Below are 72,089 nucleotides of genomic sequence, written 5' to 3'. Positions count from 1 at the left end.
GCTCCTGTTTTTCAAAAGCAAACCATTATTTTAGAAGAGTATATTTCCATTGCAAAGCAGAGAATGATTGTATGTTCTTTAATATGCAGTGAAAACTACAAAGGCTACACTCTGCAAGCTTTTGTGTAAATGTGTGTGTGTTAAATATAAATAAACTGATGTATGCATTTTCAGTCAATGTACATAATTTTACATCTTAAAAATTGTAAGCATGGAGATGTCAAATAAGATGTTTTCGTAAATAGAACTCTCAGAAGATTATATAGCATTATGAAAAGCTAAGGTGGGTTTTTTGTTTGCTTCAGCTAAAGGACAGTTGTGGAGGGTAAGAAACGTGGAGAACTGGGCTTTTGCTAATACCTCCTCATTACAGCAATCAGCCTTGTCACTTTGCATTGGTTTTACTCTAAAGCTTGCCAAAGAGATCACCTGTCCTACAAAACAGCCAGACTTGACCAGAAAAATGAATAACCGGGGATAGTAATAGTTGCTCAATGGTGCTCATGCTAGAGCCTATCCTGTACAGGAAGCCAGGAAGCATATTTGGGAGCAGAAACCAGGTCTTCTCTGGGCTGGTCCCACTCACTTTCCTCTGGCCTGCTCTGTGTATTTGTTGTTAATACAAGAACCAAAATCAACTGAAAGCAGATAACCTTGTGTTATAGGATCCTGATTGTTTTTAAACACTGATAAGAGCACTTTGTAATATTAGTTTTGATTTGTAGCTGTTTACATTTGGAAGAGACTGAGAGATGCTAATGTTCCTTCTGGCATTTGTAGATATTTTGTTTTCTAAGATTTGTGGATTTTACATAGCATAATATCAAGCAATAACAGAGCTGTGACAGGCAGGGTTGCTGTTGAGGTACAGCATGAGCCTTTAGGCTCCAAGCAAGTTGCTTACTTTGCAAGTCAGTGTCTGTTCTCTCCAGTGACTCCTTTTGCATAAAGGGTCATCACTTTAGATGGAAGAGTCTGTAAAAAAGACACAGCAGGGTTGCATCTGTGAGTGGATGAAAGAAGACTTTGAGCTGGGATTTCTTTTCTGCTCAGGTAAGGCTTCTTCCTGCACCATAGATGTCCTCACAAGACAAGCAAACATAGTCTCTGTTACTGAGCCAAAAGGAGCAGATAAATCTGACAAATTTTGCTCTTCTACTATTTTTCTCTTCTTGGTTTATGAAAGGTCACAGTGTGAACCACTTCAGTGCCTTCCACTGTTTTCTTTTACATTTTACAGTGCATGCATGATCTCAGTGAGGGAGCACATTTATTGTGCATGCCATTCAGTTTAGATTCAACTGCAGCACATGATTACAGTGACTTAGAGGAAAAAAACTGGAAAATAATTCCCCAATGTAAAACTGGTAACTGAGCCAAAACAGTAGTGCCAGTTATTTCAATGCCTCACATAGTGATTTACGAATTCACTGCAAACACATTTAATGATTTATTGGGACAACTGTGCATATTAACCAGCTCTGTCAAAACCTTGCATGCGAACTTCTTTTGATGATAATTTTTCCTTTAATATTTTACAGAGAGGCATTAGAAGGTGACAGTAGTGAAAGCTTACATTTGCATCATACTTTTTGGTGCCACCCATGAGTTTATCCCGTCAGTCTCCACTGTATTATTTTATTTGGGAAAATATATGCAATGTCTCATGCAAGAATGAATACCTACAGGACTGATCTGAACCCTATAAATATTTAGTAGGCTGATTCATAACCCTTTTTTTTCACACACACGTATTGAGCATGCATGCACCTACTGCCTACGTGGATCTCTTAGGCTGCTGAGGACCATGAGAAGTAGTTTGTAGCTGGCATCACTGATTGTCTTTCAGCCTTTGCCTACTCTTTCCTAATTTGCATAGATTAAATTCATAGGATTTACAAAACAGGCCATGGCTGAATGGAGGAGGATGGAGGGTTGCAAGTAAGGAAAAAGAAATTTATAGGAAATGTCTATTAACCTCTTCACTTTATGGCAGCTCACACACAGGTAAGTTCATTTTATTTCAGGCAGGCATTCACTTAGAGTAGTTTCTATCACAAGGCTCTTCTCCAAAAAATGTACTTTCAAACAGTGCCTGCCCTGATGGTAAATACAGAAGCCCTGTCAACCTTTCAAACTGTGTATGAGGCACCTAATACCTTTCCACAGGAGAACATTACAGCTGTTGCCTTCCTACTGAACCTGCAACAAGGAATGACTAAATGTCACCTGCAGAAAGTTTTAAAGGTAAATTGAATTAATGAAAGCTGCAGGTTATTTATTTATGTTTTGTTTAGAGCCTGAGAGAGGCAATAGGTTAGATTTTTTTTTTTTTTTGATCCAATGAAGGCCCATCCCACGACTTATCTATGTGCTGGCAAGGTGAAGCAGAACAAAGTGCCAGCACAAAGCAGACAGTGAGAGCTGTCTAAGGGCTCTAGAAGGAAGTTGGAAGTAAAGACTTGTTTCTCAGACAGTGAAAAAGCTTGGTCTTTTTCTCCCTCCTGGTTGGTTATCTGCAAATAAACCAGATACCATTATAAACATTTTGAGAGATATTCTTCTGTTTTTGTAAGTGTTCAGTGTGGTTTGATTGGTAACAACTCTAGAAAAGTTCCCTTTATTCGCACTACTGATTGTGTCTAGGGCTCAAGTATCTCAGTCCTGTTGCATATCTATTTTTAAAAGCCATATTTTTTATAGCTTACATACAGAGTCTCCAATGCACATTTATGTGCTACAATGAGGTCATTTTTCTGGATAATTGGGAAAGTCAAGTAATTGCTAGCAAAAGTAAACATTTCTTTCCACGTCCATGAAGCAAGTCTTAGAGCTGTTAGATACCTTCACTTTTGAAATTAAACAGTGCTTTACATCAATGTGAAATCCATCTTGAGCTATACTATGACATCATCTGGCAATTCCAGGGCACGTGTAGGCCACTTCAATGCCCTTCATTCATGATGGGGATCCTCATTGTGATTTCACTTTTCCACCTACTCTCTGCAGTTTTTGCTACCTTATGTCATTCGCTTAACTCTTCGAGTCAAGCTCCACCAAGACTTGTCTTTTGTTATCTCACAGTCTGGTGACCCAAACTCTGACTGAAATGTCAGTTAATTATTGTAGCTGTGATTATTCCCAGTAATTAGTGGTATGTATTCCAGTCACTGAGAAAGGAATGAATTTAGGTAGCATACAGCCAAATGCCTTTTTGATGAGGGAAGGATAAAGTTTATGATCCAAAAAAAGGATCAGATTTCAAATTTTGTTGCAATGAAGGTGGGTGCACTACATAGGAGAAAGGGAAGCAATATGGTTGTAGAGGCTGAGAAGTTACATACAAGGGACCCCTCAGTTACAGCATGAAAGCTGAGAACAAATAAATATGGGAGGATTTGACAGAGTGGAAGAATAAGAAATACAGGATGACTTACTGCAAAGGCCAGTGAAGAAGAACCGTGGCACCTGGGCTTGAGTTCATTCTTGACAACAGGGAGCAAAAATCAAAAGAAACAGAAAACAAGTTCTGGAAGTAGATCCTCAGCAGTAGGCACTGATAAACTCTGCCCTCTGATATGTGCTTTGATGCCCTGGAATGTTTCAGAAGATGCTTAATATGTGCATTGCCTCTTTAATCTCTTTCTCTAGTTCTGAGTATTTCTTAGGTTAATATTCAGTGGATTTTGCTTCATCCTGGATGTGATAGACAGTTGTTGATTTGTGTGCTTGATGCAGCTTCAATTACTTTCTCCAAAGAAAGAAAATTCTGGAAATCTCACAGAATTTTCAGTCTCTGTGGGTCTCTCTACTGGTAATAGAAATCAGTCACCTTCATTTTGTATTTCTGAAATATCAGCAATACCTTCTCTGAACTAAATAAGCTTGTGTTGCCCTGGGAACCAGCTGGTTGCACACATTGCTTTCTGACTCCTTTGAAATCCACATGTTCCCTCAAAATCATTAATTAGATTTGCCACTTTACCTTACCATAATTCTGTAACTACTTGGTACAATGCAGAAAAAACTTTCTAGCACATTGCTTCTGCATATTTTTGAAACAGAATTACACAAGTGGTACAAATGAAGGATAAGTTGAGCAAAAAATATTTTGAATAAGAATTAGAAAACATCACTATAAACACATCACATTTTTTTGGATTGTTGAAAAGCAGAGATTATAAATGCCTCGATTTTCCATATAATTTCCCTTTCCCCCATGCACCCATCTGTACTGAATATTCTGTGTGCTCTCTCTAGCTGCATAATTTGCTTACTGCTGGAATCTCACTTTTTTAATTACTTTGGGTCAGCATAAAGCAATTGTTTGTTCTCTTTGTCATTGGTTTTACAAATATAAGCCAGAGTCATGGTTTAAGCATAGGATTTCTCCAGCAAATAAAGAAATTAGAATGAAATCTAATTAATTGCAATAGCCATGTTACCAAACAGATGCACATAAGTGAATTCTTTTCCCAGCATTAAGCACGAGTGGGGTAACTCTAAGACTTGGGTGTTTTCTTTCATCTCTGCAAGTGCTCAAGGCCAGGTTGGTGGTTTTAAGCAACCTGGTCTAGTGGAAGGCAATCCCTGCCCATGGCAAGAGAGTTGGAACTAGATGATGTTTAAGGTCCCTTCAATACCAAACCACTCTATGATTAATTTCTTGACCAAAACCAATTTTCCTCTATTGATTACTGTGGACCAGTATTTTAAAACAAAAACACACTCATCCACTTACAACAACCCTTCAAAACATGAAGGTTTGTGGAACTGGATCTTTCCTGGTTAGGTTAAAGTAGTCACACTTCCTTCTATCATTAGTCTCTGGTGCAATATAGACATTTACAAGAAAGTATTGGCAACCACAGAAGCATCACCACAGACTATATAACAGTGATGGTCCTCAGGCTGAATTTGCATCTCATTGCTTTCCCCTCATTCCAGGAGTGATCAGGACCTGCGTTTTAAAAATGGTGAGGGAGAACATAACTTTAATTTGTCATGTGTCCTTTTACCTCATTTCACCAAATGGCAAACTTAGACATGAGCTTAGCCATGTTTGATTTTGACTTTCATTTCTCTTCCATTTTTAAACTGTGATAGCCTGCTTTGTATTAGAGTTTATGATTGAAAGTTCGTGTTTTGTGTTTCCCTCGAGGACCACAAAGGAATATTTAGCAGGTATTTCAATACCTTAGTTGAAGATGTAAAGTTTTGAAACTTATAAAAAGTTTTCTGTGTTGAAATGCCTCTCTCCAGGAAAATAATGGAGGTGTAAACAGAGTAGAACTCTATGGCTCCTGGGGCTTTTTTGCAGTAAATTCAGAAAGAGGGGGACAAAAGCAAGATGCTTTAAAAATCACAATTTATGAAGAAATGTAATTCTGTCTATTTTTAAGCCTCATCTGAGATGAAGATTAATAAAGATGAAGATAAACTAAACCAAATAAGGATGATTTAAACCTCTTTTTCTTAGTCACAAGTACAACTACAGTCTTGCCAGTGAGTATTTTTGATTTCTACATGGGTAAAATTGTGTTCATTTTCCATTTGTTCATTGACACCTAATCAAACCTGACTTATCTACTGACCAAGCAGTTTTCATAAAACCTGTGTTCATGAACACCAGAGAGCCAAATAGAAAACTTGTGGGGGGAAGGGGGGGGGGGGGTGTTTGGGTTTTTTTTTTGTTGTTGTTTTCTTGTTACAGGTTAGGGGTGTTTTTTATCATACATCTATTAGAAGAGTGTTAAAGGATTACAGGACTTGAGGGTCCATATTTAACTGAGGAACATTATGCAATTCTTTTTCCAAAAGAAATAAAAGAACAAATTTCTTTTTCCAAAAGAAATAAAAGAACAGAAAGAAAAAAAATGCCTACTGCATTCTTTATTAGGTAGAACCCCATAGAACCCATATGGGGTTCTACCTAATTTCAGACCCCTCCAAATATTTTTACATCCCCAGAATGAGCTAAAAATTCAAATCTTTCTAGCTCTCTCATCATAGAATTGGCTCTCTCAATTACAGGCTTTGAAGAAAAGCCATATCCTGACTCAGCAAGCAGTTCACTGATCAGAACATGAGTGGTTTTCCCATGTTCTCTGGGTAATCCCCAGCTGTGCAGGCTGCCTGCAGAAGCAGCTGCCTGGGGGCTTTGTAACCACATTTGCAAACTTCTCCAGCTGCAGAGGTCTTCAAAGGGCAGCAAAGTCAGTCCTAGAGTCAGGTAGTGTATTCCACGACCTTGAAGCTGGGTTGCATTTTCCTGCCCTCCTGATAGGTGAGCAGCTGTATTTTTTACACACTATTTAGACACCACGAAGGACAGGAATGATTTAGCAAACATCCAAGTACTTCACAATGAGAAATTTTCAAATGCAAACAAATGCAAGATTTCCTTTGAGAAATGCCCATTTCTGTCACTTTTTTGAAATACTGTGTATTTTTACATTCCATTTTACATTGCTAGCTACATTTCATGACTAACTCGTCAGGTTAGGTTCAATTAAAATTTTATCTCAGCTTTTAGAGGAAAATAATGTCTTAAAAACTTAGCTAAAGAATGAAGCAACATGCATTGCTTCTTATGTGGAGAAAAGGTTTTCAGTGGAACTTGGATTATTTTTATGAATGTTATTTTTTATTTAATATCTTTCTTGATTGTTTTAATATTTTCTTGGAATATATTTGCCTTTTAACTAATATTTTGTCCCTAATTTCACCTGCTAACCTAAGAGGAGAGCTGGTGCAGAAGGGAATTTTGAGTATTGGTGTGCAACTACATTCAGATGAGTCCCTGAACTTGTTCCAAACAATGCTGCTGTTGGAGCATTGCAGAATCAGGAAGCAAAACTTTCCTTCCAGCTCCTGGCCCCTAGCTAAATGACAGATAAGACTGAAAAAAAGGCATTAAATTGCCTATAATGGGAGTAGTTATTTAGTTAAATACAGGTCTGGTTAGGACTATGTCCCTTTCCTATGCAAAGTATTTTCAAGAAAGTAGGGATTCACAATTCTAAAATTTCTTAGATTGTCAGGAGCTGGATGCTATTGATACTCTTGTTGATAAACTTTTTCTGGGAAGCTTTCAACCTTATTTGCTTCACAGCATTTCAAAAATAGGAGAAGCACCACCACCACCATGAAGATTTCTGGTGAGTTGACATCAATATTACACTCCAGAGCTCTGGAAGGATTAATTCTATTTCAGCTTGTGTGTTGTGGGAGGGGAGGGTAAACCCTGGTTTATCCAGCACAGAAAAATGAGAATGATGACTGATCTGGGTGAGCCAGTCATGGGGATTAAGGGGAAAGGAAAGAATTACTTAGAGGATATTCTTAGCCCATGAACAAATGAGCTTGAACAATTCATGAATAAATGAAGCTTTTGGAAGAAGCTTAAATACAGGGTCTGGAACAGTCTTTTGGTCAGGAGAAATGGGTGAAACACTGACCTACTTTCAGTGGGAACATGGTTAGTTATGAAAGGAGCTCATATAATGTACTTATTGAGTGGCTCAAGAGCCCAGAAGGTACCTCCCCAGTCTGTGGTCTGTATTAAAGAGAGCAGAATAACAACAGCAATGTCATAACAGGGGTGGTGATGCCTACTGCATTCTTCAATGTTCTCATTGCTTATCATATGTATCTTTATCTTTTATTAAATAAAGAAACCCAAATTAATAAAATCACTGCACTTCATTATTTTACAGTCAAAACTTTTGAATAAGGATACGATGAACAAAACTATTTGTTAAAAGAAGGAAGAAAAAAGATAGGAGAGCTGTCTTTCTTTTCCCTCAAGTTTTTCTTCTCCTTCTGCATATTTGTTAACTTGCCAAGAGCCTGTGTTGTTGGCCAAGTGCTCTCACTTTTTAGTAAGGTGAAATTAAAAAAAAAAAAAAGAGTCAAAGATATTTGCATGACCTATGTTTTTTTGCAGAGTGTGAAATGAAAACTTTCTACACTATGATTACTAGAATTGTATTTGCATTGTGAATGATGATCGTTTCCATCTAGTATGGCAGATGCGTTCTGTCTGATGATCCTAATCCTCTTTCTCATTGCCTAAATAGCAGGATCACAAACTCAGTTATCTGCAAAATGCTAATTTTTACCCTTCAAAGCAGTTTTAGCCAAAACCAAGCATGATTTGGGCATAGGCAAGGATTAATAGGCAGAGAGTTTTGTCTGTAGCAGTAAGGTCATTCAGGGGAGATCAGAAGTACAGTAGATTAGCATCCCCATTGTGTGCCTGCCTCTTTGCTGGGAAAACCTCTGGTCAGGGCAATAAAGCTGCTTTAGTCCCATGGCTGTTCTGCTGAAGCCTGTGTCAGGGCACATATATCAGCTTTCCAAAGCAGCAACTACACATTAGCTCATTAGTAGCTTCACACAAAACAGGTCTGCAGCCTCTCAGTCAATAGGACATAGCTGCCTTTGTGCAGGCAGGATTTTCACAAAGCACTGCACAGTGTTGCTTAAGCTCCAAGGAGGAGTGAGACAGTGACAAAGAAGAGACAATAAAACATGTCATAGATCCAGTTAGATTAGTGCCATAAACCTTTTTCTCTGATTAAATATTTCTAAAATATCCATAAGGTCTCAAGACAGGCACCCATACGTTTAATTTAACGATTTAAAGAAAAAAAATTTGAAAAACCACATCTCACTTCTCTGATTCCCTTAGGTCCTAAAGACTGAAATCACATAAGATTTATGTGAGGCTGAGGTTTTTAAATGTCACTGTCTTTTTTTTTTTTTTTTTCATAAAAACAGAGTTTTTGTCCAGTCAATATAAAATAAAGATGAAAATATTTTTCAGCCCAAAATTTCACTCTGCTGTTCACAGAAGCTAGGAAATTTTGGTGGAGGAAGAGAACAGCATATTTTGTATGCTGTTTTGTATCTTACAAAATATTTTGTATCTTACAAAATATTTTGAGATAATTTATGTGGAGAGCCAGTTGATCCAGATTTTATGGATTAAATTTTATGTTCAATCACTAAGAGACAGAGATAGTGAAAACTAACTGATGAAATTTTCTGTCAGAGAAATGATCCTATATGGTTAGACACTTTTGAAAAACCTGCTCCAACATGCCTGCATCCTTAAAAATTATTAAAAATATTAAAATTTAATTCTAATATGTTCTTCTAATATGTTCAAAATCTATTTCCCACAGACACTATATATTTCCATGAAAATGTAGCATTGATTTTCTGTAGGATCAGAAAATTGCCACCTTCCACACAGAACATGTTTTGTTTCAATGGGAGTATATTTGCTGCAAGCATATATATATAATGCCTCAAAGAAATGTTGGAGCTGTTACAAAGACTGATAAAAAAAGCATCACTTTCATGCAAATCTGACAGCCTTGGCAGGAGTTTAACTCTATAATGCTTGAGGTAAAAGAAAAATCCATTTAGGTGACACCAATTCTAAAATACCCACCTCATGGAGTACTCTTGAGAACTCTCAAAACTAAAGGCTGAAACTGTTTGGGTAATGCAGAGCTATGAATTTTCTTACAATGTAAAAAGTTTAAAAAACAGCATTCATTTTCTTTGATTTGTTCTGTCTTCTCACCAGCACCTTTCAAGGACAGTGAGTGGAAGGAGTAGTTTACTGGAGACAGGTACAATATTGACAAACAATGGATTAATGCAAAACAAAAAACTGCATTCTTCCTACAGAAACTGAAATTTCATATTCTTTCTAGAGATGTTACAGAAAAACAGAGTGACATTTGAGGATTTTCAGCCCCTAATTAATGTGAATGAATTCCTAACCTCATGGGACTGGTTTAACCATTAGAATTTATTGTAAAGGCTCTGAACATAATTTTTTATTTATTTATTGCATGCCATGGGGTATTTTGAAAGTAAGTGGTGAGTGCTATGGAAAACAATGTGAAGTGACCACAGCCAGTCATCCAAACCCCAGAAGCTTTGCCCATTGACTTCTGTCCCTGTTGCCAGTTCCTGTGAGCAGGAATGTCCCACTTTAGTCATTTCCTGAGCGTTTGTCTGGTCTGCAAGGCAGGCTGAGTGTCTCGGTTTAGCCACTCACTGCAGACCTTTCCATTCCTTTAAAGATGATACCTGAACTGTTTTTCACAAGATTTTCTCAGTTTGAACACTTCATAGATTGTGAGAGGTGTCTATACTATTAAAACTTTAATGTGAATCATGAAGTACTAATGATAAAACATGATCAACACCTTCTACCTCACATGTGGTAGCTTTCATCTGACCTTTACTCAAAATTGTTTTGCCTCATTTTTTATACCATCATTAATCTGCTGAGTTTCAAAGCATTTGCATGAGGTAGATGATAATATTGATAATTTGCAGACAAGGAAAATAAGGTACAGATGCATCTCCTCCTGGGAAATACCAGTAACTCAGCTACCAGAGCTGCTGTTATCAAGGGAGGTTTTACAAAATTTCCTGAGAAAATAAAAATACTAAGGGAGGACTTGTCTGTGAGTCACAGGAGGAATCAGGTTTTTAAACCAGGAGCTTTGTTACAGCTCCACGTACTAACCTTAGGCAGAGCTACCACCACAATTTAATTGCTCAAATCAAATTATGATTCTTTTCCAAAATAAATATCATATGGCTTTTTTTCAAGTGCTGCAGTAATCATTTTACTTCTTCCTACACAGAAATGTTAAAAATGTACAAAATCTTTTCTTATCTGAAGCAAAATTTCATTCAAGAAACCATGTTTACTATTCAATTTTTTCCTTTTCTTTTGTAACCCACATATTGACCTTCCAATGGTACAATAGCTAAGCTGAAGCTTTGAAATATAGTTACAGTGAGTTGGGCAATAACAAACTCTTTGGTTCTGCTGTTTTTGTTTGGGTTATATTTGTATGCTTTTAATAGCACATTACAAATTCTGTCTTTCAGAAAATAACTATTGAATTTTAAGTACATTTTTATATTTATGTAGAAAATTTAAATTTTTTCAGGTATTGTAGGTCTCAGAACTAGTGATGAGTAATTCTCAAAGGGTTTTTTTTAATATGTGAATGTACAAGTTTTTTTAATCTTAAAAAATATTCTCATTTTTAATCTCTTATCCCTAACCTGAAGTAGTCACTACGTCACCCCTTTAAATTTCCTTTTAAGTCAGGTGCCCTTAAGCAAGGAAGGGGTTTTTTAAGACTATATATATATAATTGAGCTAAAAAGAGACTGGGTTTTTTTTTGTAGTTTCCCTTGCCTAAAATACCTTTAAATTAATTTTACATGATGTAATGACATTTTTGGTCATGAACCTAGATAGAAACAACATGTGAAAAAAAACTTGAGGTTGCAGAAATTGTTAAAACAGGATCTGATCTGCCTCCCCCTGTGTATCACCAGTTTTCAGAATGGAACTAGAACATAACCACCTTATTATCATTGTCATCCATAATTTCCTAGAGGTGTCTCACGTGTTTTTACAGAAGGTGTTGCCAGTTGATTCAGAGTGATGTTGGACAGTATGAGACAATGTACCCATGACTCTTATATTAAGATGTAATTACAAAGGAAAAGTCTGATTAATCTTCTGGTGCAGACAGGAACAGTTCAGGAACAGGCAGAAATGAGGAGTGAAAATAACAGACTAGTGGGAACTTACAAAGTACAGAAGAAAAACCCCAAAACCGAACTGCAGTGACTTCTCTTCATCCTACCAGCCCTCTTTCAAAAAAATCTGAATATAAGAGAAAATGGTCCTCTCTTCCTCTCCCATTCTCCATCAAGAAAATGTTACCATTTTCAGGAAAGTACAAATTAATCCCTAAAAGCCTGAGCACAGAAGTTGGAATATGTGCTGGGAGCTGTAATTTGTTCATCACAGCCAGTTCCCTTCCATAAATCAGGATCTGCAACTGGATTATATCACCCATAAAGCCATTTGCCAGAGGTTCCAGGGTGAACCTCTCTCCCCTCATCCTGAGTGGTGACCTTGCCAAGAGCACTCTGGTAGTAAATAAACACAGAACATGGGTTGTTCAGCTGACTGTCCAGCTCTCTGCTGAAAGGCAGGTACAAATGTCAAGGCTGGACACTGTAGAGAGGGAGGCCAGCACAAGAAGACAGAGGTAAGAGTTCAGTGTATTTTCACAGTAATCAGGGAAGAGAATGAAGAAAGAAAAGATTTAGATTGCGAAAAATCCCACTTTTTGTCTTCTCTGGAAACAGAGAAACACAATTAAAATGGGGTTTTGGGTGTTCACCATGATGTTTCCTGTACTGCTTGTTAGACTTACCGGGCTTCTTAAATCCTGTATATGATCATCCAAAGATTGTGGCAGTAACAATCTGTTTCAAACATGTCCTAAAACTGCATTTTTATTTGCCTGTCTGAGAAGCTGCTTTCCTCTGCCTGTTCTTACTGGGGCGCAGACCAGACTTGCACAGCAGCATGAGAAATGAGAGCTTGGGTTGAAGCCCAGGTCTCAAGCCCAAAGTTGGTCTATACAAAGAGCCTACAAAGATCACTCATGGCTGGCCTCTTCATTTAACCCCACAGAACAGCAACTGATACAAAACCCAACCAGTTATCATATACTGGGAAATTGAAAATGTGTCTCCTCAGTGCTGCCATGACAGGTTTTCATTCCTGCGATCCGAATGATTCAAAGACTGATTGCCGTCCAAAGTGAGGCTCTAAAAAAGCAGCTAATCATGACCGGCAGTAATGTGCAGAACCTTTGTGACAAAGGAAGCCCTGAAGAATAAAAAGTCTAGGACAAGGTGGCAAGTCATCCAGGACAGTGCAGACTGCTATGACACCAGTGACACATCTCCCTGTCCCAGCAGCACTGCGAAGACAAGCCGTTCTCCTCCCAGCAGTTCAGTGTACCTCAACCAGGGAGCCACAAGCCAGGGAAGCCATCCTCTGCAGGAAGAGTGTCTGTCTGATCTCAGCAGGTCCCCTGTCATCTCTCTGAGGTGATGATTCTCTCTGAACTCTAATACTGGGGGGGAGGCAAGTAAACAATTCTTCACAAAATAGGTCAGGCTGGAAGGGGCCACAGTGGGTCACTGGTCCAACCTCCCTGCTCAAACAGGGTCATCCCAGAGCACATTGCACAGGATTTTGTTCTGACAGTTCCTGAATATCTCCAGTGAGGACTCGCCTATTAAATTAAATGTTTATGCATTCATGATTTACTTCTTCTCTGTAGCTGTATTATTTTGTTAAAATAATCTTCATCATGGCAATTATTCTTGTAAAGACAGTAAGTGGTTATTGTTATAAAGTCTTAGATAGTGATGGTAGGTGTAGTTAGAGAGCTGGGAATGAAAAGATCACCATGTGAGAAAGTATTTTTTAAAGATAGTTAGGGGTTTTTTGATTTGATTAGCAGGAGTTAAATAATTTGTTTATTTGACAGCATATTTTAAAAGACCTTTGAGAGCAGATCACTGAATGAGTTGGATGGAGGCCACCTCTTGTCTCTGAGGCATATGGATGGATGGGAGGAAATGCATTTAAGACAAGTTTCCTGTGCCTCCATTCAGGAGGGAGGAAGGAGGCCCCCAGTGGACCCAGCTTTCAACCCCCGAAGCATACTTTTGCCTAAGCAGGACAATGCTGAGCATGAATCAGGAGGGTAGTTTGAGATTTAAGTCTCTGAAACAAATGTATGAATAACTTTTCTTATTCATTGACCTCTTCTTTTTCCCTTGTTTCAAATTCAATTTTTTGTGTTTGTTTATTAAAAGGAGGTGATATTTGAAATTAAATGTTTATCAAATAATAAAGCATTTTCATTCAAAAAATGCAGGAAAGAAGTACATCAACTTCAGAAAAAAAATCAGCAAGACAAATTTCATAAAGCTAAGACAAATTGGTGGAGCACGATCATATTGAACCTCTGCTTTTATTTCTGAAAGGAGCACTCCCATAATCGGCATCCAACACTAGGGAAAAATTAAAGACTGCTTATTTCCCAATAGCAGCAAAGTGCCCTAATTTTTAAATGCCTAAAAATACAGGTATAAAACCTTTCACTCAGTTAATTGTGTGTTGACTCCTTCTCATCTTCTGTCCCTTCAGAGAAGGGACCACAACTCCACCACAATCACTCTCTATGTGCTTGTCTAGAGGTGAATCCTGGTTCCTGCCTAACCTCACTTACCAAGGATGGGTTTGCTTGGTCATTGCAGATGAGTCCATCCATTTTCTGTATTTGAGAATACACTCCACTGGGAATATCTGACCTCATCCAACTGTTTATTCTCCTTCTTTATAAACCAAATACTTCATTCTGTTGGTGGGGGTTTCTCCTGCTGCTTCTTGCTGCATATAATTGTCAACTATCTCCCATAAAATTAGAGGCAACCCATATCTTACCAGTCACTGACCTGGAATTCCAAAAGGCACATAACCCTTTGAATGAAAGCCAGGTCACTGGAAAACTGCCTGTTTTTTTCATGTCTGGGATTTCCTTTGCCACAGAAATCACTCAGTCTGGCAAGGAGTCCATCCAGGAAGTCCTCACATGGTACTATTCAACCTGATACTCCTCACATGTGTGGCCTTCACAAGCAGGTGCCTTTTCTTGCTTTATTAAGAGCAACCAATTTGGAATTTTCATTAATTGGTTCTATGCTGCCTACCTGGGACTGTATTTTATTTAATACAGCTTATTTAATAGTTTATTTATTGGAAAAGGATTCCAAGTGTCTACAAATGCAGTCTACACAGTCATCTGCTAGCCAATAGGTGCTGCTAAACTCTTAAGTTAGAAGAAATTAAACTGCCTGGCACTCATTGGGATTTGTCTCATTCACTAAGTCATGGTCCTTCTTTGCATTGTTCTTAACTAGTTTTGCATCCACCCCCCTGTTCTCCACTCCTCCAAGTAGCTGCAACTGCAAACCTGTGAGAGATCTGTTTACATATTTCTTTTAAATGCTCCTCTTCAAAGTGTATCACAGAGTCAGTGCATTGTTGCAGTGTCTTTTGGAAATGCACACTGATGACCTGAGAAACCAAAACAACCCTCAAAAGAGTCGAGGAGAATTCACAGGAATTCCTTCATGCAAAGCTGGGCACCCTAAAAGAAAAATGCTTTCGAGTTCAAGCCATTGTTTATTTTGGAGCATGTTTCTCTCTCTGTTTTCAATGGTGACCTAGGAATGAGCTCACCATTGGAAGCAAATCTGTCTTCTGTTTCCACTCCTAAAGGATTACCTACTCTCTGAACCTCATGGGGTTATTGATGCCTTACACCAAAATTATGATTTGGAATTCTGTGAAAAAAATTAATACACACAAATTCACATGTGTGTGACACTGATAGATTTAAAGAAAAAAACCCTGTTGAAATATTACAATAAAAAAAGATTACATTTGTAATAAAGAGATGGCTTCCTATATGTGCAAATATTCTTCTTTGAGATTGAGCAGGAAAATACCTGACCTAGCATGACTGTGCAGGAGAACAGCAAAACCCTGTTGTTTTGTAATGTGCATATGGGCTGTGTAGCACTTGGCAGCATCTCAGACCGAGACCCAGCTAACAAACAGCCTCATGCTGCCTTTGTGTGGGGTTGTTTGAAATGCTTTTCTGCAAGCAGATCCTGCAAGCTGGTGCTTCTGTCAGCTGATCTGTGCTTCAGCTGCAAGGCTGCTGACAAGACAAGCGCAAGCTGCTCTGCCCACCACTCTGTGCTGCTCTGCAGGAGATGATGAACATCAAGCACCAGAAGAATGCACTAATGCCACTTTTGACAGCTGGGGACAGTTTGGGACATTGAAGGCAGCGGTGTCTGCCAGCAGGGCCAGGATTTGGAAAAGGCACATGACAGACACCTAAGGTGTCATTGCCAAAGATGCCCTCATTTTGATTTCATCCCAACACCTGTTCTTCTGATCTTGTGAGTGCACACTCCTTTGAATCTCATCAACCTAGGGTCAGACAGGTCCAGGATCCGCTCTCCAAATGCATCAGGAGGTTTGCATTTCAGCCTCTGCAGTGCCAGTGGCGTAGGGAGGAGTTCAAGAGCTGGTGACTGACAACTGTCCCATCAGCCTGCAAAGTTGGAATCTTTTTTTAAGCCAAAAATAGATTGTTTTAATTTTCTTCTAGCAGCAGTTTACCTATCAAACTGAGTGTTGCCAGAAAGGCAGATACAGTAGTGACAGACATGGTATGACACCACAAGCAGAACAAAAAAAAAAAAAAAAAAAACAGAAAGAATAGGCTCTAGCATCTCTACTTGGTGAAATGTCTTAGAATCTGCTTTGAAGTCCCTTGTTCCCTTGTTCTGAAATTCCTGGGGAATTACCTGACAGCTGATTTCTTAAGCTTGCTTTGGTGTCTTCTCATACACACCTCTCCTTCTCCCTTTCCTGCCCATTTGTCTGTCCTTCACACATTTTAGAGGGAAGGATTATAAAAAAGCCACCCTAAACCCCAAATCTACAGATGCAGGAGAGACATCTCTTAAGTCATTCCTTCTCTTTTTTCACTGATGTATTCTCTCAAGAGTGATAATCATCTTTTTTGAAATGCAGGTCTAAGACGGAAGGAATTTTTATCTGGAAGAGTAATATAAATTAGGTTTGACTGCCAGTTTCCACTGATTATTACTTTCCAGGCGGAATTCCTACAAATTCTTGAGGCATGACCTCTGATGAAAAAATAAACCCCTTTAAAACTTGTTTGAGAAATTCCAGATAACTTTCACAAGAGATTTAATTTTAGAGCATTAACACAGTCTTGGTTGGAAAGATAAAACTACAATGCAGTTATTTGGTAGAAGTCATTACTGAACAGTGAAGTCATTTGAGCTTATTTTACTGTGCTTATCTTTTTGCTCTCTTTTTTCCCCTCTCAAACTAATTTTATTATGCATTACTCAGTGCACTCTGGATTCACCCTCATAAAAGGATAAAGTATCTCAGCAGATATCCAGGCTCAGGCAGTCAGTTTGAGAGTAAACTCACAAGCCTTAGTTATCTACACCAAAGAGCCAGTGCACAGGGTATCATCTATGTATTGTCAGTTAGTGTTCATTTGCTTGTAAATCTTGGTTTTGTGAGGCTTAAGCAAAGGTAAAAGCTGCCACAGATAGAAAAGAGCTGTTTGAAATACCACTGCCAAACAGTAATGGCAAAAGCATCTTTGAATCAGATTTCACCTCTCCTAAGCAAATAAATTAAAGAAAATTTTCACTGTCTAATAGAGAAATCCACTCTTCTGCACCTCTGTGTGATCTGCAGATTCATGAAAAGGTGAAAAACACATTTTAGAAGGTATTGTCTTATGCTGCAATCATTTTCATACCCATTTTGAAGTTCTAGGGCTAGGGCCCCTAGTTCTTTATTTGCAAAGGGTGTAGACACTGCAGTGAGGTGCCCTGACTTTTGGAACTTAGATGACCTTTAAGGTCCCTTCCAGCCCAAACTGTTCTCTGGTTCTGTGACTCTGGAGTCAAGCATGCTTCTGCTCAAAGAGCTGTTCCAGTGTCTGTGGTCCTGCAAAAGCACCTGCTCTGTTGGAACTCAAAGCGAGCCTTGGAGTGCTGGAGCTGTGGCACTGCCCAACCCAGGGCTCCCAGCGCCAGCTGCTGCCAGGGCAGCACTCCTCCCTCAGGGCTAAGTGGAGAGAGCTGCCCTGCTGTGAAGGCAACACCATCCAAACAGGTCAGGGCTTCAAAGGAAATAATTCCTCTGTCCTCACTTGTGACTTCAACCCTGCCAACTGCATTACAGCTGGCTGGGACCTTCCATAGCAGGGCAGAAGGATCAGGCACTGCTTTCCACTCACCCTGAGCAGGAATGAGCAGCTAGCTCCAGTCCCAGGGACAAGTCCAGCTGTGCACTCACCTGTACCTGAGGCAATGCCTTTTTTTTTTATTTTTCTACTCAGCTTGTGTCTCCTGAAGTGCTTCTCTTCCCACACAAGCACTGAGAGCTGGTGCTCCCCAAGGCCTGCAGATAGATCACTGTGGCTGCCTGCACACAGGCACCTGCCCAGTGTCAATGTGCTGCTCTGTCTCATGTCTCTGTGGGAGTAGGCACTGCCTGAGGAGAGGGAGCTTCATAGGTCCCTAGAAGCTTCTTTTATGTGTGAGAACCAACTTACAATAAAGCCTAACCTTTCCTTCCTGACAGCTGCTTACAACACTCAGAAACTCACTGCCTGCATGAAAAAAGCATGATCATTTTTTGGCTAGGAAAATAAAAAGTTTTTTGGGCAACTAGTTTTCATCTGGAAAAACTCCCTATTTTCCTGCAGAAACATCAAATTTAGTTCCCCTTCATCTCCTGAGTTTTGTTGTTTTCCTGTCCCTTCTTTTCCTTTAGCTCACACTGGTTCATCTCACTGACAAAACAGAAGAACAGAGCAGCGGAGGAAGGCAGCCCAGAATCTAACAGCCAAAAAAATTTGGCTGTTAGATTTCTCTATTTTTATGCAAATGTTTTTAGTCATCAATCTTACAGCTTTACTTTTCTGCTTCTGTCTATGCCAGGTCAGAAGCATTTTGCACCTTGATCCTCTCCTCTTGTTTGGTGCTTTCCTGTCAGGAAATGTTGCATTATTTCTTTTCAAAACCCCATCCATATAAAGCTTCTTTCTTCTTTTCAGCACATCCCCAGCAGCAGGAATTCAGATAGTTGAACTGGTAGCAAGGTGATTCTGGCTGAACAAGAGGGAAGTGGATTTACACTCAGTGATTACATGGAGCAGTATTTGCATCCAGCAACATTTTGACATGCACAAAGGAGGGTGTCAGGTGGTTATATTCATACACTTTTTTCCCATTTAGGGAGGGCCCAACCTTAGCCAAATCAGCTGTTTTCTCTGCAACTTAGCTTTATGGACCAGGTTATTTACCATGTGTAGAGTGCAAGTGCATGATTGATAGTGTCCTTAAACAGGACTCATGCATCTACCTGAAATAAATGCACTTAAAGAGCATAAATTTCAGGAGGGGAAAGCCAAAACTTTCTCAGCTGCTTCATGAGTATCTTCATATAGCACCCGTTGGAATAGGTCCATACCTTTCTTGACCAAGTTTGTTAACCAGAGCTGGACTAGAGCTCATTCCTCTGAGAAATGTAGGCTTTTGTTTTCAATAAAACATATGGGCCAAATTAGTATGTAAATAAATGAATGACTTTCAAGAATCCCAGATAACACTTGCTGAGCAATGGGTCAGGCCAGATTTAATCTAAAAATCTTTCTGCTGCGTGTAAATGGTTATGTCATAGCATTTGTCTTTAATTACTAAACTGTTTCCAAAGGCTTGACTCATGACATGTTCCTTGGTTAACCACAAAAACTTGTACTACAAGATTTGCCATATAGATCCTTTTTTTTTTTTTTCCTACAGCATTGTTAAGCCCTGGCTCCTGAAAAAGGAATGTAACAATCTCCCAGAGATAGACACTTGATCTTTACAGTAGTGAGAGCTCTTTTTTTAAAATTAATTTTCCATATAAAGGAAACAAGGCACTTTTGACTCATAAGGAATACTACAACATCTTTAATATTGACAGAAAAAAACCCCAGAGAAATGAAAGCCTTTAAGATACAATTATTTATATATCCCTGTATAAATCCAAATAGGAAGGATCACTGTTATAAACTTATGTATGAAGATTTCTGCAACAAATGGTACCATTTTCTAAATGCCATGATGACCAATCTTTGGCAACAGCAGATATTTTGAGAAATGCTGTGTCTCCTTGTTCCTAGTTGTATAAAATTTCTTGTACCATTTCTTGGTATCCATGAGCTGTTTCCTATGTATGATCTAAGGATGAGGTCATGAGAATGAAGTGTACCAGCCATTCTGTGAATTGAACGCCTAATCTGGGAACCTAAAGAGTGTTTGATAAAGGAAGAGAAGTGGGATTTTTGGTTTTGTTATAATGAAAGTGTTGATCTAATCGCCCAGATCTAAGAAGGATATTTTAAGACTGAGCTGGTGGCTTTATACTTCCCAGAAAAAGTCAGAGGAGAAAGGTATAAGCAGAACCAGTTAAAACAGGTAAAATGCAAATTCAAAATATCTTTTACCTTCATCTCTAAGTTGAGTCTGAAATAGGGGAAAAGTGTGTACCAAGTATTGCAAGTTGGTGCCATTTAGAGCAGAGGAGAAACGGGCTTCTTCCATCTTTAAAATGGAAATACAGCAGTTTGGAACCTGTTAGGAAAAAGCACATTCTGCCAGTACATTGATATAAGGCTACAAGTTGCCAGCACGGGAGCTATTCAACTCCTTCACTTTGGATTTTGGAAAAGATATTGGTAAAAGTCCAGCACCTGCTCAGCACCCTCAAGACCATCTCCATCTCTTCAGCTCCTTTGACTACTGGCCTTGCCCTGCTCCCTCATGGGCAGCAATTCCCACACAATACACATAACTCATGGAAACCAACTCTCTTGCCCGAACACGCAAGAGGAGACTTGCAATGAAATTCTTCAGTTCAAACCATTGAGCAGAAATATTGAGAGAAATACAGATTGAACTGAACTGAGCACCAAAACAAGTTGAGGGAGGTGATTTTCCCACTCTGCTCTGCACTGGTGCAGCCTCACCTTGAGTATGTGTGCAGTTTTGGGCACCACCACATAAGAAAGATATTAAACCATTACAGAACATCCAAAGGTAATTCTGTTCACTACTTAATCCTCCTATTTCCAGAGCACCTTTGGCTTCTTTTCCCCACCCCATGGAACGATTCACCATCTATAGCTACTAGACCTTGCTGGGTGATATTCTTGCCTGGCCAGACATTTCTGATTAAACTGGTTTTCTTTCTTTAATTGCCTATCCCACCTCTTCTACTCCCAGTCAGTCATACCTATCTGTAACTGTCTCCTCAGTGTATCAGGCAATTCTCTTCTGCTTGCAGGCTTATGGTGTTTCTCTAATGTGTGTCTCAATACCAGCTTCTTACCAAAGCTTTGCATTTCGAGATGTCACTTTTGGTTTTTTTCTTTGATTCTTATGTTCCCACCACCTTCTCCTACATTTTGCATTTTTTAACTGTTATTAATGAGGGTGGATTTGCTCACCACAATGGTAGCTCATATTCTGCTTGAATTTCTGTCATGGGTTTTCTTTTCAACCAGCTTCTAATGATCCTAAAATGTAAATGGGAAGTTTAGCTTTTGAAAGATAAAGGCACAGCCTTTTGATATTGTACTTTGTGTCGTAAAACATGGTTTGTGTAGAATATAAGGTAGTAATGTTAAGATCTTTGAGATGAGGGTCAAATGTGAGTTATAAGGTCCTGGGACCAGACTTGAAATTTTTGTGAAATGTCTGTAAATCATTCTAAGCATACAGGCCAACAAAAAAGCCCTACAAGAGCAGAGGATTCATATAATGCTTTCCTGACTCTCTGTCCCCTAACTGCCTTCCCACCTGGCAGACCCTGGCAAGGGAAGCACTGCCCTGTTTGAAAGTATGTGTTTCTAGTTGGATTTTAAAAGATTAAGGAAACTTACTATTAGGAACATGTCTTACACTGTGAGAACTTTTTTTGCCTTTCTAGAAGCTCAAAAGGGCTCACACCCTCCAGTTAGAAAACAGTTCCCTCTTGAAGGTTAAAGCTTTCCCTGAGAGCATTCTCTAACTTCAGTTGAAATGTCTTTCTTTGCAACTGCATGCTTTAATTATCTCTTTAACAAAAGCAAAGCAGAATAATTAATAGCTTCCATAGAAGGGGAGATTAACTGATTTGTTTGTTTGTTTAAAACTGTTGCTGAAGCATATGAGTGATCTTTCCCTACCTTGAACAGACTAAATAATAGAAAGTCCAGTGAGGATAGTTTAAATATTTCACTCATGTAAATGCTCTCTAAAATTTGTATTTCATCAACTGTTTTAGTGAAACTGCCAAGCACTCAACTTTATTTTTGTAATACTTTCTGGAGTCTTGCACCAATGTAACCTATAGAGGAAGGATGACACTTCATAAACAATATTTATGTATTCATTATGAAAAAGCAGTTTCTATCTCTGGGTAGTACTGCAACTAAGTCATGCAATACTAGGAAAGAGATGCTGTCTGCACTGAAGCTGTCTCTCCAGAAAAGGAGGGTACCTTGGGCTGCCCTTCTCCAGCAACAGAATGCTGCTGTACTTCAGAATTTGAGCAGCAAGTTGTAAGAAAGTTTGGCTGGTATCAAATCTTGCCTTGGTTTTGAAAGGTGAAATGCTTTGACTAAGTTGTGCTTTCTTATTCTTCATTCATTCTTAGGTGGTTGCAGAGGAGAAGGGGAATATTTTGACCCTAATCTGAGATATAAATTAAATATATTTAGGTTGCTGACCATCTACTGTAACTTATGAACTGATTTTTTTTATCCATTGTGCATGTGAGCTGAGCAAACCTGGCTTGGGTTCAAGTGAAATTTGGCATGGGTCAGTGGCCTACTGTCCTCTAGGATTTTCACAAGAATGTGATTCCGCATTTTATGTGGCTATGTACTGGTGATTGGAATGTTTAAATAAATAACAAATTGAGTCACTTAGCCCTGAATCAACAAATGCAGTGTCCCAAAAGGGATTCCCCACAATTTATAGCCACATCTTACTGAAGATTCATATTCAACTGATTTAAAGATGTTCAAAGTTGAAGAGTGGTAGCATGGCAGGAAAAGTCCTCTCCCAGCAATTAATGGAGCAGGATGTATCACTCCCATTGCCTGAAACCTTTAGAGGGACTTTAACCCAGGGCAGCTCTACCTAGATGGGGAGACATATATGTGCTGGTAGCAAGAAACTGAAATTGTGGCTGTGGTTTTCAGAAATTCCCTTGCCTCTCTCTTGCTTTTGTCTAGTAAGAGGATGCACTTTTAATTTAAAAAAAACAAAACAAAACAAAAACAAAATTCAAAAAAAGAGCAAAATATTTCTCCTCTGTGTAGCACATTGGTTAATTAGTAATGGGTTAGTCACAGATTTAAAAAAAGTGTTACAAAACATTTGGTCTGTTTAAAAAAAACCCCAAACAAACAAAAAAACAAACAGCGGGGTGGTGGAACCCAGAAAGTTTAGGGGAGAAACATGTATCACAATTCTGCTAAAAAGTAACAATTTAAAATATTGCTCAATCTTTGTTCTTCATATCATAACTGATCCATTTGTACATCTTGAACAAGGATTCATAGGTTTCTTCCTCTACTCACCTACTTTTTTTAAAAAAGGACAAGCTCTTTCTGGCTGAGGTATATGAACCTTATCCCACTGGACTTTGGAAAGGTCATCTGCTTTTCTTTGAGTCTTAAAAAAAAAAAAAAGTCTAAAAGGTACTTTCCTTTCTGTGATTTAAGTTCATGAGCATTTATCATTATGTTGAGTCAGTTTGTCTTTGAGAAGAAGTGTTCCAGAAAAAAAACAAGGATGACTTATGGATTAGGACACAATGAACTTTTCCCGCTGCCAGAGTTAGCCACAAGGCAGTTCAAATGCCATCCCCTCCATGGTGACTCTGCCCAGCTGTCAGTCAGTATGTGGCTATAATTGGAATCCACCAGAAAAATACATTTTCTGGAAAAAATGAGAATTTTAATAGGAACAAACAAATTCAAATATTTAAATTCAGTGGACTGGAGCTGAAACGCTCCAGTTTCTATCCTTAGTTTGAACCTCAGGTCACATGAAACACTGTCACTTCTAATGAAAAAACAAGATGGAAACAGGGTGTTGAGTTATGGTCTCTCTCATGAAAACTGAGAATTTACAGTGCAAAACAAACATGTCTACTGATTTGAAACAAAAGTTGGTTAAAGCTTCCTCAGATGTAACCTAGCTGGATTTTTAAGGTGACAGTAGCTGCTTTATGGCTGGAAGGACAATTGAAAGGCTTTGGCCTACAATATTGTAACCTAAAGCAGTAATTGCAGTGCAGCATCTGCTGAGCAGCCAAGGTAAACCTGCCTGAACTACCATGTGAGAGAAAGGAGAAGATTCACATTTTGGTCACTTACAACCTTTTTGCTCCTATTGTAAACTTTTCACAGCTCCCAGGAAAATGTATGCTGTGTTTGTGACAAATCTTACCCTCACCATGATACTACCTCTGTGCTTGAGAAACACCTATTCCATGGTTGGAATTCCTTACCATTGTCACTGATCTTTCCCTTTCTTTTTTAAAACCCTTCTACTCCTTCTTGTTTTTTATGCTCTCATACAACTTTATATGCTGCCCTTTAATTTTTCTTTCTTATACTTGTGAAGCAATCCCCTGCAGTTTAAACTGAACTTGTTACCCCTTTCTGGTTGAAAGGATTTATTAAGAATTACTCTAGATTATGTCAACCAACTTTAACAAAAATGGCTTTTGATTTCATATCAGTTCAGATGCTGACTAGTGCTTATGGTTTTCTAGCTTTTATTGGATGTGACATAAATATCCACACTGTGATCCTTGCCAGCATTTGTTTTCCCTTTTGTACAGAATGAAGAATACGATAATTTTGCCAGTAGATTTTGCGATCAGCAAAGTATTTGCACAGCCCAGTTTATTTTTCTAAACAAAAAAGGTGGGGCTTGAATGATTCAGGGAATGCATTCCACCTTCCTAGCTCTCCTGCAGGCCCAAACACAGTGAGCTGAATGGTATCAGTCTTTCCTGGAGGGCCCATTGCAGAGGAGGGAAGGTTGCAAATGTACACAGCAAGCTTTTCCTTGAAAATTTATTTCAACACAGTTCTTGGGGGTTCTCACTAGTGCTCAATAAAAAATTACCAGGCCTATGAGTCCCCTCCTAGTACACAGTCATGAAATATGTCCATTGGCAGAGACAACACTTTCTTTTCCCACAGAAAAGGGGGGAAAAGATTTTTTTATTGCACTGCTGGGGCACACTTTGCTCTCCAGGGAAGCGCTCTGGAGCAAAGGGGGTGTGATGCAACGTTAATAAATGACCACCACGTTAATAAATGACAAGCAGCAAATGCTACAGTGGAGTGAAATATCACAATTAGGCCAGAGTGCAAGTGAAGGGTCATGCTGTGCCTCTGGGGCCTGCCAGAGCTGGATAAGCAGCTGCGGTGGCTGAGCAGGGACAGTGTGAGCTTTGCATCTTTAGCACAAGCCTAGCCATCACAAAGGTGGGCAGCTGCTGAGATAGCACCACCCCTGGGGCTCACTGTACCTTCTTTAAAGACCCACTCCTGTTGCTGGTAGGTGTGAGGAGCCATGAAGGTGGGATGCTCATCACCTCTGACCTTCCCTTGCACCGTGTGGGCTGCGTGGATGCCTGGTCCTGACCTAGCAGTTCTCTGGTTTGTGTTCTCAGGACTTTGAGTGGGCCAAGGCAGCAGTTGGAGGGAAAGGAAACTGTGCCTTTCTGTCTCTTTTCTCTCTAGAAAAGCCCTTGTATGAAAACCAGGTCATCCTCCTTGCTGTCTGTCTTTCTGTCTGTCTGTCTGCATTTGGCTTTGAGGTCACCTGTGGCCTATAGGGTAGCCAAAAATAGAAACTCCCCCAGGAATACAAGGAAAAGGCTTCAGGTGCACCAACGAAAACATCATGAAGCTGGCCAGGTTTGGGGCAAATTACTCACCTTCCTGAGGAGGAACAAAATATTGAAATATAAATTGGTCACTAGCCCTAAAATGGCCCAGTTTTGCTGCTCTTTTTCTAGGACATGTGGCAAAACCACAGCCTTGGCTCTACTGATCTTACATAGAGTGAAGGCCAAAGGCAGCTTTTTATTGTGAGGACACTTGTTCAGGCTTTTGCAGTAAAAAATTTTGCAAACCAGTGCAGTGAGAAGATGGAGATCTGTCATGCAAAGCAGTTATCACAGCCATCCTCACCTGATTGTTAAATAGCTGCAGTTTTTAACAGTTGCATTTGAAAACATTTATTCCTAATAATTGCAGTAAGCAACCTGATGCACTTCTTGCCAGAGTCCTGCATCTGGAACTGAAAAGATTTTCTGTCTCAGCTTTTGAACCCAAGATCACAGCACATGGTAACCCAGCAGAACTACAGTGACTCATCACCACACTGTGGAGGCTGAAAGCGACCTTTTTCCACCCATCGATGAAAACAGAAGGAATCTATCTGGACCAAGTCACACACTTTTTCCTTTCATTTATAGAAAACAGAAACTGTGTTTTTTTTTTCTCTGAAGATCATAACTGTTTTTCATGATTAAGCTCTGTGAAACAGAGATAATCATGATCCTGCCTTGTATGTCTCTTTAGAATTTAGCATTATGATTCCCTAATTCTAGCACAATACAACTGGTGATCAGATATGAAGAACTGTCATCCTGATACACAGTCAAAAAAATGCAGTGTAAAAAAACCCTTGCTTCTCTTAACCTCAACCTCTGGAATCTGGGGAAAAATGCTTTTTTCCAGATGATCTTTAAAAGGTCCTTTTCTCCACCTGTGTAAAAAATGCAGTACTGTGGTATACTATTCATTGTATACAATTGACTTTTTTTATACCCTCTTAAGCTTTTTTTTTGGACTGGGTTATTGTTGTAGGCCAAGTCTCAGGTCTCTTCAGCTCACCTTCTGATCCTGCTTCTTTGGAGATGCAGCCCATCCTGCAGCTAGCGCAACCAGGCACCCACCCTGAGGAGCCAAAGTTCACCAGAGTCTCTGGCACCACTTCCCTGTTTCTAGAAGAATCATTGCAACCCCTGTTTGTGTTCAACCTCTTCATCTGTCATCTCACAAACTTGAGCCACACGTGGAACAAGATGGGCCACTGTCAGCTGCTGCAGAGGCAAGCATGGAGAGTAATAGTTACACATGTTTTCCTTCAGGTTTCTCAACAAATTTCAGTGGCACTTGAAAGGGTATCCATTTGTGTGAGTCAAGGGACAGCAGGATGGGACTAGACACAGCCCACAGGCAGCTCGGGCACAGCTGTGTCACAGAGGGTCACTCCTGAGCACAGCAACCACTGAAGTCACATGCTGAGAGTTTTGTTTATAAAGTGAATTCCATAGGTACAAGTCATCATCAGAAGAAAAAGCCCCATGGACAATATTATATAATCCAGACAAATATACTAATAGGGGATTTTCCAATGGAAGAAAACTTACATCATGCCTGAGGAAGTAAAAATAAACCTGGCACTTGTATTGTTCTAAACACAAGAAAAGCCTTGATGAACTACTAGATACATTTCTTTGGCTAATTATTAGTCATACTGAGCATTGTGGTGTTGGTTTTAAACTTATTCCATAACTGCATCCTAACCTCAATATTAATGTACCCTAGACTTTCAAAATCTGTTTCTTTCTAAGGCTCACTGTTTCCAGAGAACGGTACACTTTCCTAATTATTGCTGATGTTTTAGCCATTATTGAACCTCTTGTGACCTTATTCAGTGAAGAAAATAGCACTGGGATTTGAAAATGAACAACTTACTTGTGAAGTAAAATAAATCAAAAAGTAAGGTTTTTATAGCAGCCTCCCTGAATGCCAGATAAATTTAAAAAGATTTCTTATCATTGGAAAAACAATTACTTTCAGTGTATTTTACATGTGAAGATCACAATTGAAAGAAGATGTGTTTTGTTGTCAATAGCCTGTTCTATTTAAACAGTGCACTGAGAGGAAAAGTCATGCACCATGTTTATGGCAGATTAAAAATAAAAAAAGAGGAAATGTGTAAAAGGATATGAAGTGTGGCTGAAAAGATGTACCATGGCCTTAAGAACAAAGCAAATACATAAGATGCAAAACTAGGTCTGTTATCTGTAAACAAAGCCTTTCTTTTGGAGAAAAAAATAGGTTTGTATTACCATTTTGTGTTACATTTGATAAAAATGAAATATTCAAGCAGACCAGGGGATTCCAGTGATTCATAGCATGTCACTTTTTATCCATGAGATGCGTGATGAGGTGTTCATGACTTTCCATTGCTGAACAGTAGAATTACCCAGGGAGGAAAGTGTGTTTGGTTTTGGCAAAGCCTCACTGGCTACTTTTTTGCAGAACCTTACAATTAGGTTCATCTGAGCAGACTCAAGTTAGTGGCAGAGAGGTGTTATTTGGATGAAAATCAAAGTCTTCTTGACTTATGCACCACAGAGAGCCAAAACCAAGTTGGGTTCACTTTGGGTGCCAGTTACAGCTTGTATGTGCTGATCTTACACCCAAGATAAGTCACAACAGCTTTAGACCAACTGTCTATGAGTCCCAGAGGGTGAGATAAGAATGAGGGAAGTGCAGATGTTCCTTCTCCATACATCTTTTGCTGGGGGTGGACAGTGGATCATATAGAAGTTGGCAGGTCTTCATTGCAGCTGTCTAAGTTTGGCCATTCCCCTTCCCTCCACCCCCACCTCCTTCTCTTTCCAAGTAGCAAATGGAGCATCTCAAGGAAACAGCTGACCTGCAAACTCCACATCAGGTACACAGGCTTTCTACTGGGTCTGCTCATTCCTCTGCCTCCTTCATCTTTGCCAAATGAAATAATTCCTGTCACATCTGAATTCCTCTTCCAGTGCTGAGTCTTGGCATTGCTAGCCTCTTAAACACTCCTTTCAGCTGTGAGAGAATCAACCCAGCTTCTGAAATTCTCAGACTTGCTCTAGGTTTCTCTTAAAAAGGGTCTGCTCTTGCAACTGCTATTTCCAGGCAAGAAGAGGTAGCAAAGCCTATTCCTTGAGTTCACCCTAGGTCCTGGGCTAGCTCAGAAATGGAAGTAGGGAATTCAGTCCCATTGTGCTCGTATATTACCAGCTGGCAGCAAGAACTGAATGCAGCTGTAGGGCTCCTCACAAACATTCCATCTCAGCAGCCCTGACCAGAAACCTGGAGAAGCCACCTCAGCTGTCAGGCTTCCTCAGAGGAAGACAGCATCCACAGGCTGAGCATGAGCCAACTACACAGCTTTAAGGAGACTGGGCTTCTGTGGAAGGAGATGGATGTAGAGGCAACTGCCAGAAAATCATTGATGCCCCTCAACAGTTTCCTGGGCACATTTGTGTTGGTGCTCCTTTCTCAGCTGCACTTTGCAAGTAACTTCACTTCCAGGTGACCTCGTCCACTGGAAGTAAAAAGCTGGAGGTCTCTGTACAACTCACTTAGATTAGGCTGCTGGATAGAGAGACCTCATCCCAGCTGGACTTCCTCTCAGTGTGAATTCTGGGCATAATTTTTCTTTCCTTTCCTAGCAAAGGTGGTTCTGTTGGTACAGGTCGAGGCAGTGTGCATGCTCTGATGTAAAGGGAGGACAGTGTGGGCTGTAGTACCTGTCAGTTGACATTAAGCATGAGACAAGAAGTTTTCCATCTTCTTTAAACCTAGCCTGTACTCATTAGGCTACCTCTCCTCTTAGAAAAAAAGACATTAACATGGAAGGTTTTCAAATATCAAATGGAAACACTGACATGGTAAACACTATGCCACTCACCACAGTTTTTTCCAGAGCAGAACTGGCTCTTAATATCCCCATGCTTTGGCAGATTTTCAAAGCAAGCAGAAGAGAGAGTTAAGGGCCTTCCCTAGGACTCCTCAGACACCAAGTTGTGGACAGGTCCATTCCAAGCTGAAGGGGATCCCACCATGGGTCATAATGCAAAAGTCAAATTTAAAAAGCAGCCACTTAGTAGGAAGGGACTCAATGGGGACATTTGGTCTTGGAAGAGTGAACTGCAAAATTTAAAAAATAACCTTGGACTTTGGTGCTTAGAACTGACAACTAGTGTATAATATCCTACCAGCAGAATATGAAAGGAAAAATTCTTCTTTGGATGGAATGTGTGGGAAGTTTATGCCTCTGATTTTGCCTCTGAATCTTGAATATTCATTCCCCCTGACCTTTCTACATCATGCATGTTCCACAATCTGGAATCCGCTTCCACATCAATCTAACTTTAAACAAAAAATAATTTGATAATTTTTTAAAGTAAAGCTATTAACTTACAGTTTGGATTTTCTTCATAAAAGAAGAATTCACTAGTTATTTTTTTCAGGCTGACCTTTGGCTCTGGGCAGTGATGCAAATAACCTTCCTGCCAACTCACTGATGTAAAAGGGGAAAAAGTGTGGAGGATGAAGGGGATGGAGTGTAATACTACCGTCCTAGGAATTGGATCCAGCTGGCCTCCACGAATACAGTCAGCCATGGGAGTAGAGTGGAATAAAAAAAAAAAAAACAACAAATTAAACATAAATACCTAATTTCAGAAGGTGTTGTGCACCTACAGCTTTTCTGCATTTGAGCAGAGTATTCTGCATATGTGGAAGTCAGTCCCAGGAGGGGAATTGTTCTGTGTCAATAATATTACAGGACAACTATTCCTGATTCACTGGATCATCCCCTCAAATTTTTCATGTAATTCTAAAATTCTTTTAGGTCAGACTATAAGAGTTGATTCCTCGAACCTTTCTTTCTTAAGCATGTCTTCCCTATCACCCATGTCAGAGGAAATTAAGGTTGGATACTAGGAAAAGTTCTTCACCCAGAATTATCCAAATGCTTCTTGAACTCCATCAGGCTTGGTGCTGTGACCACTTCCCTGGAGAAGTGGTCACAGCACCAAGCCTGATGTAGTTCAAGAAGCATTTGGACAATTCTCTCAGGCACATGGTGCAATTCTTGGGGTGTTCTGTGCAAGGCCAGGAGTGGGACTTTATGATCCTTGTGTGTGCCTCACAACTCAGCATATTCTGTGATTCTATAAGACCCCCTTTCTCTCTTCCCTTCTTGTTCTCCCCTTCTTTGTTTCAGCTACTATTCTGATACTTATGGGGAAAGTAAAATCTCAAAGTCTTGAGGTCCTGGATTTCACAATATATAAATGAAACAACTCTGTGGCTTCAGGTAATTTTTTTGATATGTGGTGTGATGGTTCTTGTTGTGGCAAAGACCTGCATACAGCCCATGGTATCAATCCAGGCTGAGGAATGAACAGATTGGAATCATTTGAATGAGCACCCTTGGGGAAAAGGACTTGGGGGTGCAGGTGGATGAGAGGATGGATATCAGTGAGGAATGTGAGCTTGCAGCCCAGGAAACCAATTGTATTCTGGGATGCTTTAAAGAATCATGGCCAGCAAATCATGAGAGGTAATTCTGCCCCTCCACTCCACTCTGGTGAGACCGCAGCTCCCGTGCTGTGTCCGGCTTGGGGTCCTCAGCACAGCAAGGACACAGACCTGTTGGAGAGTCCAGAGGAGGCCAACAAGGTGATCAAAGTGATGAAGCACCTTTCCTATGAAGATAGTCTGAGAGATGTGGGATTATTCAGCCTAGGAAAGAGAAGGCTTTATGGTGGTCTAATTGCAGCCTTCCAGTACCTGAAGGGAGCCCACAAGAAAGATGGACAGAGACCATTTACAAAGCCATGTAGTGACAGGAAAATGGGGAATGGTTTCAAACTGAAAGAGACTAGATTAAGTATTAGGAAAAAAATTCTTTACTGTGTGGGAGGTAAGGCACTGGAACAGCTTGCACAGAGAAGTTTTGGATGCCTCATTCCCAGCTAGGATGGATGAGGTTCTGAACCACCTGGTGTAGTGGAAGGTGTTCCTGCTCAAAGCAGTGGGGCTGGAATGAGATGAGTTTTAAGGTCCCTTCCAACCCAAACCATCCTATGATTCTGTGATTAGCTTAGTTGAGGGCACCAAGTTCATTTCATATGTCCTACACTAGGACAGCCATCACTGAGAATTGTTACTAAGTCTCTTTTTTTGAGCTGGTCATCTAGATGTGAAAACTTTTCTTGTCTGACTTCACTTACCAAAATTTGTCTCTGAAGTATCCAGCAGCATCATTTCTGCCTTGGCATCAGGTGGCAGGCACTGGGAGCCTAATCTGGGCAGAGAAAATCAAAGAGCAGATGAGGCACATTTCTGCTGACTCAGATCATAGCTGCAGGCAGCCCGGGAGTTTCCAGCCCTGCTTGCATGATCTACAGCTCTGTAAGAGGTGGATTTGGTTGTAAGAAGGAGCCAGGGGCATGCCCAAAGCTGGCTGCTCTCAAAGGGACTCGGTTTGCAGGAAGGAGAAGCGCACATGGATAGCGTGTGCTTCTCAGTACAGCGGCAAGGCTGCCACCCTAAGGCCAGAGGTATGCACTAAAGCATCATTTTCCTTCTACAGGGCAACAATTTTCCAGCATGCCTTGATCTTAGCAAGATCATGGGTCTGACCAACTTCTGCATTCATTCCCACAGCTGCCAGCCTTGCTGTTGCATTTTAGCAAAGAAAACGTGGCAGCAGCATTTGAAGGGGATCCAATGGGTGTAGAAATTTGCTCCAAGGATTTACTGACTACCCAAAGTTTGAGATCACCAATAGGACCCACCCCAAGTTTAAAAAAATCTTGGATATGTATTGGAAAAGTGATGAGACTGAAATAAAATCATCAAATGTAAAGATAATAAGTGCTTTTTTTCATTTTATTGCCTTCTGATATTGCCTCAGCACAGCTGATTTCCCATGTTTTATTTCACAGCTGTGTTTTCTCATCAGCTTTTCAGGACCCTTAAGAAAGAAACATGAAAATACTGAGCAATAGGAAAAAAAATCTGGAGTCATAGACTCAAAGGGTGTGAATCATGTTGACTCTGATGACTTTAAGAAAGGCAAGAGCAAGAATCCTCAGCTCTTCCCTCTTCCAGATGCTCAGGTCTTGGCTGAAAACAAAGGATTTGTGATGTGGAAAACCACTGAGACCTGTGGGTGAGGAGTGAATTCTGAGCCTCACGTTCAGCTCATGAGATCCATCTGCCATTGTCCACTGCCTGGTGCAGCAGAGGGATGGATGCAGTGCCCAGTGGGATGTGCAGCTTGGCCCAAGCAGGAACCTGCCCCTCTGGAAGGAACCAGGGTCAGGCAAGCCATGGCAGATATTGGGAAGCACAAACATGTCGCCTCTTAGAGCTGGGTAAACATAGAGTCTGTTTGGTTGGAATGCTGGAAATGTGTTTTGTCAAATCTCTGTTAAAGGAGAAAAATTTTTTTTCACAAGCTCTGATTTTAGGTCTCATTTGACATTTGCAGAAGGCAAAGGATGATCTCCTACAGACTTTGGCCCCAAAGCTTATTTGCTTCATAGCATGCTGTCCACTATATTTTATCAGTTTGCTCTGAGTAGGCATGAAAGGGCCTGTGCTAGATCCCATCTTAGTCCTTATGGTGCCATTTTGTTCTGCACAAGTCTGACCAAAACTGAAACCTGAATTTTTAATGTTATATAAAGCTTTTATTAACTAAGCTCCTTTTGAGGGCCCTGCTTCCTAAAACAGCTCAGGAAGAATGAAGATAAAATTATTATTTCAGGAGTGAGATGAGAGGAGAGATCCTGTCTTTCAAGTTTGGTTTCCTGGTGTTCCATAAAAGTGAACCCTCACATCTTCAAGTTTTATTTTGCATATATTATTTTCACTGAGGGGGTCTCATTAAACCATTATTTTGAATGAGTGAAGTCTTTATTTTGCTTCTCAGACCAGAGATGTAATATTCTTTCTTATTTTGCTTTCTCTCATGAAAACCCTTTAAGCGAAACGCTGAGCAGTTGGACTCTAACTGCAATTTAATGTAACACTTATCTGTGCTGCTGTTCACACTATACAAGGTAATTTCCAAAGGTCAGAGCAGCTGGATTCCATTACAGAAATGCAGAGAACTCAAAATAGCCTTTGTAAATATATATATTTTTGAGGAATTCAAGCAGCTGCCTTCAACACCCCTGGGTCCTTATTGTTTCAGAATGCTTTAGTATCAGCCTGGGGTCAGAAATTACTAAATTGCTCCTCCTCCTCCCCTAGATAAGAAATTTCCTTTGGATAAACATTAAGAAATAGTCAAAAGCAGAGATATTTCTGCTTTTGCATTCTTAATCATAAGTTTTATTGCAATAAGCACTAAATCAAGAAAACTTTCTTCCATATGTGTTCAAGAACCATTTCCACTCTTTTTTTCTACACATATGACATTTGTTTTACAAAGTTGCAGTTTACAAATCAAATAGTTTCTCACAGAGATAGTATGTTTTTATTCCATTTGTCCTTTTTCAAATAGTCCAAACGTCTGTGGTTTTGTCATTAAAAGTCCAATTGGCAGATATATACGGAAACTTCATGTTTTCCAGCTGGGCAACTACCAGTTACACGTGCTCATTATTATTCATATTATCATTACAGTAACCATGGAGGATAATTCATGTGGCTTACTCAGTCAATATTCAGTGATCTACAGCAGATACTGTCCTGAAACTGTTGGAACTGAATTCTCCTTCAGCTGTGAGGACATTTTGATATGCATCTGAGCCTCCTGACTTGACCTTTCTTTCAGAATAAAGCTAGGGACACCTCTGACCCTGAATTCTGGAATTTGCTAGTGGTTTTAGATGCTTTCCTTCAGGAGGAATACCCTCAGTTTGGAACATATTCTTGTTGAGAAGGAGTGCCTGATGCTTATTTCTTCCATAGTAGTTTTACCCACCTGTAATTTTACTGACTTGAAATAATTTTTGACCACCCTGTTGACAGAGGAGGGGGAGGATCTCAACCACGGTGTGAATGTTTTAAATCATGCTGGTTTTTCAGTGGGGTTTTCAATTGCCGTGAAAAGTTCTAAATCCCCAAAGCTTTATTTTCCCCTCTCTCTGTAGCTGTGAATGGCCACACAAACAGTGCTTGCTCTTGGACAGAAGAGTTGTGTGCCATGCTGTAAATCACAGAATGAACGAGTCTGTCAGAGAGGATGAGCAGACTCTAAGCCATAACCCTCGTAGTGGGTGGTACCATTATCCTGGGCTAATTTATTGTAAAGCTTCAGCAGACAGGAGTAGATTTCTGTAGTCTGACATAAAATAGTTTATGAAGGATGCCAGAACTTTTCTATTTAGTTACTTCTGTAGTATTCATATTACGACCCTATGCTATATGAAAAACATTATCATGCAATTTGTGAGGCATAACAACCTTAGGGCTCTGAGATTTGTGGCTACTTTTACTTTTTTATTTACCATTGTAGAAAGAAAGGAGATTGATGAATGGATACCTAGAGAGGGTTTTATTATTGGAATAGCAAAAGCAACACCAATTGCCATGAGACAACATGAAAGCAAACTCTTCTTTCCCATGTGTGCACAGGCTCCAATTCCATTGGCTTTTGTGGAGATAAATACTTGGCTGGAATGAGCTGCTATGTAGGAGAAAATGGTGTGGATGTAGATGTATTTTTCCCTTGTTTGCAGTCTGGGAGGCAAGAAGATACATCCAGCTGTTCTCCTGTCCCCCAGGAACTGGGGTTATCCAGGCTGAGAATACTGCCTTTCTAGATATCCCAGGGCAAAAATGAACCCTGTGCAAACAGTGGGGAGTGAACAGAGCCCATCTCCCATCAGCTCTGAGGGCCAGCAGCAGGGCAGTTCAAGGAGCTTTCCTGGGTGGTATTTGCGTCCCACTTGCAGCCCAACTTGACTTTCAAGGACAACATTTTGAAGAATTCATAGGGTTAACAACAAGGCTTGCATGTCTTTAAACATTTTGCTTCCAGTTCAATGTGTTACCCTCCGTTAGGTCAATCTACTGTGGATGGTGTTCTCAACTAAGAAAAATGTAAAAGGCATGATTTTGATGGAGTTCCTGGCAAATCCTTTGATTACATTCCCTGACACTCAACAGATGTCTGCAACCCACATGGCAAACATCCATAGAGGCAGTAGCTCACTCTGGGCCTTGGTATGAAGAAGTGATATACAGTATTTAAGAGAGATAATCTATTATGTATGCAACACTCCCATTTTTTCTGGATAATTTTGTCAGCCAATAATTGAAGAAATTAATTTACATTTTATTATAAATCTTATCCAAATGCTTGAAATTTCATTACTGGGGACCTTTGGACTTTGAGGAACCATAAAATGAATAAGACATGACTTTTAAACTCATGTTTAAAGATAAAATTGAAAATTAAACAATTGTTCATTGCAGTTGAGCATTCCAGGACATGAATATAACAGGGAAAGTAGAAAGAAAAAAAATTGAAGCACTTAAGTGTTTTCTGAAATTTGAATTCAAAACTGTATTTGCAAGCATTTTTGTTTCTTTTTAATGAGCATTGCTTAAAGTCCAATTTCTGTGCAGTATCCATAAAAAACTCCAGCTGCAAACATGATTATCAGATCTGCCCTGGACGTGTGTTTTTGTTGCTGTTGTGCCTCACATGCAACCATAAGATAGCTGGCTGATGGCAACTGCTGGCTTTTTTACTGGTGTTCCAGTAATGTTCAAACCATAACTGTCACACAGCCAATTCCTAAAATTTGGCTCCCTCTCCTAGAGGAAAGCAACATCATCAGTGAGATGCATTTACTAAGGATTAAAGAAAAAATATTTTTAACTGATTTCTACATCTACACCATAAAAGTCCTGTCATGGTTTGACACTGGCACAATGCCAGTGCCCCCATGAAGAAACGAATTTTGGGGGCACTGGCATTGTGCCAGTGTCAAACCATGACAAGTCCTTATATATATCTCTATGTGTTTCTATCTACAGCTGATAGTGAACATGAAACTCAGACACAGATTTCAGCATCTATTATCAGAAATAAACCTTATCATGTGTTTATGGCTTTGAGGTCTATGCTAATAAATATCTCTTGATCATTGTATATGAGATCTGCTGCAACCAGTGAGCAATACTGTGGTAAAAGAAATAAGATCAAGGATGGAAACTGAGTTAATATTTATTAATTCATATTTGAAGGTATTTTTGTTGTTTTCATTCTGAGGATGTAAAATATGGTGTGCCTAGCTAGAAATACACTCTTAGGAGAGAGGTAGAGCTAATGTGCTTGACTATGAATTATGAACATTCTTTCTTCAATGTTGTACCCATACAGTATCATGACACTTTATTACTAGCATTACTATTACTATTATTCAGCAGATATGGTAATATTTTAGTATTAAATACCCTCTTTCAGTGTGAGAGTGGGTACCCTTATCTATGTAGTAGCTCTCGGTTTTTCATTTGGATTCAAACAAAAATTGCCCAAACATTGTGGAAAGAGTTCACAAATGTTCTATTTACTCTGCATAATACCCAAAACTTTGAGGTGCTTTAATTTTCATGTATTAGGTTTAGAGACAATATATCAATTGTCTAAGCATACTTTTTGGTTTACTGCAGTTGAAAGGTATTCATACAAAATAATCAGGGTATTTACATTCATTGCATATAACATTTCTTGGCCATATGCTCTCAGAAGACCCCAGTATGTAAATTCATTACACTTAGTAAGACTTTGTTTAACAGTGAGGAGAGGAAGAGTGTTATGAGGTCCCATTTATGATGGTAATAGTTGTACATGAAGATCTGGGAGTCAGTAATAGAAAAACAACTGTTTGTTCCCTCTCACATCTCACAGAGAGTGTTGCTAGTGCACTTTTTCTGCTGCTGAGACTTACAGAGACAGCCCTTCCTCATGTGCAAAGGAATAAATCCAGCTTGTCACAAGAGTTGCCTGTTTTGTGGGTAACATCTTACTGCTGATCGAATTTATTAAAACCAGGTACTATGGAAATAAATTCATCACTCTGCCTGTCACAGCCTCATTGAAGAAAAATCTCTGCTTTACACACATCTTGCTTCTAGATTATTTTTTTTCCCTCAGTGTTTCAAAATGTTGTGAAAGGATTAGACCAGATGTGTGAGGAGTTTGGTCACTACCAGCTGTTGCTCTTGATGAGCATTTGAAAATCACGTAGGCATTCTAATCGAGTATCTTTGCTGGAAGTCCGCAAAGAATTCTTTGTTACTCACACTGTTTTCTTCAAAATTTAACAGATACTCATGGAATAATATTTAGGCTTTTTTGTTGTGTAATGTTTATAGTATTTGTTTTCATTCCCAGTCTTAGAAAAACTCTAGCTTGACCTTTTATCCTAGAGTTACTTGTTATACAATATTCTGCATCAGTTCAAAGTACAGTGGGATAAATTCATTTCAAGGAGGCAAATAGTTCACATGTGTTACTTGGATATGTAGCACATGTTTACACCCTATTCATTGTTAACAGAGAACAGTAATTATGTGCTTGACAACACTGGCAAAGCCTCACGGAAGCATGGAAGTTGTATGTAAGAGAGACCACCATGCCCTTTTCATGTTCCTCATTTAACAGCGGTAATGAAAACTTCCCAAAAGGGATTGTTTCATCCCTCAACAGCAGAGCTCTGCACTGGTCGTATGGTACTAAATAACTATCCTGCTCCTGCAATGCTGAAGTCAATGGCCAGTTCGATTTCAGGGGAGGCAGAACAACAGATGACAGATTCCATTTTTCTCCATGTTCCTTTGGTTTAGTAAGCATTGAGCGAGATGGAGTCCTAGGAAGAAATCCCCAGATCTCTGTGCAGGATTCATCCCTGTCTCTGACTCTGCAGAGAGAAGCCTGCACCATAGCTAGAGCACAAGTATGAGTTGGCTTGTCTTACTCTACGTACAGTTAATGAAGCCACAATTTTGAACAGGGAAGCAGCCAGGCTCACTAGACTCTTTTGCTGGTGAATTCCTTACAGGAAAGAAAATTTATGAGGTCATTTGCTAGCAAGGAATTCCATTTCTACCTGCATTGCACCACAGACTTCTTGCACCAGGATCTGTGTTTATGGTTGCATTATTTGTGTGAATGGCTGCAATGTTTTCATTCACGAACAGCCTCGTAGGTGTTATGAATTCTGGCACAGCTAATTGATAAAGCAAGTAAAGATCATTGAGATTGTTCCTTATAGATCTGTGATATGGCCAGCACCATTTTTTTCTCTTGCCTGCACCATTTTTATATCTTCCTTACCTTTTAGTATGGAACAAAGTCACAAGTAGATTCCTGTTTTCTAGACATGAAAAACTCCAGATTTTCTCCTGGCACCTACTGGAACCTAAGATTTTAATACATGCCTCAGACTGCTCTCTCTCCTCTTTGATTTCTGCAATTTGGAAGTTCTTCCAAGGTTGGAAGCTATTCTAATGATAATATGTAATCATGTGCCTATCCTGATAAAGACTGAGAAACAAGGATGCAGATCTCAGCCTGATTGACACTGCCAGTGTTCCACTCTATCCCTGCATGTTATAGTGCACTTTTAAGTGGATCAAAGTAGATATAAAAACACTGTAGGCTGGGGTTTGGGCAGTTCAAAATCCAATTCAAAGGTTCTGGCAAAGACCCAGCAGCTTCAGCCACTTTGTCCAGCGTAACAGCTGTGGTCCACAAAACTGTTCAGTGAGTATTAACAAGGGATCCTGGGGATCCCTGACTGTGGAGTTTGTACATGCTGGGAATAGGGCTGACATTTCCTTAAGGTTCCAATATAAGAAACAGTGCTGTGGGACTTCCTACTGGAGATGAACTCTCCAAGCAAAGCTCTCTCTGAGGCAGATCAGCTGGGCCAGCATCTGTTATCCCTTTCCCTATGAGCTTCTCTAGTGGGAAAGAGTGAAGCCTGATGATGAATGAGGTGGATTGGGAATCAGGTCTCCTGAGGACTCTTCCAACAGCAGGATGCATGTGGCATGTGAGCTGTTAACAGGTGCTCTCTGAACTGGAGATACAGATGGCTCCATCTGTGTTTATGAGGTCTCTGAGCTCTGCTTGTCTCTGTCACATGTATTTAATTTCCTGTACAGCACTCACTTTAAGCCGTAAAGGTTGTATCTCTGTTGTTTTGGGAAAACACACTTGACAGCACCTGGTAGACCACATTCCCTCACCAACTTGTGCTCTTGTGTCCTGGTAGCTCCCTATTCAGGTGTGCAGCCATGGCTTCTTCAAAATGCTAGGGACACACCACCTCTTCAGTTTCCCCTAGTGCTGGGCTGTCTCTGCTGGCACAGGAGTGCCAAATGGAAGAACTCCCCAGCAACTCTCAGCATGCAAGCTTGCTCCCATGAGCTGCTCCTTCAAAAGCAGAGCTTGAAAGTTGAGGCAGGCCAGTAGCAGAAAACTGTCTAATAACCAGTCACACGTGAAACTTGGATAATGCTGGTCAATCTCAGTGTGATTTTTGCCTGTCATTAATTATTTGAATATGGTACACTGGCTTTCACCTCCAGCTCCAGAAGAGTGGTGGAGGAGAGAAAATGGGGATATTATATAAGAGCTGTTGATTTTGCATATGTCATTCCGTAACCACTCACTTCACTTGCCACTATCTTTGTGTTTCTGAACCAAAACAAAAAGTGAGATGAAGGCAACTGTACAGAAGGAGGAAAATCCTGTTCTGGACCATTCACAAGCAAGTGTATTTCTGAAAATTGTTTCAAAATCACGTGGAGCTTCTTAAGGTCTCATGGCTACTCCTCAGAAGAGCTGAATTCATGACAGCCACTGTGTACAGTGACTGCCAGACAGACAAACTACAAACCTACTGACTGCCAACAAACCGACAGACTGCCGACAAACCTACATCCCCATCACTGCTCAGTCTTTACATACAACTTCTGCCTGACCCACAATCTGCCTTTGACATCAGCTTTTCCCAGGACTAGACCTGGTCTGCTTTGCCCTGCATGCTTCAACACTGCAGAAGCTTTTCCCACCTGGTTTCTTTATTCACAGTTACATGGCAGACAGAGGTTATACCAAAAGATCACCATGGTGTCTGGTCAGAGTAACCTGAGCTGCAGAGTCCAGATGACTTCAGTCAGACTTCTCTGCTCCTCTGTATCTATTGTTTATCCATCCTTTCTTCAAGCTTTTCCTTACTTCAGCCTCATGGCTACTGAAGTCAGAAATCATAATCAAGAGGTTTCTGTAAGTGTCTGACAGCGCTAAATGACCTTGTGATATAAGTGGAAACCAAGATATTTCTCTCCAGAAAACAATGAAAACTCAGCTCAGGATCAGAGCAGGCCACCAGGCTTGCAGTTGTTATTGGAGGGTAAAACACAGAGGCAGAGTGCTACATCCCTAAAGTCAGGGATTGTGCCTCTACCACTGCATGTGCATCCCTGGTAAATGAAGCAGTGAAGATTTGCTAGTTCTCCATGCTGAAAAAAAGGTATATTTTGATTCTGAACACAGAGATATGAAAAAGTACTTATAAAATACTTTTTAAATAATAATTTGTTATTCTCAACTTCGCAATTCAGAATTTGCACATTTATCAAACAAAGTGAGTTCAGTGACATGATTCAGTATGCAGAGACCATTATGTCTTCCATCCAAATATCTTCTGAACCACTTCAACCTTTATCCTAATTGTTTGTGGAAAGACTGGAAAGTAGGTTAATTGCTTTGAAATGGAAATTTAAAAAAAAAGAAAAACAACAAGTGGATTTGTTTTGTATATTTGAGCTTAACTTTTTTTCTGCTTTTTCCTACACTTCCAGGAAAATCTGAAATGCCAATCTTTTAAATTATTATATCACTGACATAAAAATCATTCAAACAGTCTTCAATTTATTTGGTTGGCTTAGCTATGCTTTAATTCAGGTATTGAAAACTGAAGCTCTACAAAAAGCAATCCCAGATAACAAACCACAGGCCTTTAAAATGACAATTGGCTTACAATTACAATTTTTTTAAGTACCTTACTATATGATGTACTAACTCAATCCTGCTGAGATCTTCAAATCTAAAATCTTTTCCAAAATCTAATATGGAGTTAGTGGGCCTGCAATGAATTATTTGTATGTTGAAAACATTATATCTAAAGGGAATCAGAAAGAACATGACCAAGACAACACAAGAGGGGATAGAAAAAGAAAATGTGCCTTTCCTTACTGCTCAACGTAAAAAGAAAAGAAAAAAAAAAAAAGAATGTTATTCAACCATGCCACTGGGATTCTTATTTTTGTTCTAGCTGGTATTCTTTGGTGACCCCACACTGGTAATATGGCAGATAGAAAATAAGAGAACTCTTTAAAAAATACCTGGTCTATGCCCCTTAGGAAGCTAGCCCCTCTTTAGCTGAATGAATGCTACTAGGCCAACAAGTTAACTAATAAAAGTACATATTTTTTCTAGAATTTCAAAGAAACAAGACTGTATGGTGTCATATGGGTTCATATATGTTTATGACAGAAGTAGTGGTTCAGTCATTCTCTCTGGCTTGCACATTACATGTCCTGTAATTTCTCTTTCTTCACCAAGACAGGAGTTTGCATCTGACTGCCGGATGCCTCTCAAGAGAGCAATCAGTGCTGGTACAGAGACACCAGGAGAGGGAGAAAGCAGCCTGTCCCTTCTTCTTTGTTCTACTATTTAATCAGCTTCACTATTAAAAAAAAAGTTTCGTGTCTAATTTGAATTTACTTAGCTTTAAGTTTCCAGCACAGGTTCTTGCTAAACTTTTCTCTATTAGTTTAACAGAACTTTTAATGCTTTCTTGCCTCCTCTCTCTGTGAGCGTACTTACATGCTGTAATCAAATATTTTCTCATCAGTAGGCTCCTATTTTTTTTAGGAAAAGCATATTTTTCTTAATATTCTTTTCACTAAAACAGCCTGTTACTAAAACACACTCAGCTACAGGCCATCAAAGAGCTGTCTAATTAAGGAATATTAATTACACACCAGTTATGATAAAACATGCTCTGAATAAGTCTGCTGGGGGATCTAAAACTTCATCTTTACATTTTTGAAGGCAATTGCTCTGCCATTTGAGTTAATGGAATATTTTACTGGTCAGCCTGGAAGGAAGGCTTTATACCTTTACCTCCATCTCCTCAGTGTTGCCTTTCACTCCCTTAAAAGGGGAATTCTCAGCGGGACCTTCCTCAAAACACTAACAATCTCCAAAACCTTCTCGGGAACATGATATGACCATAACTCAACACCAGTCTAGAAGATGCCCAATAAATGTTTGCAAGCCTGCAACAAACTCTGCTTCTAAAAGTGTGCTTCAGGCTGTGCTAGCAAAGGGCAGAGGAGATGGCAGGGGACAGGGCTGTGCTCAGTTCTGGGGAGTGACCCCTGCAGCACTGACTGCCCATACCTGCAGCACCTGGTGCACGTGCAGGTCACCCTCATCTCACTTTTCCCTGCTGTCCCAGCTCTGAAGGGCTCACAGAGCACTGCCAGAACATTCTTCAGCTGAGGTGCAGAGGTGCTCCAATTCTTTTCTTGTTCTTGATGAACTTTAAGCAAAGAGAGTTTGCTTCAAAGGTATGAGTAAATGTTATGGATCCTAAGAGCCCATAGGAATCCTTCCAGGTTGCTTCCAAGGGTTCTTTCGGGTATATAGGGTGTCTGTAATGAGGTCATCCTAAACACACCACTGGCCTGTGAGCTGACACTGCTCCAACTCAGCTGATGTCAGCAGCTCAGTAGAGGAGTCTTCCTCTGAAGAACTGGTAAGGTTGGTTCTTCATGGGCATTAAGGTTTAGCTACATATTTCCCCATGTAGAATCAGCCTTTCTGTGATGACTGAGGCTCTTCTAACCATGAGTCAAGATTTAGTATTTAGTTATTGGTAATTCACTACTTAGTTATTGGTGATATACTAGTTCCAAAGCAAAAAGCTCCTATAAAAAAGAAAACCCTTAAATATTAAAAAAACCCCACAACAAACAACCAAAATCAAATACATCCTTCTCAAACCAAAAGCCTGTAGAAAAGTAGAGGTCTAGAGTTCTCTCATCACTTGCTCTCTTACCAGACCACTGTGGTCACCACAGCTTAAGTTTCTTTCCATACAAAAATCCCAACCTCAGCTGAATTCTGTCTTCCTCTCATATAGTGATATAGAAAGGTTTATCTAAGGCTGATTCATTTACAATACTTTAAATCTTGAACATTTCTAAGAAGTAGTCATTTAAGGGATCCTCTTGAGGTCCATTAAAGTATGGAAATATTATGACTATGTTGTAAATGGGGAACTAAAGCACTATGAGTTAAAGTGATGAAAAAATATGCTCATAGAGAAGTGAATATTTTGTAGCAGATTTTGTTAATCCGAGTCCAGCACCTCAAGCAAGAGAGCACCATTCTTAACTTGCTGCTTGATGCTGAGATCCAAGTTGGTCTTTTTCATAAACATGTCCACATCCTTAAAAAAAGGCATAGCAATAAAAAGTAAGTTCACAATATTTCCCCTTTATGCTGAGGCCAGCACATCTGAACTGATTTTAACTTGTTGAAAAATTAAAAATACAGTCTTCCTTCTATTCCGAAAAATGAAGCTTTGAAACTGAGACAGAAACTTGATCTTTTGAGCACGGCTATAATGCTTAGAAAAACATACCATACATGACTCAGTACAGTTTATCTCTGTATTCAAAGGTATGCACCGGTCAAACTCAAATGACTCTGCTTCACATTCATGCATGATAAGTTTCTGCTTCAGTAACCATGCTAAATAAGTTTAAGAAATGAGACTGCTGAGCCTGGTTTTTAGTTTGCAAAAAATACCCAAGAAGTCAGTGAGTGTGCTTTTCAAGAAATTTAAAATAGAGTTCACCCAGAAATGGCAATAGCATTTATCAATTAGAATTACTAGAAGAGAATGTTTATGTTAAATAAGCAATAAATATAAAGATTTCCAGAATTGCAAAGGCCAAAGTTCAATATATATTCTCTTTAGAGCTAGTAACTTTCATGGAAATGTACTTTCCAAGAAAAAGTATTTTGTTCTGAGTCTTTGGCAAATTTCTTTTTCTAATCATTACTGCGCTTACTCACAGCTGTAATCCTTTAACATGTATCTTGAGAAGTAAATTCTCAAACTGGATTTAGGCACATAAGCTTCCAACATGTCACTCAAAATGTAGATCTGCCCATTTCAATTGATGTATTTTTCTCAGTAAATATCCCAAATGTTTAATATGCTCCAAGTACCCTTAGTTTCATGTAAGCCACCCCTAGGAGGTGAAAGCAGCAGAAAACCACATTGGTTTTCTGCCTTTTTCTGGTGGCTGGCTCATGATGTGCAGTCTCATCTCCATATTAGGCAGAGGATGAACCTGATGACACATCCCAGGTAGGGACACAGTGCACTGGGCTATTTGGGAAGCAGAAGACAATGGCAGGTACCATCACCTTCATCCAGTAGCCATCTGCAGTGGCAGTCTGATACACCTTGATTTTCTTTTAGTGTTCATTTCTTAAAGCTTTCTTAAGTTTTCTTAAGTTTTAAGGTTCATTTTCTTAAATCCTAAGGAAAGAGAGACAACTAAATCCCAGTGAAAGACAGAGTTTCATTTAATAATTTTGTGTACCTTTATGTATTGTTAAAAGGTAAGACTGACTGTTCCACCTTCCTTGTTGACTGCAGATGCTCTTTCTTCCCATTTTTCCCATTTCAAACCATTATCTTGGGGAAATTGCCTGTATCAATATTAAGCCAGCAAGAAGAGGTACATTTTCATCTCAAAAAAGGCTTTTAAGTGTTTATCAAGAGGTATCTTAACTGGTTTTGTCAACAGAGGGGAGGTGGTGATGGAGGAAAAGCAAGTGTTGCAGGGGGACTCTAGGGGTCTGATTGTGTACTTGGGAGCAAAGTTTCCAATTCAGGCAGTCAGTGCATCCAGGGAAGAGTGGCCTCAGTGACACTTCACTTCTGAGCATTTGCCACTAGACAGAGGTTTCCTGGTTTTTGCAGAGCTTATTTTTACCTGTCTTAGGGTGCATCTGCATGAGTAATTACAGACATTTATATGCTCACCCTGCCTAAGCTCCACAATAGCTTTTGGAAGTCACAGAGTCATTTAATGTGATCTTAAGACTGCCCCTGCATCTTAAAAGCCTGATTTTGGTGGAGGACAACTGGGTGTGTTTTCATTTGGTAGTAAGAGATGAGGAATGAGGTGCTCAGAGTATGCAATAGCTGATTTAAAATATATTGGTGTTATACAAACTTTCTTTCCCTTAGAGAAAACCTCTCATTTACTGTGACCACAGAGCTGACAAGGAGAGGGCTTGCAGCCTCGTTTACCTTGTTGGAGGTTTTGTGTGCATTCATATCCTGAGCCTCAGGGGTGGAAGTGGGCCTAGAATGCTTGTAATCCCTTTGCATCTTCCTCATAATGTCCTTGCTTGAAAGCCTCTTCCGTGCAGGAAGCCAGCACGGGTCTGCACACAACTTAAATCCCACTTAAATTGCTATGGCTTAGAGTCCCACTAAAATAGCTCCTGGGCCTCCCCCACTCCATATGGGGATGAATTCCACACTTACAGAATTCCTGAGCATTTTCTCCCTTTAATACTCTTTTGCTTGCTGGCAGGGTAAATTAGCCTCTTCTAAGGACAATAGGACGGCATTTAGCCAGCACTAGTACCCAAGCTTGTTTCCCATTTTAACATTAAAAGCAATTTTTATTAAAATTGGTATGATTGAATGCAATAAAAACCTGCCTTGCTCTTGAGAGGACAAATCAGTGCTGTGATTCACTTCACTTACCGTAAGATGAATTACACGTGACCATGACTACTAGGAAGAAGAACTTACCAGAAACTGAAGTTCTGCCTGTTACACTTTGGAAATAATTAATGCTGGAGGTAATTTGAGCTTGGCTGGATTCAATGGGGAAGCTAAAGCATATTGTTGTCAGAGTTCACAGAGTTTCAATCTTAGCCCATTGCTCCCCTTGCACTGCATCATGTAGCATATAGGAAACATGTATAACAAAAGCCTGAATTCACATGCATATCTGTGTGAATGAATCAACTATGTATCACTTGTTCATTATTTTTCTAATACACAGATGGCTAATGGTCACCTTCACTTGTCCTTTCCTCATGAGATGACCTCTGCAATTAGTAAACCAATCAAACTAAGAAACAACAGTAAATGTATGGATTTCTTTTTCCATGGGTAAATGAATCCAGGGTTGCATTAATTTATTTTTAAGATTTGAGATTTCCTTGAAATACTTCTTTTTTCTGATGCATGGTAATTCACAAAGGTAGTTTGATTTTCTAATGCAGACGCACTCTTTTGAGCACCTGCATGCACAGATATTTTTATATACATTAGAACAGTCTCATTAGAAAAAATTTTAGAAAATCCTTTTCTTCTGTAAAAGTATTAGTAACTCAGTCACATACTGATGTCCTGCAGCTCAGCTGACCAGTTTCAGACTACAGTTAATAAAAGTTAGAAACAGTTGCCTAAGCAGGTTCAAAAGTGTCTGGCAAAGCTCTGGAGATGGTGCCAGGGAGCTTTACGTGCTATAGGAAACACAGGAAGGAAGAAAAACTTTGGTTTGGGGGAGAACACATGAAAATCCCTTGGCAGTTCTATTCCTGCCTGAGCTTCAGCAGCTTGTCCCGGCACAGCACTCCATCACTGGGGCAGCTCCACTTCCAAACACCAGTGAGCGCAGCACAAATGGGATAAAAGAGAGGAAACCCAGCTGTCACCATGAAGTGATCAGAGCACACCAGGACTTTCACACACTTGACCTTCCCCAGTGTTATTTTTAATGTTGGTTGAGGGTTTTTTTTCTCCCTTGGCCATTGAATATGTATTAACTGTTATACAACACTTACCAAGTTTGTTATGTAAAATTCTAGAGATAAAACCTCAATCCAGGGCCCCCCTCTAAGGATTTTTGAACTTCCTGAGGGCTCTGGGAGCACATCCAAGGATTTTTTATTGTTCCCAGAAGATATATAGAGATTATTTGTCATTTGAAGAATGTGTGTGAGAGTGTACTGGGGGGCTCTACTGAGCACACTATTGTGTTGCCTTCCTGGGGAGAAGGTGGGATTCAAGGGTGACCTAAAACAGATGTTGATAAAAGAGGGAAAGGAAAAAAATCAAAGAAAGAAAAAAGAAAGGGAGACAACCCTTGAGATCAGCTAAGGATTACCAACATCATTGTCTCTTTTATGAGGGTGCCTTTAATATTACTCATCTGCAATAAGCTCCCATAGACCTTATAGGATTTCTTTTATTTTTGTGTATTAGCAATACAGCAGCAAGGAGCTGACACTTGTTTTCCATATCAAGCAAAGTTTTATAAGTCATTTTTTCTGGCTATCACCTCAGCTCACATTTTACACTGAACAGGAATTCTATTTTTATGGACACTTTCAGATACTTTATTTTTATGGAGTTCCTCCTTAAAAAAAAATCAGATATTTAAGGGTCTCTTAGTGACCAGTCTCATCTTGGACATTGAACCTATATATTCACAGGTGCAGATATCTGCTGGAGCACTGAATGCCTCTGAAGAGTGAAATCTTGGCCATGCTGAAATCAGTGTGAGCTTTTATAGTGTGACCAGCATTTCACCCTGTGCATTCTATATTTACCTCATCCTCAGCTGCACCCAGTAGCACTCTATGTTGACCCAAAAGGTCCACTGGTTTTCATACTTACCCCTGTCTGGTATGTCCAGAAGAGCTGGTAACTAAGTAACATTTTCCTTTCTGGTAATTTTGCCTTTTTTTTTTTCTTTTTTCATCTGGCAAATACTAATTTTTTTATCTTATTTGCTGGCCTGGATTGGTGAGCAACTGAAGTGGAGCCAAGGGGTATAATTCTGAAATATCAGCATATTGTCACAACATCCCAGAGAACTCAGGCTTTCTAACCACCTCTTTGGGTAATGGAATGACTATTTTGGGGACAACATGCTGAAATAATGCTGGAGTCAGTATAGTAACAGAGTTTCCAAGGCTTTAATAATCACATTGGTGGCACAATGGTAATTTGTATTTGCTGTGATATATTTAGAATCTGGAAGAGTATTATGAAACAAATTCCCATTTCAAGATATTTGGATAGAGCAGCCTGTTAACATAATTTTAAATCTTAAGTGTACAGTGCCACTGTTTCCTGAGCTTACTGTGATTTGTTGCTACATATTTAAACAAAAGGCATTCAGTTTTACTGAAAGTGGAATCAGACCCTGGATGCTGGACTGAAGTCAACCATCCCAGGGTGACTCTTGAGATGTTAGATAAGCAGCTTTTTGGAAGGCAAGAAGAAACAAAGAGAAAATACTGGAGGTCAAAAAGTTATAAATGCTCATTTGAGGATATTTACATTAGCAATTTTCCTTTTGTGTATCTGCAGGAGGGCTGCTGTATCATATCAGGACAAACATGACAAAATCTCTATCAGTTCAAGTCATAGCAGCATTTATGGAGTTTTGAGGGATCTGTTTCATGTGAGGAGTGCTCTGAGCAACCATTGGCAGCTGGGCACATGCAGGGTGGTACTGCTCTCAGGACACAAACTCATCCATAATTTCTGGTTCAAATTGCATGAGGCCCTATTATCAAATGTGATGTAGGACTGCAGTGGGTCTCACAGCAGCAGCCTGCCCTCCAAATGTTGAGTAAAGAAGATCGTCTATGCTCCTCTTATGATGGAAAACTCCAGTTCCAGAGACAGCATGCCAAGACTCACTTTGAGTCTCAAAGGAGTGATACTGAAACTCTACTCTTGCAAATGGCAAAAGGCAATCATAGCAATTATGGCACTTATCTGAACTTCCACCTTTGTCTTCTACCAGCTTCTAAAACAAATGAGGACAGATTTTCACTTTTTACTTGAGAGTTTTTATTTTATTTCACTGCATTAATATTTTAAATATTTCTCATGTGAGACTATACAAAATATTCTGGATACTCTTGCTAGAATATTCTTTTTTTCTGTAGTTTGTAGAACTTCCTCATCAGAGAACTGTCTTTTGATCTTTCTTCATCAGCTTTTAACTCATTACCCCTTTTCTCATGTTTTTGGTGCGCAAGTTGAAGTTACACGTGCTACAATCCTTATCATAAGGAAAGTCTTTGTGCAGTATGCTGGGGTAGCAAAACCACTTGCTTCTGGAGCTGATGTCTCACATGCCAGTTCTTGCAGTGCTCAGGGGAGGAGATTAGTCATTTCTCCTGATCCAAATGCATTAAGCTTTTGGAGTTGTTTTTCCTCTACCTCAGCATGATTCTTCTCTATCCCCTTGTTTCTGTTACCCATCTGGCATTGCTCTATCCACCTCTTCTCTGTGAATTTCCATTTCCTTAAGTCACAAGCTCCAGAAAGTGTTGAGTTCCAGTGTGCTGAGACTCCTCCGTGCTGATATTTGGGAATTCTGAAGCCCAGTTGACTTCATGTATTGGGTATACTAATGTCCTGAATTTTCTCTTCCTGAAATAAAGAAATCTTGGTTATGAGTCTGTTTGTTTCACTTTCTGTGTAATTTAAGCTGACTCAACTTGTGATCCATTTGATCCAGGGTTATTTTCTACGATTCGTGCTTTCATAATGTCACAACTGCTGGCAAAAACAGAGTGGCTTTTGTGCTCATCTTTTGACTTATGCTGTATTTGCATTAAGGCCCTTGGCTCAAGCATCAGGGCTGGAACCCGTGAGTCTCTCCTTTGCTGTGGTCCCCTGCAATGTATAGCTGGGGCTCGTGCACTGCACTCTGCACGGTGGAACAGGGGAGGTTCAGCTCTCACAGCGGGCATCTGTCTGCTGCCTGGCAGGCACAGCCACAGAAAGAATGCTACTTCAGTTCTTCCCTGAAAGAGATAGCTTTCAAGTGGCAGCTAGATGCTTGTCTTGGCTACCTGATATCTAGGCTTTCACCCAACAGCTGACATCAGCTAGAGCATGGAAATTGCAGATTCAAATATCAATGCGTTCTTCCGAAAAGTTTCTCAGATCTGTCACTCACTTTTTCTCACTGGTCTGACAGAGCCTATTTGTTGACTCTGCAAGTTATGAAGAAAGGCCCACTTATTTTCTCTCACCATTATATACTGAATGCTTAATGTTGTTCAGTCATATTCATGCAATTAAAAAAACACCCCACATTGGAGTGGTCCTTCATCATGCCTGGCAGAGCATATTATCACAGTAGGAGTCACCAACGAGTGCAGTAACATAAATGTCATGTAAATTGCCATTTTTGACTGAGCAGAAAAGTTTTCCAAATTTGAAGAAAATCTGCACCTAGTTTTTCTGTCCTCTGAATAAATCATTATATCCGATAATTTTGTTTTGCCATCCTTTGGCAAATAACAAGTTCCTTTTTCTTATTGGGCCTCTGTGATTGCATCTATGGCTAACAAATCGAGCAACAAGAGGCAAGGTTTCTGAATGCTGCTTTCCTGTATGCAGGGTTGTTGTACTGCTCCACAGCACAATAGAGTCATCTCTGACAGGCTTTTTTGGCCCAAGTTATTGAGCCATCTCCCCCAATGAGATTTGGATGGGTGCTTTTCTCCTTCCTATTTGCCCATCAGGACTAAAATATATTTTGCAATTTGGAATATGCCAGCTTTATCCAGATTTGGTGACTAGTATGTCTTTTTGGCAAACAGTTGACAAGGATATACACTTAGGATGCTGGGACCAGTGCTGGGAAGGAACTGGAGTGGAATCCTGAAAAACAAGGCTTAGGTATTCATTAAATCCTACCAATATTATTGAAAATGTATCATTTGTAATAATGAAAGAGCTGATTACTATGAATATGAGCAATTCTATCACTTGAACCATTCATACTATGAACCTGAGAATGGACCTGAAGAAAGAGTAGACCTAGACATGTTTTGCATATGAAATATACTTTTTAATGTGTTTTCAACATATAAGTGATCTATTTCAATTTCACAGCACTGTAAACTGCTTTACAACTTTGTCCTGTTATAAAATGATTTGTGACAATGGGGATCTCTGATTGGCTGGCAGTGATGTCATGCATGTGTCAATATTTCTCATTAAAAGCACAGGTATGACCTTTTTACCTTGGAGTTTCCATACCATAATAGCTATAAGGCACTCATGGTTAATAGATTTCTGAGGGATTATTGCAGTCTTTGAGTAGCTGAAGTCACTTGGCTTTTGGCTGCTGCCTCATGCTGCACCTGAGGTGTGTGATAATCCCTCAGAAATGCACTGCTTATGGAATCTCAGGCCTTAATTATAAACATTAACTGAAGTCAGCTACACATTAACTAGCTTACCCAGATGTTTCTGTACCTGATGGATGGATGTTATGGCTGATGGAAAGAAATCATGCAAAAAAAGGTTCTCTTCTGGTGGCTTCATCTTCCATGGAAAAAGGGAAGGAGACAGATAGGCAATTGCACTACTCACAAGCAAGAAAATGGAGACTTCTTGACTGTAGGAGGATGCACAAGAAAATTAATTCTTCTTTCTTTTTGGGGGGAGAAAAGTGTCTGTTTGAAATCCTGAGGGTCATCACTGCTCCCTCTTTGCTCCCTCCTCTACATTGCACTCCACCTGGAGCTCCCCTCAATGCAGACCATGGCCATGCTGCTGCCTTCTGTGCACTCCTAGGGCTGGGATCCTTTGGAAACAACATCTTGGCAATGATCTTCTGTGATCCAGCAGAGACAATTTTTCCCCCATCAAGGAAAATACATCCCTTCGGAACTTAACCCTCTTTTTTTCTGACTTGTTTTTTCTTCCCTCAGTGTTTTTAAGTACTAAAACTGCTCTAAGAGGTCTGTGATATTTTTTTGATAGGTTGGCATTAATAAATTCTAATTTTCTTCATTGGTTTCTTTAATTTAAACAGTAATGAAGAACAATGGGAATAACTCTCCTCTTATGTGTTTTGGGGTTTTTTTACAATATTTTCCTTTACAATATTTACCCAGACTGTAAGATTCAGGTTAATTTTAATTTATCCTAGAAATAAAATAGAAATAAACTCCTAGAAAAAGTATTCACAACAGGGAATATCTTGGACAGGGAAAAAAACTTAGAGTAGCCTTTCAGCTCCAGTCCAAACACTTGGCTGAAATTATTTGTAAACCCACTCTAAACCCACTCTAAACTCCTAGTAATTGATATCTGCCCTAGTGTAATGATATCTGCACCAGTGCAATAAGATTCATGCACAAAAATAACAGGCAAACATTAACCTAACATCTGCATCTCTTACCAATAACTTGCAGAAATTAGGAGTAAAGGTTTTTCAGATTGCCAAGAATCCCTTGACATTAAGGAAAGCCTCAATGGCCCTGCTAGGGCACTTTTCCAGATGTTTTGCTTGGGAAGCATGATACATCTGTGAGAGGAACTGAGGTGTAGTTATTTGGCTTCAATCAGTATTTGTTTTCATGCTTAATTGAATGTTACTTGGAGGGTTGATATCAATGCTTCCATAATATTAATAAAGTCATAGCTAAATGGGCTGCATTTCTAAATAGTAAGTCTTTGTGCTTCCAAGTATAATGCAGATTAATTTTCTTTTTTTTTAATGAACTTGAAAACAAATATTCCCCTATAAGCATTTCAATGTATAATTGCCCTTACACTTTTGTAAACACCCATAAAAGATTTGGAAGAAGATTTTTAATTCAATGAACCAGTTGCTGAATTTTATTAAATTTTATTTATATGGGTAAACCTTAAAGGTGGTTGACAAATGACAAATGACAGCTTTGGTCTGATTTGCTCTGTGTGTCAGTCATTCCAGCAAATGCAGCATGTAAGGGCAATGTAAAGCTGTATGTTTTAGCAGACTTGTCCTGCTGATGCACTTTTACTTCTCAGTATAAAGAGACTGCTCTGTGATATCAAGAGAGACCACGGTGTGCAGAGAAGATGCTGCAGAGCTGATTTCCTTCATACTTGGAGAAAGGGCTGCATATGAAGGCAGTAGCTGCAGTGAGGGGAAGGAATGGATGGCACTAAAAATGAATGAAAGAAAAGGCATCTTCCTGTTTCTCATTCTGTGAGCAAACACAGGATTCCTAACCTCAGCAGCTGGAGACAGATTACATGGGCTGTGTGATTATCTTAATGGCAAGACAGCACTTTTTACTGCATATTCTTAGGTCCTTTTAGGCCACATGTGTGTATGGACCCCATGGGCAGGCAAATGAGTCTCTCCTTTCTGGTCTTTGTCTTTGAACTTGGGCACTGACACATACTTGGAGAAATTGCTGTGCAGAAAGTTTTGCTTCCTAAGGCTGTTCATCTCCCATCAAAATCTATTAGTGGGATGACCACACTTTCTTTTCTTCTGGACTTGCAGTTTTTGGGGTTTTTTCAGTTTACTGTTCCACTGTAGTCTTCGTCTGGGAATTTGACAAAAGAGGAACCATTAAAGGAAGAATCAGGAATGTCTCTCTCTGATCCCAACCTCTCCAGGTTCCAGGCAGGACAAGAGAGGAGAGATAGGGTACATTCCTAGGGATGTGCAGGGTCTCTGCTTTGTTACTGAAGCCCTGGTTCTCCTTTTTCAAGCAGCACTGCCTCATGTGGGCTGCTTTAGCAAATTTCCTACAATGTATCCTTTTAGCAAGAAATCGTAATAGAGTACTCAAGTTCTTTCTAATTGTTATGGAACATAATGATCATAATTTTAAAGAAAAAGTCATGCCCTGTTTTGTTATCCATTCTGTGCCCTCTTTCCTCCTGCCCATGGAATACACTGCCAACATTCTGCACAGAGTAATGCATTAGCTGTCTCAGGGTCTGGGTGAAGAGCACTTGGCTGCAGCTGAATCCTTACAGGGATTTTGAACTGCTGGTGAGAAAAAGGGGATGCTTTAAAAAACCACACTCAGCCTTCTCCACGTTGTTCTAAACTTCCTGGTCTCCTGGCAAGTCAGGGTACCATCAGTAGTGAAAATACCTTCATTCTTCTGTATGCAGTAGGACACCTCCTTTTTCCCTCCCACCCAGGCACAATGACTAAAGCAAACTACTCTTCCACTTTGTTGTTTTGTTTTTTTTTTTTAAATCTGTCAAGAACATAAGGAATGATGTGTCAGGACAGCCCATAAGCCAAGCCAGCTCACCATACTGTCTCCAAGAGTGATGGACAGTAGGATGTTCAAGAAAAAGTCACAGAACAGGCAGCCATACCAGGACATACATAATTCATAGTGCCTCAGGATACTCTCTCAGAAATTTGTGGCTCAGGGACTTGCCGAGCTGTTTCTAACTTCACTGTAACTTTTTCGTGAGGAAGACACGACCATGGTATTTACAATGAAGATGAAGCATGGATTTTTACAGTGGCATAATGATGATTAATGTTTTCTATTTTTTCTTAATTATTCCTGGCCTTTCATTTGTTTTTCATTTTGTTCTGTTTGGTTTTTTTACCATCAAATGTTGAGGTAGAGTTTTGTAGATTTTTTTAAGGAGTTATTTGTTCCAAGGAATACTTTTCCTATGTACTTTGCTTTACATTTCTTTAACCTGAATTTGATTTGCTTCTTTATCTGCTGGACACTTTTATTAATGCACTTTTGAAACTGTATCTTCCATACAGTTCTATAAATATTATTGACTTAATCCTTGCAATGCTTATGTCAGTTCTTATGTGTAGTAAGAAATCTGTGAAGATCTAGACTCTGTTTTACCAAAATTCTCCTTGAAGTCATGTTTTACATGGACAAGGCAGCAGTAAGACTTTTGGCAGGCATCACTGGAATATTTTTAGAATTCAAGTGGTTATCTTACTTTTATAATTGGGAATCAGAGACAGAGCATTAGGCAGAATTTGAGCAATTGAATATTATCCTAGGAATTCATTCCATTACTTTGATGTTTGGAAAAGGTTTTTTATGAGCCAGTTAGCAAAGTGTGATATTCTTACAGCAAGACAGGAAGAAATCACTCTAAGGCTATGAGTGAACACTTGAACACACTACCACTTTACAGTCTCCAGCACCTTCTCATTATTTGGAAAGAACAACTAAGTAAATAAGTAAATAAATAAATCAGCCAACACTTCCATGAGATCATAGTAACAATTTTTTTTAAAGTCCTCTGTTTTATAATTTTGGTTTTGGCCTTCATTTTCTTTCCCAGCCAGCTGCAGCATTTCATCTTCTGAGGAGCACAACTGTCATCCAAGAGCTGAGTGCTATTGTGCTAATGACTCCATAAACAACCACACCAAGTCCTGTACGATAAATTTCCTCCTGATTAGTTAAACAGAAATTATATCATGCCAGCGGAAGGAGTTTTTGTTGACACAGCATGTCTGGAGACACTGGTATATTTTCTTTTATTCTGTGAATGCTCAGCAAGTGGAGTAGTGAGAATGACAGAAAATCGGTTGATATTACTCAGTCTTGATGATCTTTCTTACCTTTAGCTTTTGTCCTTTATATATATATATATATATATATATATATATATATATGTATATATATATAATTTTCAAAAGAAAACTTCTATTACACAGCCAGATTCTGTCTTGTAAAAATGAAATGGAATTGAGTATTTGAAGGGCAGAATATGAAAATATTGTTAGATCCAATCACAATATGCTTTTTTTAGTCCATGATCCATTAGAGCTACTTCTGTGTTTCAAAAAGGAAAAAAAAGAAAAATTGTACTCATTTTAATATTGAGGTTATTTTACTTTTAGCCCTTGAGTTTTACAGTAAATGCACCGGTGGGTCACTTCTGTGTATTATTTTTATGCCTTTGTAGTAGTACAATTTCCATGAGCATGTTCATTTTATAGTGGAGTTTCCACTTAGGGCTGTTAGTAAATCTTTCCACAGAAGCCAGGCCTAGATAAATGACTATTGTTAAAGAAATGTTACTGGCTATGATGGGCACAATAAATGTAGGAGAGGCCTGGCTTGTGGTTATTACTCCTGTATCAACTTTCCCGTCATGGCCAGAGGACAGGGCTAATTGTGTCTTCCCTTCCCCGCAGCCTCCACGCTTCCCTTTGGCCAGAGGTTTTCAGGGAGACACAAATGACACACAGAGGGGTGTAATCAGCTCAGACAGAAAATATGGACCCTTGGATAGACTGTCAGAATAGGATGACACGTGATAAACAGCAATTTACTGTAACAAGAATACGAATCCAGCGTGTGGCATCTTGGGCTCCGAAATGGTAATGGTTTTTCCATTACGTGTTTGGAACATTTCTGCTGTTAGCTAACTGCTGTAAGGAAAGCCCATGTATGTGAGCATCTGATCAACTGGATTTTACAGTCCTGTGTCATAGAGGGCTCTAATTACTGTGCTTTGAATATTAGGAAACTCAACACACTTTTAATCAATCCCATGGGCTCTGCTATTTCCATTACTTAGTCTCAATCCCTGTTTAAAAACTGGTACTGAGAATTTCTTTCACATACTCAGTGAATCCCTAAGTGCACTGCTCCTGAAAGCAGAAACTCACACTAAATCTGGATAGTTTATATACATTCTAAATGAAAACAGCAGAACAGTGGGATGACTGTGAGAAATTATGACATAAAGCTGATTCAAGACCCATTCAGACTCTCTCACTTTAGCTGAGTGCTAAAGGGCTTTTATTTGTGTTCAAGTGTGTTATTTATGAAGGAGCAGACAGAGTCTATACATAACCCTCCACAAGGAGGAGTCAAGACTGTTTGAACATCCTCCAGTCCGACTCCCTTTCTCATCAATAGCCCTCTATTATCATATTAAGCTATACTGTTAAAATATGTGCAAGCAGAACTTAAATAATCATAACTGCTGTCTACTAAGCAAAAGAAAAGCTTTGGTAACTGACAATTAAGCAATTGGAGATTAAAACACAGGGAGAAGCAGAACTGTTCGAACAGTGGCTATGATTTGAGAGGAGGAAAGAAAAGGGAAGGATGCAAGAAGATTTGATGTCAGTGTGAAGCATCCTAACAGTTTCTGAGCTGTGTAAAATGAAATATGTTGAGTTTTTGTTCCCCTGTGATGATGATCCCCAGCTGCACCCAGGGACTTAGTAGTTCTGGGAAATTTCAATACTACCACAAAGTGTGACAGCAGATAAGGGGTGGATTCAGCAAAGCAAATAACCTTGTGATATTGTCTTCCTTAATACAAAATATGATTTGAGTTTTGGAATAGCTGTCCTTGGGTGATGTGCTCATTATATGGGATAACATTTTGAGGTGGCTCTTTTCTTGTTCCAACAGGAACGGGAAAGTTTTATTTCATATTTTTATTTTGTGCCAATTCTTTAAGTAGTTATTCCTCAGCAGCTGGGGGTAGTTCATTACTTTTTGACTGGGTACTGCCTCATGTAGAAAGTTCTAAGACCATCAGCCACTTTCTAGAACCACTTCCAAAAACTCAAGATATATTAGGAGAAAAATATCCAGGCATGTTCACTGCCTACATACTTGAAGCCACATCTCAGCTGCTTAGAAGAAGGCTGTAAGATGATTACCTGAGTGAAGAGATCTTAAGGAATCATCACTAAAGGAGAAAAGAAAGGGACATTGCATTCAAATCCATGACCTCTCTGCTAAGGGCAACAGTTTTTACTAATATCTTTCCATATATTAAAACTTATCCTTTAGTACCCAGGCAATTCCCACCAAACCTGTCCAGAGTGACAATTAGAAAGCAATCAGAGGCACATTGGGTTAACCTTTCTTAGATTTGACAGCTGAAAAAATGCATGGTGATGGGACTGTATGGGAATATTTGGGAAGTATACAAGCAGCTGCCTTCCAAATTCTCCCATTCCAGTGAGCGGTTAGTTGACTTCTAGAATGCCAGGTTTGGTGGTCAAAATCTTGTAGGACCAGATTCAAGAAAGAAGAAACCAGAAAAACCAGAAACTTTCCTCTGGGTGATACTATTCCAACGCTCTGGTGGTCAGTTTGGATGGTGGTCTGAAGAAGCTTGCCTAGTTGAAGATGTCTCTGATCATTGCAGGGAGGTTGGACTAGAAGACTTAGCAGTCCCTTCCAACGCAATATATTTTATGTTTCTGTGACCCTATGACTCTGTGGTTCTATGAGTCTAAGTTTGTCCCCCAGACACAATTTATACCTATTTGCCATTTCAGGCTACAGAGAACAAGAGTGAATGTCTCAGTCCAAAGCAGTAACCTAAATTTGCCTCATGGAATTTAAAGTTAAATTTCCACTTGACTTCTCTGAAGTATGAAGATCAAATGGAAGTGTGGGTGTCTTATTTGGAGAAAAGTTAGAAATTGTTCACCTGTTTGCAACAGATAAGGTTTTTTGGAGTAAATTACATGGAGGGAAGAGAACATGATTCCTACTGTCAGAAGCCTTACATGTTTTGTTCTTAATCAGATGCTTTTATGTATGAAATAGAATTGATGGACAGTTTTATTACTGCTGGTGTGTTTTCTTTGGAATATTTTTATATAGGACTTGCAGAAGAGACAAAGTGCTGTCATCCATTTTAGAGCTTGCTGTCTCATTTCCTACTTTCTGAGTAAAAGCCCTAGTTGATTGACAGTAATGAAATTTGCAGAAGTTCTGATCTGAAATGAGTGTTTTGCTGTTGATAGCTATAAAACAGATAGATTATTTCTGGGAAGTATATTATCTTGGATATCTGGGCCTATTTCTTTCTGAAGGATGAATCCAGTACTGATATCTGTCATTCTTGGCTCTGAAGTGCTGTCCTTCATTTATTTTATGAAGATGAATATTCTTCAGTGCACTCCATTTAGACACATAATATTTGTGAATCCATAGCCACCAGGGGATCTATTTGCCAAAATTAGGGATAATGAAAAGTAACAAGAGTAATTTGTAGAATTTCTGATTCAGAAATTTTCTCATTAAAAACATCTTTGTTCATCCCTGGTTTTAATTTAAATTCTAACTCACAGCTCATTAAGAGGAACAGAAAGGATTTCACTGAGCTTTGTGCTTGGTATTTATTGATCTTTAAGTGGGAAACAGAGGTCCTCAGGAAGCAAGTAGCAAAGCCAGGGAAAACATCTCTGTTTATTTGTATTCGTCAGCTAATCATTTTCACTTTCTCATTGCAATGCAGCTGATATTCTTCCTATGAATATCAAGAAGTTTGCTTTTGAAAAAGCAAATGCTGGAATATATTCCATAAACATCGTGTAAGTTCTCGTATAAAGTTACATTTTATAGGAAATTTTACTGGCCTTATATCCATTAGCCAAAAATCTCAGGTGCTTAAGTCTGTGGAAAAATAAGCTACTGTCTGTTGAAGTTTCAATAAAACAGTCCAAAAAGTTGATGTTAAAGAAAAACTTACAAGCAAAACTAATATTATTTTAAAGACTCAAAGGATTTTTTTTCATTTTTTGGTTTATATTAGACACGTTAGAATTCTTCAAAAGTTTATTTCTTTCAAGATCCTAGATATTTTACATTTTAATTCTCACTTTGAAGTTCAACAAAAACCTCAGTTCAGAAAGTTATCCTTTTTGTATTTGTTTTAAAGATAAGATTTTTTTTCATGTCTGTTTCTTGTTTGTTTCTTTTTTTCCCTAATATTTTCCCTAAATATATGCCACATAAATGGTGACATCCCCCTAGCCCCCCCAAAAAGCTTATTGAGATAGATAGATGATAGATAGATAGATAGATAGATAGATAGATAGATAGATAGATAGATAGATAGATAGATAGATGAAACCAAGATAAAAGATAAAATCAAATACTTTCAGGGATTAAATCGGGAAAATATTACGGATCACTGCTTTGGTATTTCTAGAACACATAACTGCTGAATGTTGCTATCTGATCACTGAGAGCATATAAAATATCTTTAAATCTGCTTGTTTTATTTAATTACAGTTCAACTCACTTAAGAATAGTAAAAAAAAATGGATATTGATACCAGTAATTTAGGTATCATTCATGGGTTGTGGAGTCAGTTTTTAGGATGCTATAAGTGACCACTGCTTGCAAAAGGCAGTCTACAAACACAACTGTAAAATGGCTAGCACATAAGCCTTCTGTATTATCATTCAGATCTCTTACACTGAAATTAGTAGAGAAAAATAAGAATTTTGGCAAACTCTTCCCTCTTGTAACAGGAAAGCCTTGTTTCTGCCAGTGCCCTTGGCAGAAAACAGAAATCAAACAATAACACAGGTTCTCTTCCCAAGCAGCATATTCCTGCTGTGGCAGCTCTGAGGGAGAGGGAGGGACAAAACACAATAAAAAAATCAATTTTTTTGTCATTGCTTTTCCATTACTTCACATCAGGCTGTCAGCACTCAGGGCTCAACAGCCTTGATGCCATTTTACAGAGATCTCCATCCTTGCCATGAATTGAGGGCACGTATTGGCCTTTACATGTTGTAACATGAGTTATCTCAAGCCATTACAACATTACAGATTCAGCCTTTTCCTGTGTTCCCCAAAAACATTACTCCTAAGGCTGAGCATCTTTCCTCTTGCTTCATGCCACAGATCTTTTGCACAAGAGTTTTGGACATATTTTGCCAGGCTGGGATGTTATCGGTTTTTGGTTTAATCAGGTAAAAACATTTGCCTTTGACTGCTCTCCCCAGTAGATCTTGCTGAACCAATTTTTTGCTACATCATATTTATAACCTGCAACTAAAATGTGATGTTCACATTTGTGTTGCAAAAAGAGCATGAAAGCTAACATATGTATTTATCTTATGTAATTGCAAATAATTGAAGTTTTTAAAAGCTAATAGAACAAGATTATTTATACCAGCAAACTTGGGTTTTTGTCCTGGTTCCCATATCACTACAACTCCCCTATCGTTATGTAATGTAGAATCAAATATTTTCATTGGGAATTATAAAATCTAAAATAATTTAAATTACACATGTAAAATAAAGGAAATGTAATTTAATGAGTTCCATCTTTGGGACCCATTAATGTGTGTCTTCATGTAAGACCTGATCAAAGACCACTCAAATTAATAGAAAGAGTCCCAGAGATTCCTATAGATTTCAGATCAGTCCCTTGTTAAGATTTAATTCAACACAGTTTATTGGTTCAGAGTGGGTTTTATTCCCTATGAAAAATTTCAGGCAAGAAAACACATGAAAGAAATGTATTTGCATTTGCTGTGAAAGCACCTGCTAGCCCCAAACTTACTGTTTTGCCTGTGTCTTTGGCAACAAGGAAAATAGTTCTGGTATTTCTAGATATCTAGCATATAATGTTAGATTATAAAGCCATCTTAGAAAGCCCTAAAATGGTCATGGTAAATTTGTTAACACACTTCGATGAAAATATTCAAGTATACCGTTTCTTCTTAAAATTATTATCTCAATTTTAGTGCTCCTAGGTGTTAATTTAAAATCAATACTTTTTTTCATGCTTTTCCTTCTTGTTTGTATGATTTCCATACTGATGTGCTCTGCATTAGTTCTTCCAGGTTTTCAGGTTAGTAGATAAGGTCCCTTATACTTTCACATGGACCACAGTGATGACAATTTCTTCCACATCTCAGTTGCGTACCTCAGCTGCAAAATCAGAATAAACCCACAAATCTCTACCTTTGAAACTTCTTGTCTCTCTGTTGATGTCAAAGATTTACAATTTCATTTGTAAGACCAAACACTATATGGGAATTTCTGTAGATAAGCAAGACAGATAGGCTGTGAGGTTCTTTGGTGTTTCCTGCTTTTAGAATTTAATGGTGAAAAGTCCTATCAGGCACAGGACAGAGTTCAAGAGCAGTTCACCATTATAAGGTATTAATGTAAAATTAATAAAAATGAAGCACAGGATGCCTCATTTACAAACATATTGGTGTTTCTTATTATTCATGACTGTTTCAACTCAGCTAGGTCTGGATATTAAGCTGGGTTCTTTCTTGTTACCTTTCAAAACATTTAAAATCATGGACCAAAGAACTCCTTAAGCTATACCATCACTGACAATTATTCAGTGGCTGTGATGTAGATATGACTCATAAATACAATGGTACAATAGATAAGATACAAGGATCTGGAATGTAAAAAGCAGTAATATTCTCTTATGTTATGTCGCGGCAATATAATATAATTTAGCTCCTTGTTTCAGCTCTGAAAATAAGGAACATGTAGAAAGTATTTCTCTGTTGGTTCTTAGTCTCAGGTACTGATAAGATTACTAATTATAATGGAAGAAAGGTAACCATTTTCTGGTAAGCAATTATCAAGTGTTGAGAGCCATTAATAAGGAGAAATATCTCAGCTCCTAATCTTTTACTGATATCTCAGACCAGAAAGGTGAAAGACATAGAATTAAATCCCATCTTTTAGTGTAGCCACCAGTAGTGCTTGTCAGTGATTTCTTAGAGAAAATGCCTGTGCAGTAGCTAAATGTGATACTCAGTGTTTTGGTACCTTCCATCTTACTGATATGCCCACTACTGCACTCAAACAAATAGGACTTCTGATGGCTGCAGGCATAGACTCCATGATCCCAATGACATGATTTCAAATGCTCAGAGACACTCATGACTAAGTTAATGCTTAGGTTCTGATCTACTTTTATATTACCACAAAACTGGCTTCCCTGAAGTTGCTGGGGAGGGAAAGCTGGGAGAGCAGAATGCGAGAAGCTGGGAGGGTTGAAAGGCTCGTCCAACTGAGCCATTTGCAGACTGACCAATTTGTACCAAAACGAGGGCGTTCAAAGTTTTTGCTTGCTTTTGCAAAGGGTTGTGTATGTTTCCACTGACTCATGAAGAAGTCTGACTTTGGAGAGCTATTTTAAATTAAGGACAAGTATTCCAAAATACTGAGAATATTCAAAATTGAACTCGTCTACCTTCTGTAATAGCCATATTTTCCACCTCTAGAGAAGACTAGTTTCAAAGAGAGAGAAATAATGACATCCAATGGCATTTTACTTCCTCAAACAGTGCCCATGTTTGTTACATTCTTCAGCTTACCTGCCCAGGCACAAAAGCAGAAAATACTCAGGGAACAGACCACTACTCAGCATGGTTCAAACTGCAGATGTGTTCCATTTGCAAATGGTTGAATTTTCACTTAAACCTCTCCATTTGCATACTCTGCTCACTAGGCTTGCTAACAGAAGGCTAGAGATCCCAGTTTCCTGCTAAGAAGCTCAGCATAGTTATTTGTGACTTTGGCAAAAATATTGATTAGAATATTTAACTAGAATATCAATTATAAATGGCACTTATTTTCCAAAGAGTATAAGTGAATATTACATATATTTATAGGGCACACTTATGTATTTCTTTTTAAAAATGGGAAAGAAATCCTTCAAGTCCTGTATCCTGTCTATAAATGCATATCTATATGGTGTAAATGGCTATGTATACCTGCATTGTCAAACCCTTACTCTTATTTAGAAACATTTTTGGTTCTTGGCAGAAGAATTAATCATAAAAAGCTTGTGATGTATATGTTAATTAGGTTAGTCTTTTAGTTCAGCCTTCAAAATCTATCTCTCTTCGATTCTGGTTACTTTCTGTAACTCTTTATTTCAAAATCAAAGCTTTCCTTATTCATTCTTTGTCTGGCATTTTTCTGACCCAGAAATGTCAGTGTTTCCATTCTGCTGTTCATACTCCTGAGGGTATTGCTGTTGTAGCAACACGTGGGAACCTGAGTGAGGGACTGACTTCCATCGTGCCAGGTGCCGTCCACACACAGAACAAAAGCTAGTTCCCACTCCAGGTCTTTAAGCTTGTTAAGTGCTTTGGGCTAAAAAGCTTTGAGTGGATATAAAATATTACAGCTCATTTACAAAATTTGTTTAAAAAGATAATCAGGTTCTAAAGAGAGCTGATTCAACAATTGTGTGTAGTAATATCTCAGATTTTACTGTGGTCCCTGGTGACTTCATAACAATATGTGCAACACTTAATCCTCACTTATACTAAAGCCAGTTTGCATTGCTTTTACAATGAAAAGCTTAAAGCAAATGCAGAAATGGGCCCAGGGGATGCATTCTGTTCCTGCTGCTATGCCCAATGATAGGGTTGAAAAGAGATGGATTCTTGGAGCAATTAGTTCTCCTCAGGCACAGGAAAGGGCCTGAAGAGACCAAAGAATACATCTTCTGCTCATGATTCCTGCAAGAGTGGCAACCTTCTCTCTTCTTCTCACTATCTTTTCCTGTCTGCTATGATGCTCTCTCTTCTGTGCTTGCTTTAAAGTTTCCACATGGAAAGACATATTCATCTGTCTAAACTGAACCATATAGAATTATTCATGAACATCTGGAGACTCCAGGAGATTTTCTGGAATTCTTTTCTAGCAAAGCTTTAATAGTTGTGCATGAAGTCATAGACATCCAAGGACTCTCAGACTGGATTGTGCTTAGCTCAATTATTAATATCTAGAAGATAATAATTTAATACATTTATTAACCTAGTGGTTCATCTACTCTGCTCTCTCATTTCCTGCAGGAGCTTGTGGTTACATGGAGAAGTTGCCATGATGCTTCTCCAGAATATCCTACTAACTTCCATCAGACTGGGGTTTATAAATGTTTTGAGCCTGAGACTGTATGCTGGTGTTTTTCGCTGTCTTCAGTGGTTCTTTATCTCAATAATTTATCTAGTGTTTTTTGAACTTATGTAAAATCTTGGCATTCTATTGCAAAATTACAGCATTCTGTTGAAAAGAGTTTCATCACTTAATAGCCACATGCAGAGTGAACAAATAATTGTGCATTTTTACTTATTTCAGAACCTGCCATCTGACCAGTTCCTTAGGTTCCTTTAGCTGCTGTGCTGTGAGAGGCAATGAACCACTGGCCCCTCTTCACTGCCACTTTGAAGATCCTCCCCATGTCCCCACTCTCACTAAACCGCTGTTGCTGCAGCCCAGCCCTCCTGCTGACAATGAAGTCACTGAGACCAAACCATCTCACAGAGACATGACAACTTCTGTTAGGACTGAGTCACTTTGGCAGAAGCAAGATACATGACCAAGACAAATTTTGGTAATAAAATTTTAACTTTTCATGTGGTTTAGGTTTAAAGAAAATTCTGTGTACCAAAGCTATCAATTACATTAAGTAGGTAATTGGGGTTAAAAAACACCAAACCAAACCAAACCAAACCAAAACAAAAACTCTACATAACCATTAGTTTATCAATATTTCAAAGAGCATTTACTGCATCAGCAAGGATTTACAAGAGTGCTGCTTAGGTTGGACCTCTGCTGCTGTTTCAAATCAAGTGAAACAGTTATGGTCAATGCCATGACTCTCACAAGCAGGATGACAAGGCACAGAAGGAAGCTGGCCACTTAGCCACCCAAAATATTATCTGTTTGGGACTCCCCACCCCTAAGTGTAGAATAGCTTGAGCATTAGGTATTTTTAATTTGTTATACTTAACTTGTGAGCAACTGGCTACTCTGGAAACTGCAAAGAGCCTGGGACTGTATCACAGCCTAATAAAAGCCTCAATAAAAGTTTTAAACTAGTTCACACATCTGTGGTCTGATGGGGGGCATTACCTAATGTGTGCTGTTTCTGTTGTGCTCCCCGCTATCCCCTTTGTTGTCACAGGGGAAAATGTGTTTCTATGATGTCCCCCAGGCAATTTATGACCTTCTATGAGCCATCACCACCATCTTCAGATAAACCTCATGAGAATTTATTAGAGGGATATAGGCAATTCTCTGAAGGGCCTATAATTCTCACTTCTCAAGCTTCTTTGAAAGTGTTATAACCTACCTCCAGTCCATGGATACCTTCAAAGCAAGATAAAAATACATGTCTGGTATTTTTATGCCTTGGATAAAAGTAATCAGGGCAGTCCTTTGGGTCCACCCAGTGTTTTAAAATGTTTGTCCTTCCAAGTGCTATGGTTTCACCACACAATCTACAGAAATAAAGTCCATAATTAATTTCCAGTATTTGAAAATGGGGACATTTAAACCTCTTGACATCCAAGAGGGTGGGGAGCTCTTAGAAGCTCTGAATATCAGTATATAATGAAGTAGATTGAGCTAACAGTGTTGGCAACCCTTTCTTCTCATATGTAAAGGTGTTCTGTGTCCAGTGGGATTTATAGTGGGAGTGCACAGCATTTGATGGAAAGAGAAGGTGTGTCTTTAGATTTTGCCCAACAGAGGCAGATTTTCAATGGTCAAAGGCTATAAGAGGGAATTCAAAGGTGCCATTTTTTGTTTTAAATGTAGTGATACAGCTCCTTCACTCAGCCCTTAGGCTCACACCTCAACATGTTGTATGTGCTTCCCAGGCACCATGCTTCCAGCATGGCAAAGAGACCCTGAAAAGCTGGACTATAAAACCACCCTGGATGCCCTTCATTTACAGAGCTTCCTATATTTAAAGACACATTTTAAAGATGTACAAGCTGCCTTCCTTTCCATTTTCTTTCCACTCAAAGGGAGTCATTACAGTAAAATGCTGAGGGGCCAAGGGGAAGCAACGTCTGGCAGGGGCTGGTCGAAATTTCCTTTGAACTCTGATGAAGAACATTTCCACTCTGTTTATTACTAAATCCACTGGCCATAGATGATCCAAGGCTCATAAACTCAGGTATGATGGAACTCTCCAGGGAACTATCAGAGAGAGAGAGAGAGAGAGGGAGAGAGGGAAAGAGGATCTGCATGTGGTATACATGTGTGTTTGTGTGTGTCATTTCTCTTTCATCCTGGCTGTGAAAAAATAGTGATCAAATGACAATAATTGTTCTGTGCTCTCAGTAAAGTAATGGTACATGGCAGATATTCTCTCAATGAGAAGAATGCTCTCTCAATGAGGAGAATTCTCATTAAAATATCAACATTACCTCTCTTTTCCCCTAGTTTTTTTGATTTCTCTGGAAGTATCTCCTTTATACTTTAGAGCCATTTTATGGATTACAACAGAGTTTTCAGCAAATGTATTTCAGACAAAAAATCTGTCTGGCATCACAAAGTAAAACCAACCTGCCAAATTCAGGAGGAGGGAGAAGTCCTAATGCTTTTCTCTTTTCTTTTCTTCCTCTCTTCAGCTACTTTAATTCATTTCCTCACATAGGAATTCTGTTTATCTTCTCTTGAAATCCTGGGCCATATAAGTTTCAGTCCTAGGTGAAAATTATTATTTTTAGTCCATCTTTATGTCAATGGGAGCTGAAAGATCCAATTGAGCAAGACTGAAAGAAAAGTGGCTGATGGTAATCCAAAACTCTGATCCTAAAAACCCCTGCTCAGTTGCTGCTTCTCTGTAGAGATCTTTCAGCTTCATTAGCACAACACTTTCTATGAAATGCCTCTGACATCAGTCCAAAGAGGGAAATGTTAAGCTACTGGTAATGACATTCCCTGTGGTAGGAGAGAAATCACAGTTCCCAAGGGGGTTTTGATGATATTTTATCCCCTGGATGCTAAATGCAAAGCAAACTATGAAGCAGAAATTGGCACCTGGGTCTCTTTTTCCCACTGAGTACCACAGAGAGGCAGATACAGGAGAATCTCTCCAGCCTCACAGGAGCAGGGACCCAGTAGCCCCAAGGTGCTGGTGCTGGTAGGTGCCAACTGCAGTAACTTCAGACAAAAGTGGGAGCTGAGTCCAGCTCTCCTGTATTTCTGGGAATACTGTAGCTCCTGGATGTTATTTTAAGAACAAAACAAGACTCTACTTTGCCTTGGAAAGGGCAAACAGCATTCCTTTCAGACAAAGACACAGTTGATCCCCCTGTGACACAAAAGCTTCAGAGAAAACCTGAGTTCAGTCCAGGTCCTCTTCTCAGTGTCTTATTTGTGCAAATAAGAAGGAAATTTCCTGGTCAACATGCAGGTTGTTTTGGAGTGCTTCTTTGAAGCAGAATAGAATGGTCACTGAAGGGCAAGGCACAATCAAAACCTCCTGGAAGTTACTCACTGACAAGAATTTGAAGCTGATGCTCCAGGAAATGTTATTTAGATCTGCTTGGTACAAACACTTAAGAAAGCAGGGTAATTTAAAGGGACTTAAATACATATCTTTGCTTAAAATCTAGCTAAAGACTGTGTAACCAAAACCCGAACTCTCTGGTCATCAGAAGTCCATACTTAGTGTGACTGAAAAATAAAAATGCCTGTCAATTGCTTTGTTTGTAAGCCTCAACTACCGCAGACTAAGCATTAGCAAAATTTCACAAGCTTTTTTGTCAGCTTTGATGTCAGTTTATAAAAAAAAAATTATGAAAAAATAAAATATAAACTTTTATCTGCCTTGTCATGTCTTTATAATCCCCTGTTTGTGTTTACATGGTCTCTTGAAAATAGAAGAACCATTCAGAAAAGTGATTTACTCAAGCAGCTCCTTCCAAAGGTAAAGAAATAATAAATGAACGCAAACCAAATAAGTTTAACACTTGCAGTTGCTCTTGTCAACAGAACAGGTTACAAAGAAACAGGGAGAGTTTATTCACACTAGTGTTTTTGCTTAGATGTGTATTTCCCTATTGCGCGTATGTTGAATCCTTTTCTTTGTTGTTTGTGGAATAAAATAGCATATAACGTGGCTGAACACAGCATTTTATTATTACTGTAATTATGTCATCTATTACCATCATCTTAGCATCCAGTTAGGATTGGGACATGCTTGGCATGGTTCAAACATAAACTAATGAACAAGTCTCTCATTTAACCAACATATGCTGTCCGCATATTGGTAAGATATAGGAGACGGGACTGGAACTCAGCTGAGATGACAGAGAGGGAAAGAGTGACGGCTGAAGGAATAGCCAAATATAATAAATACCTATTAAAATCAATAACAGCTTTTCCATCGGCTTAAGTAACTTTTGGACCAAATCCTAAGTGTACCATTTGGAGGATTTATAGGTTTCTTTTAATAGACACGAACAAAAGTCTTTTTTATTAAATTATGCCTTTGCTGCTGTGGCTTATGGAAACGGCATGCATATCTCCTAGCAGTGTGACAGACCTCAGCTCTGACAACACTTGTGCATTTGTTCAGCTCCACATGGTGAATAGGCTTAGTGTATGAAATTAAGCATGTGTACAGGGCTGAGGCTTTTCTTAATTGTACGATAATTTTATCTGGAGATGTACCAAATTCAGACCCTCTTTGCTCTGACATTTGTTTTCATTTTCAATCCTGAGTCTCTCTTTCTGGTCCCTTGAACTTGCATTTGTGTGTGGAGAGCACCATGGGGAGCTGCACCCGGGCAGATCAGTGAGATGGAGTCTCACAGAGAGGCAGCACGGAGTGGGGGCCTCTTGCTCTTGGGCCTCACAACTGTATGGATGATGAAGGACCACCAAAAACAAGAAAGCTGAGTCTGCTGAGTGCTGTGGAAGAATGGCTATGCTCTGGAGAGTTTTCTCGACCTTGAATTTCAAGTAAGCAGACACATCTCTTGAGAAGCTTAAACTTGAGATAAAAATCATGTTTCAAAACAAGTTCATTTGGGTTCTCCTATTGGACACGTTTAGATCACTGTGCACTCATCGCGTGGGTTTTCCAACTTCCCTTTTCAGTCACCAAACAGACTCAGTGGGCTGAATGGACAATCTGTGTGCAGGGTCATGTACACAACATGCAGGTGATAAAGTAGCTCAAAATACTGTTTCATGGTACAGTAAAGTTCATCTGTCACTGCTCTCTCAAAGGAATGGTGTTCCCCCAGCACCACCTCCCGCTCCAGCATTTGCTGTAAAGCACAATCTATTTGTTCTATAAAAAATATTATCTGAGAACTTTGCTCTTCAAAAACAAGAAATTTAGCTGAAAAGGTTCCTGAAACTGCTGAAGGAAAGACCCAGGTTTTTTTCCACAAAGCTGAAATCACCTGATCCTACACCTATTTTATTTCAGTTTGTCCCCTTAGCTCTAGAATGCCTACAAGCTCCATGAAGCAATGCTTCTTCCATGTTAATCTAAAAGATAAACCCAGAAGATATTGCAGACTCACTGACAATCAGAATATTCAGAAATTTTAATTCTCCCATGGATTGCTGTCCTTTGCATTCACCTGGCTTCGTCCTTTAAGTTATTCACATCCTCCAAGTTTAAGGCCTGCCTGTGAAAAGCAAGGATTGTTCCAGATGAATTTAAATTAATAGAAGGAAGTAGGACACAGAATAGAGAGGTGTAGTGTGCCTTGTGGGGAGAAAACAAGCAAATAAAATAAAAAAGAAAAAGAAAGGATTTGGTGTAGAGTGTCCGTGTCCTTGTTAACCTCTGCCAGGAAATTGAAGGCACTACAATTTAGAAGACTAAAAAACAATCCACTAGTGAAATTCTTTCAGGGTTCAGAAGCATGTAGTTATGTTCTTATTTTTTCAAATTCCAGTATTGTACAATTCTAAAGTACAGCCAGGAATATATGTAGGTGTGCCAAAATACTGTGAGGAAGATTCATTTCAAATGTTTCTGAACTGAACAGAAGCTGGAGGTGGAAAGAAACTCACAAGAAATCCATATTGCTTGAGATTTATTGACAAATTTGTAGATCCCAGATGTTTTAATGATTTATGTAAGCTGCAAATATTTGAGGCCTTATCCAAAATCAATTCCAAGACTTTAAAAATTTGTCTCTCACTTGTCTTAATGGACCACTGAACATGAAGTGATGAATTGAGCCTGTTTGCCCTCAAAACATAGAACAGCTGATGAGGACAATGGGAGAACTGGCAGGGATGGGATACTTGCTCAGATCTGCTCCTCAGCTGGAGACCCATACAATCCATGCAGTACAGAAACACAAATCTGGCCACAGATGGGATACCTACATCCCCAGCTTCCATTGATTTTATTCTCAAGATGGGAACATGCGTTGAAGTTGAGCTCCAGGGTGGCTCTCTTATCCTTCCTGCTCTCTTATCCTTTGCCCACAGTCAGTAGCCATGGCACTGATTCTGCAGCCACAGCAGCTGTTCTCTGGGTGATGGTCTCAAAGTGGTAGCACAGCAGGGGAAAAAATCAACTATGCTTTAAGAATTACTATCAAATTTACTTTACCTCTTTAAAATGTGGAAATCCTTATTCTTCTGGCAATAAGATGGAACAGTTTAAAGAACAAAATGCACTCAATATTTTCAGGGAGTGACTTCCATCAGACCTTGAGGGAAGTTTATAAATCAACAGAAACCATTTAACTGCAGCATTTTCATGGATCCAGAGGAATTCTAAGCAAATAGCAGATTTGTAAGAATGAAAAGTCACTTCTATTATACACACAATCTAATGTTCAAAGGAGTGTAAAAGATGCTTAAGTGTTAATATTTTATGCAGTCTTCGCTCTCAGTAATAATTGCAAGCCATTAAAAAGAATGTTAAGCCATAGCTGTTAGCACTGGCACAGCCCCAAGTAAACACTGAACCCTCACGGAAGGGGATTAATTGGTACAAAAAGAGGTAATTTACTAAGGAACACTGAGACCCTGTATACACCCAAAGATCAGAACAAACTGAAAATATCCTGTGTGAATATTGAGTCTAATAATCAGATTTTTTCCTACATTGCACTTTAGAGTCTCAACCTTTGCAGAAAAATGAAAAACCAGCATGTTTTTTCTATGTGGGTCTAATA

Source organism: Molothrus ater, chromosome 3, assembly GCF_012460135.2.
Source record: "Molothrus ater isolate BHLD 08-10-18 breed brown headed cowbird chromosome 3, BPBGC_Mater_1.1, whole genome shotgun sequence".
Lineage (NCBI taxonomy): Eukaryota > Metazoa > Chordata > Aves > Passeriformes > Icteridae > Molothrus > Molothrus ater.
This window is presented reverse-complemented; position numbering follows the sequence as displayed.